The sequence below is a fragment of the Cyrtonyx montezumae genome, unplaced genomic scaffold (genome assembly GCF_038088225.1).
Source record: "Cyrtonyx montezumae isolate F1298 unplaced genomic scaffold, pur_monq_1.0 scaffold_3, whole genome shotgun sequence".
Classification (NCBI taxonomy): Eukaryota; Metazoa; Chordata; class Aves; order Galliformes; family Odontophoridae; genus Cyrtonyx; species Cyrtonyx montezumae.
In genome coordinates this window covers 115995382-116067470 of record NW_027072034.1, presented here as the reverse complement: position 1 = coordinate 116067470, position 72089 = coordinate 115995382, and the positions used below count along the sequence as shown (strand labels likewise).

The 72089-nt window shown below is 34.6% G+C and overlaps 1 protein-coding gene across 1 annotated transcript; it reads right to left on the bottom strand.

The window, feature by feature from the left end:
• Positions 1-21669: 21669 nt before the first annotated feature.
• Positions 21670-69736, bottom strand: IGF1 (insulin like growth factor 1). The gene is made up of 4 exons (XM_065743195.1): positions 69509-69736; positions 65185-65341; positions 33466-33647; positions 21670-22756 (listed from the first exon to the last, which is right to left on the bottom strand). The coding sequence occupies exons 1-4, from the start codon at positions 69569-69571 to the stop codon at positions 22697-22699; spliced, it is 462 nt and encodes a 153-aa protein (XP_065599267.1). The 5' UTR covers positions 69572-69736; the 3' UTR covers positions 21670-22696.
• Between the last annotated feature and the right edge of the window lie 2353 nt (positions 69737-72089).

Genomic DNA, 72089 nt, shown 5'->3' with positions numbered 1-72089 from the left:
CCTAACCTCTTGCCTGTCACGTAATAACCTATACTAAGCACTTTTCCTAAGCATTAAAATCATGAAAATAATCTAAAGCAGTAAACAATTCCAGGCATGGTAAGAGTGACTTTTGAATCAGTATCTTCTCTATATAAGCTTTTACTCTTATGAAATGGTAGCAGTAGATGTAGGGAAATGCTTCAAAGCATTTTAAAGCAGAGGGAAAAGCTATCTTTGACTGATTTGTTTTATATATATAGTATTTTACTTCTGGAGTAATTGTGTAGAACACTGTCAGCATCATGGTATATATACTCAACATTTTTGCTGAGCATTATCTAGCTGCTTCTACATGATCTAGCTCTTGTTTAGAGGCATGTGGACAGCCTTGGGGTGAGAGTAAGGCAGGTTATTCACTCATACTGTATTTAAGGCAGAATCCTGTGGAGAAAGTAGTGAAAAAGCAGGGGAAGGGTTTAAAAATCTGAGTTTAACTGCTGACCAGCTATTTTACTTGAGGAAGTAGCCAACTTCTTGGGTGGTGAGGAAGGGTAGTCAGCAAGAGAGATGTCACACTTTGAAACCCTTCAGCTGGTAGTATCTGTAAATGCCAAGACAGAATTTTTCTGAGCACAGCAACATTTACTTAAGTTCACTGAAGTTTTACTGCATTTCTTACACAATCAGGAAGATAAAAGATTAAGGAAAATTGGAACTTAAGGTCAAGTGTGCTATCAAAGACTTTCTAGTGTAAATTAATGAGCAAGTATTGTCCTTACAGCTAAGAGGTGAGATGAAGTTTTAAGACCTTAAATCTGTCTGCATCTGGCAAGATTTATATGAAGGCTGGCAGTGCCTTTTCCCTTGGAGGTAATGGGAAGGATACCTGCAGACCCAGACAAAATGATCTTATTTTGAGAAACTTGTGTAACGTTATCTGAGAAACCAGATACGTCCAGCTCAGAAGTGATATGTGGCTCAAGTACACAGTACAGTTGTTGCTTCTTGGACTCCAATAAGCCTTTAAAGGCTGCCTGTTTTCAGGTTGCCAGTAACTTCCTAACAGCTATTTTTGATGCTGGAAAACTGTTTTTCTATTTGTGTGCTTGATTTTACTTAAGTATTTTACTCTATGATGATATTCTTTAGTTATGCAGCTTACCCTGTCAGTTTTGAGTAATATTAGCTAGCTTAATTATATGAAAGTGAAAAATTATAGTTTATTCTGTGCTTGGCAAGTCTTATCGAGTTTGAGTTCTAGATTTCCTCAGATGATTATCATGAAGCAGTATGAATAGCATCTGCATGCAACTGTTATACAGAAGCAAATAATTGAGACACCATGACGGAGTTTAATTCATTAAAACTTTTTTTCACAAAAATTGTGTTGCCATCACTGTCAAGATTTCCATACAGGTAAAATTTAACTCTAAGATTCAATCCCCAAATTACTTATTTCTCTTAGGTGGCACAGTATTTTCCATTCCTCCAAGATTAGGAGGGGTTTATGATGTGTGACAGGTTTCTAGTCAAGACCAGCAAACTCTTATGAAAGAATGCTTTCCTTTCTCCAGTAGAAAAGGGAATTCTTGACTAGCTATTGACTGGTTATCTATTTGATGCTGACATAGTCTATGCTATATGGAATATCCAGTTTTCAACCATATATACGGAGGCTGCTCTGAAAGTAATGCCTCCTATTTTATATGATGCTGGCCCATGATATCAGTTGAATATTCATGGCGTAGAAGTAGAGGCTGAACCTTCCTGTCAGTATTTGATTACATTTTTTTTGCTGTGTGGCAGATGGCAGCAGTGGGGCAGTCTGACAAAATGGCATCCTATATCGCAATGTGTATGAAGCAAAGGTGTGGAACTGAGTTCCGCCATGTGGAAAAAAGCCACCCACTGGTATTTGCTGATGCTTGCTGAATGCTTATGAAGGCTAACAGTGGATGTGAACACAGTGAAATGGTATGTCTTAGCAGTTTTGATAACAGTGTGAAAGACAAACCATCTTCCAGATAGCCATGTACAGCTGTCACGCCATGAGGTGAAGGGTGTCTTGATCAGTTCATCTGCACAGATTGGTGTCTTATCTCCATACACAGCTCTCTGGTTGTGATCAGCTTCAAAGAGTTGGAAATGATGACAATGATGTTTGAATATAGCAAGTATGTGTCAGGTGTGCATTACAAATGCTCACACAGAATCGGTAAGAACATAATATACAAGTTTATTAGGATCTCCTGAAGCAACACAAGGCTGATGGTGACAATTTCAAGAGTCAGGCCTGAGAAAAAGACCGTCTCTATTTTGCAACACAATAACGCCAGGCACCATACCAGCTTGAAAGACCATGGAGCATGTTGCTAGTCCTGGCTGGACTGTTCTATCACACCTATTTTATAGTTGAGGTCTGACACCTTCTGACTTCCATCTGTTTCAGTTGGTGAAAGATGGATGTATGGCTAACATCTTTCTAGCAACAATGATGTTACAGTTATGGAACTGTGGCTCACCTTTACTGATGCAGATTTGAGAGCAGCAAGTAGGTTCTTCATTGCTTGTGAAAATGCATAGCTAAAGATGGTGACTGTTGAAAAATAATGTTCAGTAGCTGAGAATTGCCTGTATCAAAAATGTTGTTGTACAACTTCTATCTGTTCTAGTTTTCATGGAAATAAATAGGAGGCATTACTGTTGAAGTGACTTTTATATACACATATTTAAATGAAATTGACAATCCTGTTAGAACTTAAGAATTATCCTTTATTTAAAAGTGAAGTCTTAGCAGTCACTGGAAGTTTATCTGAAGAAGCAGAGGGGAATATTAAGGGAATAAAGTAAACTTACTAAATTAGCTTGGTTTTAAGAAATTGGCACTTACATGTTGCCTCATTGCAATTCCCATTTCTTACTAGTTAACTGAAAACTTTATGTAACTTCCAGTAATATATGAATCTTGGCTCATGTTTTTTGCCCCTTAGCTAGTTTCTTCTAAATTTCTTTTCAATGTCAGGAGCCCTGTAGGCATTTTAAGAGATTTGTGATCTGTACTAGTCATATACAGAACAAGAGGAAGAGTCTGTGCTTGGTCTTCTGTTTAACAGGAAGGCTGTCTTCAACTGAAGTGCTCCACTGCTATTGCTTCTGAAACATGTAATTACAATCAGTATCATTTGTTCCATGCTCTTTCAGCATCTGTGAAGCAGCAGCTGGTTACTGCTTTCTTCACAATCAAAGTGCTTTCAAGGACATTGGGCTAGAAACTTCTAGGAGAATTTTATTAATTTTAAAAACAAAAATAGTGTTTCAATTTTGTTTTCAAATGTAGGTGAATTAAGACATTAAAAATATTGGAGAAGGCTTGCCCACAGTGGAAAAGTGTTGATAAAATACGAAACACATTTGAAGGAATTAAATTATTCTCATAATTTTTGTGGTTCTTCATTAATTTGATAATTTTGGTTGTTTTGTTATTATTTCCTTTCATTTAATGCACTTACCTCCTGGATTTTACAGTTTTAACACAAAAGAAGCCTTCTTGAAATAGATATTTTAGGGGATATTCTAGCACTTCTAATCTGACAACGACATTAAAAGTGGATAAGTTGGACTTAAATGCAGGCTGGTGGGTTAAATGAAACTTGGCAACATAAGTATAAGTGGATGTTTAAGTTTCAATGGTGTCATACTACAGGAATGTCCTTTATTTTTCTCATGTAATAAAAATGATATTCAGTCTTTACAGTGAATAACCAATATATCATGAATAAGTGGCTACTCAACTTCTTAGTTATGATTCAACATAACTTTAGGAAAGGGAATATCCAAAATGATCAGCTATTAAATTCTCCCAATACATAAGAACTGATGGCACAGGCACTAAAGTCTATAAAGTACTTAGATGGTCTAATATTCTTATCTCATTCTTATCTGACTTAGGACATCCAACTACAAATAGTACCAACAGTAGTGACAAGCTGATAAGATCAAACATGCAACTGAACTGCTTTAATAATATTTCAAGATGACACTTGATTGTTGCACCTAGAGATGCAACTTCATTATTCTTTTCTATGTTTTTTTCTAAACAGGTGAGATCAGTGAATTTGGCAAGAGGTGTAGAAGTTTGCTGTCCAGGTTTTTCCAATTAAAACCATAATGCTAAAATTTGTAATTTAGTTGTCTTTCTTTTAGCAAGTATAAATTCAAGGAAGTAGTTTAAATATCTGCCTGTAATTTTCCCCTGAGAAAATTTTATCATAACAGAATTAAGTAAAATATCCTTGAAAGTGTATATGGTTTTGGTCAAGCCAGGCAGAGAGCCTGACCACAGCCAGCCAGTGAATGTGCCTGCCAGCTAGAGTCATTTAAGTAACCACTCTTTGACAGTAAAATGTGCACATAAAAATTTAGGTACTGCAATTACTGGCCACTTGTCACCATGCCCCTGTTGAAATTAGGCACATCACCTTTTACTGGAAGGGTGATGAAATTGTTCCTTATGGAGATACAGCCCTCAGTGGATTCAGTATGGCTCCACTGTCCCAATGGAATATATGGAGCCAGAAGTTGGACTCAGTAGTCCTTGCAGCACTCTTCCAGCTCAGTATGTTCTGTGAGTCTATGATTCTTTGGAACACTGAGGTATAGAGGACCAACCTAAAGAAGCATATGCTCAGCTACAGTACTTTGCTTGAGACTATGTCCAGTTGGGTTTGATTATCTTCAAGGGTGAAGCCTTCACTGCCTCTCTGGTCAGACTGTTCCAGTGTACCCTTACTGTAAGATGATTTTTGTTACCTTGAAATGGAAATTCCTTTTTCTTCACATTGTACCCCTTGTGTTTTTTTTTTTCTTTTCACTAGGTATCTCCAAAGAGACTCTGTCTTCTTCCTACCTTGCGACTGGGATTTGTAACACTTTAAAATCTCTCTTGTACTAGTCTTCTGGAGACTGAGTAGTCCCAACTGTTTCTGTTCATATATCATAAAATGGAGATTTGAGTAATTAAGGAAAAGATTTCTAACAATTTTTGGAATACAATTCTATTTTTTTCCAAGTCCCTTATTGATATATTCGTCATTCATAATTTTTGTTATAGTTATGGAACATCTGATCTTAACAACAGAAGTCTTTCAATTTCTCCATGCGTAAACTTTCTCATGTGTCCTCTGAATATTTCTTTAGTATGTAAAGTGAAAAGAAATATCTATCAAATCTCTCACTGTGGTTAGAAAAACTAAAAAATCTGTAGTATGTGCCTGCATTTTAAGTTCTACTAATTGATATAACACTGTGGAATATTTTCTGCTCTGCTTTTGTTCACTGCCACTAGGAGGTGAAAGTGGTAAACTTTGTCTTAGTGCAATTTTAAAGAACAAAAGAACAAGTGCTATTTTTACTCCTCTACTTTTTTTTTTTTTTTGTAGAGCAGGAATGGGATGTGCTTAGTTTTCCTTTAATATTTTTGTATTCATTCTTTGTGGCTCACCTTGTTCACACAATCATTTCCTCTTTGTTAATCATGTGTTCTTCCCTTCCTTGATGGCCGAAAAGCATTTTCTGCTTTTACCTTTTCCAGCAAATCTGCCTGACTTATAATAGTAATAGTAAAATCATCAAGCTAGCCCTTCCACATTGGCAGCCTGGTCTCTGTAAAACCAGATGGCTTAAGATCAGTTGAATACAGAGGACTGAAAGTGCTTAGTAGATCTCCACAAATAGGGCTATTCAGTATAACCCTAGGAAATTGGACTCTCATTCCTTATTAAAAGACTTGAGTACATCACCTCTAGTTCTTGGCTCTTTTATTTGTCACTGTTGGTTAATGTAGAATATGAAACTATTCTAAGTGCTCTAAAATTCCAGTGCAATCACTAACAATCTATACATTTTTTTCCCCTAACTTCAATTTTCAATATTGCTGTATATTTTTAACTAGGCTTTCTTCTTCGAGATTGCTGGCCCCTGAATTATTTGTAACTTCTCAGGATAAATATTTCCTCATTATATTAGGAATGCAAAATTGCAGCATTTAACTGCTATTCTCTTTCCAATGTCATTCAACAGGTAAAGATCAGTGAGTGACAAGATTTAACTTTAAATGAAAAGGACCTGGCAAAAAGCATTGCATGTGGCTTCTATACTGTAGCTAGTACTAAATATTAGAAATGTCTTGAATTCATGTGTTTCTTTAGATGTCTCATTCTGTTCGAGTACCTTAGCATCATTCTCCAGGAAGAAGACAACTTCAATCTATTTCTTGCAAGTTCATACCCACAAAGAATAATAAAATCTGATTTTATTGCTACTGGAGTATTTCTTAAGAGTCATTCTGCTATGCAAATAGCAAGATATAAAAAAATAAATGTAGGATTACAAAATAAATCAAGGTGTTGCGATTCCCTTAGTACTAAGGGAATAAGTATGCTGCACTATCAATCCTTTTGATTTAAAAATAAAGATGCATGAATTCCATCCTTTTGTTTTTACATTCCCCTGCATTCTGACAGTAATTGAAATGGGTCCAATTGACAATATCCCTACCATACACTATCACAGGACATGGTAAGGACAAAATAATATGAAGACTCTATTTTCTCATCCTTGATTCAGGGGTAAAACATTTGCCAGATTTTTAGGATTTACCTTATTTCTCACTCTAGTTTTTTTGCATCAGTTAGCCTTATCGTTCTTCTAAAGTGCCTGAAGTGACTGTCTCAACTGCCCCAAAGCAACTTCTTTTCTTTTATTATACATCTTAAAATTCATAGTATCTCTCCACAACAGTGAAGGAATTTCTTATCCTTACTATTTAAATTTATAGTTTTATAAGAATATCAGCATTTTTTTAATTAAGCAAATCAATTACAGAGGTAGTGGTGTTGTTTAATCAGAGTTCTTGTTTTCTGCCATTTGATGTTCTTATTAAATTTGAAATACCACTTTAATTTATTAAATGTTTGTGATCTCTGTTAATGAGGAGAATATGATAGTAGTACAAATCAATTTTTTTCTCAGCTAAATACCTCAGATCTGTAGGTCTTTAACCACGTTGAGTCTGTGATTTCTAATTAGTAAAGCTCATAACTGTATTGGAACTTTTGCTCAATTTAAGACCTGCAGCATTTGGCCTTTATTTTTTTTATTTGCCCATAACAAAGAACCTCATCATGTTTTCGTGAAGTATGTTTAGTACTCTTATTTTTTTTCTACTTGTTCTCCTCTCCAAGTTCCTATTTCCTTCAAGACACCAGGCATATTAAATTGGCTGACACAAGCATTGCCTGGTGCAGGAACTTTGAAATGTATCTCTAAAACTCTGTGCCATATTACAAGTGTGTTTTTCATGTCAGGAAGGACAAGTTTCCAGTTTATTCTTGTGCACAGAGTTAGGATTTTTTTTTAACAGTACCTTGATTAGTTCTTGCATGGAGAAGATAAACCTCTAGTTGATAATCAATGTGGAACAATAACTTGTTCAATTAATCAGTTTCTAAGCAAGACACCAAAACTGAAATTTTTCTTTTCACTCAAACTGAATTGTGAGTGCACTCAGAATTATTAAAGAGGACTTTTCCCTCACTTGTGGTGATTTTTACCTGTTAAGACAATGGTGGACTGCAAAATGCTTGCTTGGCATAGTAATCATAATTTCTGTACTCATAAAACTGAACTCTGGTCTACTGAAGACTGTTCTATACTTTCATTGAAGTAGAGCTTCTCATTGATCATAGTAGATTTTGTGTAGCTCTTGTGCAGGTTTATAGAAGTAATGTACTTTTGAAATATTCTGAGCTGATGTAAGCTACTACACACTGTGTATATGAGTGGTGTTTTTCTGTTAGTCAGACTTGCATCACATTTCAGCGGTCATACTTTCAGCTGTACTAAAGTCAGGGATCTGCAGCTCCTCAGAGTTCTGAAGGTTAATGCTTTTACCCATTGACTGAATGGCAGTATCTAAATTGCAGCCCTACTGGTAGAACAAGTGTTGAGAAACATGGGGTAGTTGCCAATTTCTCCCATTTCAATATCACTTGGCTGCTTATGTGACATAGTTTCTTGATCTTGTTTCTTGATCATGTTTCTTGATTTAATTCTATCTAGCCATTGCAAATAATCTCTGAAGAGATTATTAAAGAGAGATCACCAACCATGAGATGGTAGAGGGTTTCTGTAATTGCATGCACTTTTTTCCAGGAGACCAATAAGATTGTATTCTGGCAGAAGAATAACAAGTCAGTGGATTTAGGACTACATACATAGTCTCAATTGCAGTCCAAGAACCTGAATGTAAATGTTTATCACATATATTAGAAAAAAAAAATTGTTTATAAAACTCTTCAGAGATAAAACTCTTCAGACATCTGTGACAGCTGAAGGTTCTATCTGGTGTTTTCAATATGGCTTCTAAGTTAATTTCAGAACACCAGTCTATTGCCTATTGCTTTTTGCATTCTGGATTTGCAGTCTCAGAGATTTTGATGTCTGAGACTTCATGCTTAAATTTTATGATGGCATTTTAGAAGTAGCATATATATTCCTTTGTAGATATAAAATGCTTATATATAAAACCATGATATGTATAAATCAGACTGCTTAAATGTAATGGCTTAGTTTTTCTTTGAAGTTACTCTGAAAATTGTGGGTTAAGTATGTGTTTCAGTACATATGTTAAAATCTTTATTGCAAAACAAAATTTTGAAACTGGCTATGAACTATTAAAAGGCTCATATAAACCTTATGTATATAGCTATATATATTCACGTGTATATAGAAATATACTTAAACAGGTAGCTAAACAGGTAGCCAATCTAAATGTATGAAGTTGCATTGTCTCATGATACAGAAAGACTAATAATCTATTCATAAGTGGAAAAGGGTGTCATAAACATTTCAAAGGCCCTGACAGTAATTGCTGTTAATTTCTGTTGTTTTCTTGTCAGAGCTATCTTACATCTGGGACTTCATTTTTCAAGTCTAGAGTAATAGAATACATGTGGCAAGACACTTGTTTTTAACGGTTGGATTTCGAGTGCTACTCTTGGTTCATTATAGACTGCCTACATATGTTTGAACAGGTTAGCTAGAATTGAATTTGACTTTCCTCTGATGCAAAATGAAGATAATTCTGCTTCATTTTCTTTTGAAAAACACTGCGATGTTCTTAAGTAGAAGGAATTACTCATTCATCATCTCATAATATAATTATCTGTACTAGTTGCTGTCATTTTTTCTGTGTTGTGTTCAAATTCTATGGCATATCACCTTGCTAATATGTTCAGACCTCAGTAATTCGAGGAACCACATGACGCTTCTCTAAACTGAGAGTTCTAGAGGGGCCTTCATAACAATAACTACATGGTGGTACCCTGTAATGTTTCAGCTTTTATAGTATTGAATTTGGTCTTTCAGTTTCCTGAAACTGCTGCGGTTAAAACTTTTCGGATGTATCCTTTTCCCAAGTATCTGTACCTGGACGTACACCCCAAACTGAATGAGTAATTGCCATTTCTGTGTTAGTGTGTGAGCTGGGTAGTTAAGAATCCAATGTATAATTAAAAATTCTTGAATACCACTTCTAGCCAAATAATAGAGTATTTTAGAGCTGAAGAGACATTCCAAATGGTAGTTTTGTTTGATTGTTCTGTTGCTGACTTGATAGTTGTATGAACCTTTCAAAATTTTATCTTGCATGCCACATTTTTACTAGCCTTTTGTGCTGCTTGGATAACTCCTGATCTACATAAAAATGTATACATCCATGTCATTCTAATCATCTAACCTCCACAGTCTCTTGAATTACTTTCTAGAGTTCAGAATCTGTTAATCCATCAGATCACAGGAGTGATTAATGGGGTTATGTCTTCATGTTATGCTTTTTTAACATGGAATCAACACAGGACCGTACATCTTATTTCCATTGCTTTATTTCCATTGCTTTTTATTGCTAGGCTGTAGTTTTCTACAGTGTAGTTTTCTGCAGTCATGCTCCATGAAGGTTTAAAATGTTTCCTTAATACAAAAATATTAACACTTCCAACTGTTAGCTAGGTAATTCTGGGTGCATGAACTTCATAAGCTTGTCCAAAGTAATAAGAAGTTTATGGTGGAAAAAGAGCAGAGCCTTCCATATTTTCATTAGAGTATGTTATCTAAAAATTCTAGTGATTTTCAGGAAAACCATTCTAGATCTTAATATGAACTTGCCTTCAAAGAGAAGGTATGCATTCTTGTTTTTATGACTCATGTGCAGCTCATTGTAAAGATAATGGGAAAAATTCTCTATAATGAAGACTAGTAGGATAGAACCTGCAGGCTACTTGCAATATGCAGGAAGGGAAGGAGCAGTGGGATGTAGGATATTGGGAAATTTATTTTGTTAATCACAAAATAAAATGAGAAAACTGTCATTTCACACTGAAGATGTGAGAATCATGAGGTAATTTTGGTAATATTCTTTGGAAATTTTTAGCTTTAACTGAGTAAATTACTATTTTATGTATTGCTGGGAAGCTTGAAGGAGTGGTGGCACTGCAAAGAGGAGGGTAAAGGTTCATCATCATGGCCTAGACTTACTGTCTCAAACAGAAATCATGAAAAATGCTCTCCTGAGGGGTTCTCTGGATGTGTAATTACTAGAGCATGAGAGATGGGGAAAGAATATTTGGCACTAATATTTTTATACAAAGAAACATGCGCAAACATGAATCATGTTTCAAAAATGAGAAAATCTGGGACTATTTTTTTTTTTTGCATAAGGGAATAGGAAGGAAGTAGTAGTAAAGGAACAGGGAAAAGAAGTAGGACAACATACATAAAAATAGCAACTACCAAAACAAAGTTCAAGGGATTTGAGTCCTTGCAAGGTGAAGCAGTAGAAACTGTGAATTATGGGAACCATTAAGTTTATACTTCCATATTTCTTTGAAAGGCCTATGGTAATTTAATATCGTTAATTAAAATGAGGGTCAAATGTATTAAATATTGTTGAAAACTATTAGTGAATGAAGTAAAGGGTAACTACAGAGAAATCTAGTGTAAAATACATTGCATAGCTTTCTGTTGAAGTAGCAAAGTGCATATCACAGTGTCATAGAGTGGCTTGGTTTGGAAGGGATCCTAAGGATCATCGAGTTCCAACCCCCCTTCCACATGCAGGGCCCAATCTCCAGACCTGGTACTCAAACCCAGGTTGTCCAGGCCTGCCTCCAACCTGATCTCCAACACCTCCAGATCTGGAGTATCCACAGCCTCTCTGGACAGCATCCTTCAGCACATCACCACTCTTTCTGTAAAGAACTTCTCTATGATATCCAATATCAACTTTCCTTCCTTGAGCTTAAAATTATTTCTTCTTGTCTCTGTCTACCCAAGGAGAAAGTTGTTTCCCCTCCTTCTTATAATCCCCTTCTAAATACGGAAGGCTGTGGTGAGATCTTTTTGCAGTCTTCTCTTTTCCAGGCTGAACAAGCCCAGCTTCCTCAGCCTGACTTAGTGAGGGAGGTGCATCAGCCCTCAAAGCATCATGAGTTAACCATGAAATATATATTTATATTATGATACTTATGGATTGTAAGTCCATTAATATATTACACAGACAAATTCTCATGGAGGTATAGTTATAATAATATAGATTTAATTTAAAAACTAATTTAAAGAGTGCTAGTTTAAAACAACATAATCCTTTGACTCACTGGAGTCCTTGAGGAGTGACAGGATTAGTATACTGCAAGTTCAGCTGTTTATTAAATCATCTTGTTTTTGTGATTACAGATAGTATAGACACTCAAATAAAAAGGGCAAAAAGTGATACTAAGAATAAGAGGAAATATTCCTAAGTTAATTTGAGCAGTCAGTGGGCTGGTTGGCATTTCAGTGAACATTCAGTATTTGAGCTATGTTAAAAAGGTGTGTTTAAAAGAAAAACCAATACACAAAAAATCTAGACAACAAGAACATTAGGAAAAGTGTTTAATAGTAAGTTATGTGTGCTTAATAACGCTGCAAAAGACATTACTCAGCATGTTAGGTTACCAAGAAATTTACTGACTAATTTGACTTTAAGAGCTAAGAATGTGATATGTGTACTAAAAAATATTTGAAGCTGAGAAGCACTAGCAATGATAAACAGATGAAGATCTGTGTGAAAGACCATAACATAAAGCATAATAAGAGAAGCAAGGATTTGAAGAATGTGAAATAAATAAAAGTATCTCTGTTGGACAGTGTGGATACAGACTTCTGCAGAATTCTGCAGTCCAAAGTAGCTTCCATAAGATCTTTTGGTGAACACAGGTAATAGCCCAATATGTCTGTAATGTAAACTACAGTACAAATAATGGAGGTGAAGGAAATTAATTATTTGCAAGATTTCAAGAAAATAGGTATCTATAATACCAACACCTAGATCAAAATTGATTAAAAAGTCAAAATTTTCCTTGCGTCCTGCTAAAACTGGAAATAACTAAATTTACTGCTCTAGATGCTCTTAACCTGAAAGATCTGTAAGTGAAGTGAGGTGTTGTATGCCTGGAGCTGTCCTGTCTCCAGAATTAAAATATTCCTTTCACTTGTAAGCTACAAAAGGATCTGGAAACCATCCTATACAATATTTAAGCCTTCAAAGGGTTACTCTTATTAGAAGGCTTAGTGGATACTAAAGGATGTAATATCAGCAATGTGAAAATATTGCTTTTTTCCAAAATTATGTGGTCATTATGATATACATAGAAGATGGAAAATCTGGTTTGATTCTGTTCAGATTGAAGGTGTTGAAACCTTACTTTCTTGAGAGAGAGCCTGAATCAGTAGACTTAACCAGTTTTATCTTGGAAGTTCTGACAATGCACTTGCTATTTTTCCTATTGAAAATTAAGACCAAACACTCCCCAAAAAATTCAAAACCAACCCAGTGGTAAACTGGAATTCCTGCTTTTTCGTCTTTATCTGTTTGACTAACTCATCACTTCCATTTCTGTTCAGTTTCTTCTGTACATTTGGTTGTCAAAATACAGAAATGACGAATGACATCAGAAAGCCAGCAAAAAATCTCTATCACTGATAACAGCTCAGCATGTGCCAGCTGTTATAAATCTTAATAGCTCTGTCACCTTCTCAGTTGGTGAAACATAGTTCTCTGAGATACAAGATTGGCTTAGCATCATCTCTAATCAGCTTTATCTAAAAAGAATTTAACAGAGTACATAAAAATATAAATTCTCCAGCCACAGTGAAGGTAGTGCACTAATGAAGGTATTTTTAAACAAAAAATACTAGTAAGAAAATGCTGTAAGAAAATCAAGGAAAAAGTCACATTTAACTGAATAAAGCTTTCCAGGGGATGGGGGGAGGGAATGCAGTTTAAATTCATACACAACATCAGCTTTGCCCTTACACAATAAGAATTTCTTCTATAATACTTTTAACAGTTGCTGTTGATAGTCCTAATTCTTTCCAAGTTTACTGAAGTCCTTTGGCCATCAAGCAGCAACAGATCTGTATATTTATTTATTTTTCTCTTTAGCTGTGACCCAAAACTAGTTCCAAGTTAGGGCAATAAATAAAATGATTTCCCTGTAAGCCAGTATTGAGGCTTGGTTAATTTGCAATAACTCTTTGATCAGAAGTTCTGTAAATTAAACCACTTTATTCTGTGGAAAAGCACAATTGATGAGAAGAGCTGGCCACTGAAGTTTTAATATTTATGATCTCTTACTCATTTTGTAGGCTTTATCCCTGGTGAGTATTTTTGATTATGCTAGCGTATCTTGCCATACAATTGTATTTGTTTCCAATCATGTATCAACTGTATATTCTTGTAAAGTTACACATACAATCTTTAAGTTATGATTGTCTGCAGACAGATGTATTTTAAAAATGTTTTAAGGTGATGTTGCCAAACCCACCGGTTGCTGTGGTCTCTGATAACTACATCTTGTCATAGATGTAGAATAAAGAACACTTTTTAAACTGTAATCTCTGTGAATTTCTCAAATATTATGATGAGACAGTATGGATTTAAAAATTGTGAATATTTAAATGCAACTTAAATAATTTTGTGTGAATAATATTATTATAGGGGCTGTGCATTTACAGAATGTGCACTTAGATTCAAGAGTGGCTGCTATTCCAGCAGGGTTAAAACAAAAGTATATGAGAAAGGGAAATGAGTCCAGGAAACTGTTTACATTGCAGCAAAAATGAATGTCAGGATGGAAATGCTAGAAGGTGGCAAGAACTTCCTGAATAGAGTCTTTTGCTGTGTCTATTAATGTTCATGGTGGTTAGGCTATCCACAAGCCTTCCAGAACCATGAGTCTACTGTTGGAGGCTTTGTTTGGGATTGCCCAAACAAAGAGGATTGCCCTCAATAGAGAAAGACAGAATCATGGAGTACCTAAGTCAAATAGAGATATCCAAGATCTTGTGACCAGATGAGATATGTACAAAGATGCTATGTGCAATTCTTGTATAGCAAGAAGCTTTGGAGTGAAAAGTTATACAATGAAATTCAGATACTGATGTTCCTGGTCACCTAGTGACTGTTCATTTTGTCTACAGATTTCATAATTCCTTCTACTGACACTTCATTTTTATTGACACTCTTGAGCATGTAGTTAGATTTCTACATCAGTGTTATCTTTGCAACCAAGCCTATTTATGTCATTGCTGTGTGTCCTGGTTTCAGTATATCCTGAGAATTGATATTGATATGCCAGGGAAGAGGAAAAAGAAGAATGCAAATTACTGCAAAATCTGTGTGGATGAGGAATTTTCAACACATTTTTTATTAACCATAATCCTTTATTAGACCTCACAGAGGTGTAAGCTATACATACAAATACATTAGAAAGATACCCTCTTAACAGTAATGCTTCACATTTTGGACCTGATACCAAGAGGGCTGCGAACATTTCAGTACATTCTACGAACCAAAGGGTGCATTAGCCTTTATGTATACAGAGTGACAAAGCCCTTTACTGAAATCAAAGTAGATAAAAGTGAAAAATCAGTCAACTACCTCTTCCAACTTTTACCTACTGTAAAAGCCTTTAAAAGCATGAATACACTAATATTTATGGAACAAAGTTTTGAGTTGTAATCAGCTTGTTGAGAGAGGGGAAGAGAATGGTCAAGATGACATTACATGAACTGCAAACTAGCGAAAATTCTTGATTTTTTTTTTTTAAGTTTATACATATTAGGAGCTCTGTTTTTTGATTTATTGGCCATTACTAGAAAAGCTTTTAAGTGCTAAATGGGGAGAATAGCGCAATAAAGACATTGTTGAGGTATTTGGGGGATTCTGCAACACAATGATGTTACATACACAGTATGAAATATTATTTGTCATCAAGTAGTGACATTGTATTATGAGTAAGCACAAGAAAATTAAAAAGAAAGAATAAATCCAGTTAGAGCTTTAATAGAGAGTTTAAATCGTTTTTAGTTAATGAACACTTAACAATTGTCACTGTTTCGTTTTAATGACTTGAAATGTTAATAGTAGCATTATTCAGTAGTGAAATCAGAAATTCACGTATCCACATTCATGCCTGCATCATTGAAACTGCAGTTTTAGTCAGGATACCAATAGAAGTCCAACAGCAAAGAAAGGGAGGATAGTTAATGTTTCTATTTGGAAGGGTGATTTCCTGAAAGGTAAGTACCATTGATCTTTGTTTAGCACTTCTGGGTGTCTTGTGCAGATAATTTGCTGGTAGAGAAAGCCCATGTATAATATGATGATCAGCAGCAGGTGGTGCTGCTTCTTCTAGTTTGTTACCAAAAATTTGGAGGATTGATAAACATTGATTATTCAACCCATAGACTCCAAGAATTAAGAAACTGTAAAACAGGACTGTCACATTCTGACAAAAGCAACGTGAAGTATCATACTAGAGGTAAAGCTGTTCCGAACACTATCAGTACTGGTATGCTTTCAGTGGAGTACTTTATGACACTAATTTGATGAGAGTTTAATCAGGCAACTATTGTGATGATACAATTTAAACAATCCTTTATTTTTTCATCTTTCACTGGATTTCTGTAGAATTCAGTTGAACTAAATCCTTCGAAATAGTTATAAATCAAAAATTAAGATTTATCTAATATCATGCAGTGCAGCTTGCATGTGCTTTATTCAAACTTGTTTCTAAGTGGAAATAATGAAGAGTATCATACTTATGTAGTATTTCTATCAAGTCAATTTTTAATTCTAATCTAAAATTTTAAAAGGAATTATATTTAAGATAGAATGCGTCTCTGTTGATGAAAAATGGCCATTGTCTCTTTCACTGACAACAATTTATTGTTCTTCTATTGTTTGCCTTTGATCACCGCTGAAGTGGATTTTTCATACCACAGAACAGCTTGATGCCAGTAAACCAGAAATAATGGAATTTTCATTTGATTTTAAAATTTACAAAGTTAAATATTTCACTATAAAATATAAGTTTCACATGATTAGTTGTATCTGGTTAAACATTTTCTTTAACATGAGAGTACATAAGTGTGATCTTATTTACCAAGATAGAGGACAGTCCTGTTTGTTCTGCGTGTATTTTGTTGTTGCTTCCCAAACAATGAGATGATATTAACAAATGTAAAATACAGTAAGGTGGAATGTCTTTGATTTTGTTTAAAAATGGTTCATGACTCTACAATGTGAAGAAAAAATATCTTTCTACCATGTTTATGCTGTTTTTAGAGCTTCTATCAAGTGCGAATATACAAATTGTAAAAATATTTGTAACATTTGTTGGAAAGAATGTTTAGCAGCAGAAGTATAACACTGATTTTATGATTTTTGTGAGCCTAGGTGGCAAAAGGAGTTATTGAAGAATATACAGATATCAATAAAGTTATTAAAAATTTTGGATAAACGAATTTACAATACTAAGTCTTTTCCACTTCTGAGATCACTAAGGGCAATATAGAGAAACATATATTCTACTTATAAAGAGCATCTAATTGATGAAGGATAGAGGTGATATTATTTAAAAGATAGAAATCTTCATTCTTCTCTGTATTACATGTTATTCTTACTTTGAAAGGATTCATACAATTAAAAATCTCACCTAACAGAAGTAATCCAGAGGATAAAATAAAATTCTTAAGCTGATATTTTCAAAATAAGGTACTCAAAGTTTGTATTTTACACCCAACTTTTAACAGATAAATAGGTTTGCTTGATGACAGCAGAAAAGTGTCTAGTGATAGAAAAATGGTTTGTTGAGGTGTGAAAAACAAATGTTGGATCTAGCTTGTGACACCCATATTATATATGTTCTTTTAAAATTAAAATTTTGAAAATAATCCATTAGAAATAATATGTAAAAAACCAAGAAATTAAAATTTTACTTGATAGGGAAAAGAATAAAAGCGTAATATACATGCTCACACACATACACGCATCCTAACAACTTTATATACATACATATATTATATAATATGTATATATATATATACACACACACCCTCTATGAAACTAAGATAAGATTTCCAAATGTAATATAAGATTCAGGGAGGTCCTTCTTGTTTTGGTCTCTGCTAGACTGGTATCTCTTTACTGTACTATATGTAATCAAGTTTCAGATATTCTTATAACACCCTTCATTTAAAAAATTTATATCAGATACTGTGCATTTGGACTGTTTAAGTCCAGTAGAATATTACGATGCTGTGACAAGCAAAATGTATATATAGTGTAGGACTAGAATGAGTCAAAACTTTGTGTTAATGACTGCTTTACTTAATTTTACTTCCATGCTTTAATTGGACAATTAGTAATCTTGTCAAGGCAAATCCTTTATTTTTGTGGATTGTACCCACAAAAGGAGGAAAAATTTCAGTCACTCAAAAGTCTCCTCTCCTCTTCCTTTCCCCTCCTCCCCAAATAAAGACAAAGTGAAGCAAAGCAAAACAATCCCCCAAACTAACAGACAAATAATAAAAAATATGGTGTTTTAACTAGATTTGCTGGGGAAGGAGGAGTGAGGAATGAATGTTGCTTTTAAATGTAAGAATGGCATATGGAAGACTTGTTTTGACTGAACAGTATCCTTGAAAGAGGGACCAGTGTAGGTTGAGTCCCTGAATAAATTATTACTATTCCTTTCCAAACTAAAAATAGAACATATTAAATATATTGATTTTTACCTTCAGCAGAAAGTCAGTATTCTATCTAGCCTAAAGTTTCCAAGAATCTCTACTTGGGCTTAATTTACCATCATTTAAAAAACAAAACAATGAAATGTGTAGTTTTGCACATTAGGATGCTCATCATGACCACATAAACTGTTTTAAGAAATTCACAAACTGTTAGCCATATATTTCAACTTTTTTTCACCGTTTGAAACCAGTGAGAATTAAAATAGCAACAGTTTCCTTTGGGAATATATTGTTTCTCCATTCCTTGATAAGGTCAACTTCAATTTTTTGTCCTGCTTTTAAAAGCAAACGACTCCTGAGGGGGTGTGCCATGAAGAGTAATCGGGTATAAGAGAAAGTAATCAGGTATAAACAGAAATTTGTGTTCATTAAGAGCCTCAATCCTATAATACCACTGACTTTAAGCCAAACTCAACACTGATTTCAGTCTAGAGTGTGTCTTAAAAATCTTTGGTATAGTACAGGCTTTTCAGTAATCTGAACAGATTTTCAGTCATACCCATTGTTCTCTAACTTTAAATACTTTTATTCATATGTGTTTCAGATTAGAAAGGAAATTCAGAACTGGAATCCAAGTCTATGAATTTTAATAGCATTTTAACTTTTTTCCTGCTCCATCCCCATTGATTTAGGATTTCTTTGCCATTTTGTAGTGAAAAAAAGTTGAAAGGTTATGGCTGGTTGTATTTCTATTTCAATAACCATACCTATATAAGTGTCATTTTCATACATTAAAAAAATATTTATGCTTTCTTTTATATTTTAGTCAAGTACTTTCTTAAACAAAACAATAGCACCACTTTGGCATTGTTGGCCAAATCAGTAAAAGGTAAAGCAAATATATACACATTTCTGAGCTTGTCTTATCATATATTTGCTTATTTAAATGGAAAGCCTGGAGGACACAATGCTTGACCTAGTCTTCACCAATCACAGTTTAGCACTGATGCTAACAGCTGGAAATGGCTGCTTGTAATGGATGAAATTCCCTTTTGTAAAGAAAGCTTTGACTTTCTTGTTTCTGTATGTTAAATGGTTCAGATAAGCCTCAGACCAGTATTTCATATGGATGTGTGTGTATGTAAGTACATTTAGAGCCGAATATTTATTCATTTTCTATTCAAACTCTTACAATGGTTCGAATTATTCTACCTTGAAAAAGATATAACTTCGGAGGGTGAAATGTGAAGTCCTTTTTGAATACCTGAAAATAATGAGGCTTAATTCACATTTTTACATCTGCACTTCAGTGACATTCTGTATAGTAATTGGAGTTGTATGTCAGATCTAGAATGTAAAAATCTGTGGCATCTGTCATGCGTTTTACGTTACACGGAAGGATGGGGAGTGGGATTTTCTTTATCACTTATGTGTTTTATAGATCATAACCAGTAGGAGCACTTTTCCTAAATGTCTGGAGTGCTTTTGAAAATCTCTAATTATGAAGTTTTTCAAGTAAGACTACTTTGTATGTTTGGGAGATAGATGCTTTGGCTTATGCTAGCTTCTTTAAGTAGGGGATTTATTGAGATTATTAGGCTAATGCAATCCTTTTTCTTTCATACTGACTGGCATATCATGTGCTCACTGCCTTATGACTGGAGAATTCTTATATAAGTATGCCTCATCTACACATTTCTCATCTCTACAGTGGTAGATCTAGTCTCCATTTTGTGATGCTGTTTTTTCTCTAGTAATGCCAAAATGTTACCTTTGAAGTTAGTAACTGTTCATTTTTAAAGCTATTATTTCAATCAAATCTTGTGATTTGTTTAAACAGTTGTCAAATTCTAATGTTAGATATCACTACCTATGAAAAACATTTTAGATTATAATTTCTCAACAGGGATATATTTTGACATGGATGCGACTGCATGAATCCGAAGATGGACACAAAATTTGGAGTAACTTACAGGAATTAAATGATTAAATGACCTATTTTTTTTTAATGAGAAAATGATTAATACTACATCAGCAAGATCTTACTTATGAACAAACTTGCTGACCACAAATAATTTTTGTGCTCTTTTTCTCCTTCTCTCAGAACAGTAGAGCAGTGGAGATGGAAGGAGTCAAGATACGGCAAATGGAAACATGTTTGTGACTTCAAAATAATGTCTTAGAATGCATTTAAGAATTCTTGGCAACCATAGAATTTAAAAAAAAACTTCCCTCTCCATCCCTCCCACCAAAAAAAAAAAAAAAAAGCCTATTGGAACAGTGATTGATAACAGATTTACTACTTCTTTGGAGTTTGTGGTAAATATTTTAGGATAGTTTCCCCATCTGCTTCTCTGTACCTTCATTTTTTGACATACCTATCACAGTCAATGACAGCTGTGGCAGATTTTTTTTTATTCATTCGCTGTTCTGTTTTTACAATGTGATGGTAACCTACTGTGCACACAAGCATGCTTTTCATGGAAAGGAAAAGATTTAAAGAATTATACAAGAAAATATTGCACTTTTCTTGGAAGAAATATGAAACTCAAATTTCTTAATGAGAAATTCAAAGGGAACAAGAAAGTAATTTGTTACACCTTTAAGACCTACCTTTCCTGTCTGGTTCACAAGAAAGTCTTGATGAACTGCACAATATATAATCTACAGAGATTCTTCTGTGTTTTAAACAATTCAGTCCACCCCCATAGTGGGTAGTAAAAGGTGAGCCAGGTTTGAGCCTTTGAAGAGAAATATTGCCTTACAAATCTGATCTAACATCTTCCTCCTAATCGCTCCCTTCACACAATGTTCATGATGCCCACTTTGGGGGCTGACCAAGGGATGCCTCTTTCCTTGTCTAAGCTTACTGCAGGCAGGATGGTGAGGTGGAAGAAGTCACATGGAACCGTGCTGCAGTTCTGCACAGGATGGAGCAGTGCATTCTCCCCAGCACTCTCCTCTCTTTATTATTCACTCTAGGATGCTTTGACTATCTATTCACCCTTACTGCATGGTTAATCTAACACTGAATTGATTTACAAAAATGGAGCAGGAGAAAGCGTTATTGATGTTAGAATCAGTGTATTACACATCAAGTTTGTGTCAAATATTATTTGGGAATATATTAAATGTCTCCTACAAGAGTGTATGAAAAGCTGTTTTAGGTAGCAGTTTGGAGGACATTGTATTTTTTCTCCTCTTAAAGACTTTCTGCACTGTAAGTTGGTGAATAGATTAGTTTTTCTGATTTACAGAGAGATGCAGTGGGCTGATTAACAGTCAATTCAGTCACATCAGATTTTGGGAAGAATTAAAAGGGCAGAGGACCTGATTATCGCTCAATTATATTTGAATAGAATTATATTTGAATAGAATTCTGGTATTTCAGAAAGATTTAGGCCCTGTTTTGATACTTTTTAAAATTATTTGAGAACTCTTTTATTAACTGTCTTTTCTGGGCCTAGTCATCTGTTTCATGTAACTAGGGGAAAATACCATCATTCAAACAGCTAAAAGAAAAGGAGTCAAATATCTGATTTTTCTTTGTGAAGACAGGAATGTTTTTTTTTTCTTTTTCCCCTATTGGAATCCACAGCCATTTTAGTCATTTAAACTGAATATTCATAATATTATCTTAGGAAATTTAAATTATATCTCCATATTTGCTTTTACCTGTTACTGTTTTGGCCAGACCCTTTCATACAACAAACTATAAAATAGCACCGTTGTACTATAAAACAGAGATTTTTACATACTGTTTGATATATGCATATTATTGATATGCTAAATTTTACATACTGCATTATATGGAGGAAGAAAGAAGTTACCTATACTGTTGCAAAAAATTACCTGGAAGAATCATTAATGGTTTGAGAGTCTATGTATGCTGTAACTGCTTTTAAAAATCTTTTGTTTCACAAGTTGCAATAAACTGCATCTTTGCAAGAGAAGGAAAAATAAAACTGTCTTAAAACAAATGTATCTGTAACCTATATTCTGTCAAATTGTCACATGGAATTAATGGATGTTAAAAACTGTATATGTTACCTTACTGCTGCTGTTACTGGGAATGTCAGACTGTGCAAATATGAAGGGGTAGACAAACAATGTTATCAGACACTGTAGAACAAACAGCCTGTTGCTTGTATAGAAGTGCAAATAAAAAAACACCACTTAGACAAGGCTGATGAATGACTCCAGCAGCCAGTGTTCATAGGTTAATTTAGTGCAATTGGCTCCATCAAAGGCCCGTAAATTTGTAGGCTTTTGAGGGGCACAGGACTTAAAGAGATTTTGTGCAGGACATCTAAAAGAGGTTAACACACAACAATATATCAACCACAGAATTTTTTTTAGCTCTGGGCTGGTTAAAATGTTCTGCTTTATAAGACAGAATTTTGGAATGTTTAGTTGCATTGTTCGCTGGGAGAATGCCCATTGGTTGAGATTGCATCAAGCTTATTAAACCATAGATTGTTTTTTTGTTTGTTTGTTTTAGTCTTCCAATGTTTAACAAATAATTTATTTACAGCAAAGTATCCTGCAGATGGCACATTCATTCTTCATTCTTGTGGATGGCGTGATCTTACATTCTGTAGTTTCTGTTTCCTGTGTTCCCTCTACTTGTATTCTTCAAATGCACTTCCTGAAGATGTTAAAAAAAAAAATTAGATTTTAGTTTTCTATAATATGACCATGAATCTTAGATTAGTAAGAGAAAAGTTATCCTAAATGCTAGAATTATTAGAGCCCTTCTACCATATCACTGAGAACATAACTCTGTAAAATTTGTAATCTAATTTTCCTATTCTTTTAGGTATAATCATCTTGATTGCTGTCACTGTTGATCTGAGTAGTTCCAACATAACTGAATTTTGCATATTAAAGATATTTGGAGAAAGTCAACCAAATGGAAGATATTACATTGGAGCATTTTGGCAGAGGAAACTTAGATATATGGGAACCTATCAAGTGTTCTTGACTTTGGTACCCAGTGAGCAGAGGTTTTCAAAATTACCAAGTGGAATTCTGTTACCTACATGTTGCATAAGCTCCATATTACATGCATAGGTAAGGTTTTGTTGGATCACAGAAGTAGTAGTTGGAAGGACCTCTAGAGATCATCTAGTCCAACGCCTTTGCCAAAACAGGCTCTCTAGACTGGGTTGTACAGGTAGATGTCCAGACGAGTCTGGAACATCTCCAGAGAAGGAGACCCCACCACCTCTCTGTGCAGCTGTGCCAGTGCTCCATCACTGCACTGGGAAGAAGTTCCCACACACGTTTGTGCAGAACTTCTTATGCTTCAGCTTGTGGCCACTTCCCCTTGTCCTATCACCACACACTGCTGAGAAGAGTTTGACCTTGTCCCTTTGCCTCCTGCAACATAGGTATTTATAGATGTGGATCAGATATGTGGGTTCACTGCGGGAGTAGCAGCTAGGTCATTTGTATTCTCATAATCAGAGTGATGTGACAGCCAAATCAAGAGGGCTTTGGAATTAATAATGCTCTCCATTTGCTGTCTTTCCATACACAGGGGAGTTTCTGGAAACACTAGAAGTTGCTATATGCATTTTTTTGTTGTTGTTTAATTTCTTCATTTGCCATGCTGGTAAATATTAGCTGGATTTACAACAACCCATTCTCTACCAGATTAGAGGCAGAAGTGACAAGTGACTCTAATTTTTATAGTCCACATCAGAAGTAAAATTCTTTATTAACCGAAATCATGGCTGCTGTCCAAGGAAAACCCCAAAATAAAAAATCTCATGGAGAAAGGTGAGGCATATGTATGGAAATGTGCCACTACTTTGTCTTCTATTTAGCCCTAGAAAGAGAAATGTAATCTTCTACAAAAGTTAAAAAGTAATGAAAACATCTGCTTTTCTGATGGACAGAAGGACAGAAATTAGTTTGGAGCATTACAGTAGGTTTTTTTTTTTTTTTAATGATTTCCTGTATAAAGTACTATTTTATGTATGACTCTTCGTTTCTGGTATCTATAAAACATAAAATCAGAAACTGATGAAAGATTACAAAACTGTAGCTTATATACAGCTTATTGATTGATGCTGCTTTTGGATTTGGTTCTGTTGGATACAAGTTGAACTCTGTTTTTTAGAATATATAAGAATACCAAATCCAATGAAACCAACAAGTGTCGGATTAATTATACTACCAAGGAATAACATTAAGCTAAACTTAAAATTATCATCACTGACAAATTTGTTAACAGTGAGGTATTCACCACAAAGAAATTTCTTTGTAAGAAATCAGCCTTTATAGATGTTCTTAGCCTAAAGTACAAAACAGAATGAGGAAGAGATTAATCATCTAGTTCTATAAATTCAATAGAATATGAATTTTATTCATATTTCACTAATAGAGTTATAAAATTATTTTCTTAGAACGGATTGAATGCAGAAACAAAAATTTCAATAGAATTCTGCTTTTCCAAAAATTATTACCATTGTCCTATTGCTGTTCAGTTTTTTATTCCTCTCCAGATTTTTTAAAGCTACCTCTTCTTTCTCTAGTTTTCTCTCACTTGTGCTTTAGTTTACATCCTAAAGTGCTCATTCTGGATTTTTCATGATTTTCAGTTAAATTATTATTGCAACACTTCACATGAATTAAGGATCCTACTTCATGCTACCAATGCTTTGTTTAATGCTATTATCAATGATCTGGATCAAGAGATTGAGCGCATCCTCAGGAAGCTTGCGGATGTGATGAAATTGAGTGGGAGTGCTGATCTGCACAAGGGCAGGAGGCTCTGCGGGGGTACCTGGATGGGTTGATTGATGGGCTGTGTCCAGTTGTGTGACATGCAGTGAAGCTGAATGCTGACTGTTGCACTTGGGTTGTAACAACCCCATGAAGTAGTATGGAGCTGGGGAACAGTGGCTGGAAATGCATCCAGCAGAAAAGAACCTGGGAAGCTGGTTAGCAGTCAGATCTAGGGCCAGCTGTAAGTCCCAGTGACCAAGAAAGCCAATGGTATTCTGGCCTGCATCAGAAATAGAGTGGCAAGTAGGATTAGCAAAGTGATAACCACTTTTTAAATGACCATATCTCACATATCTATGTCCACTTTTGGGTCCCTCACTACAAGAAGGATTTTGAGTTGCTTGAATATGTGCAGAGAAGAACAATGAAGCTGGTAAAGGGACTAGAAAACGTGAGTTATGCAGAGTGGCTGAGGTATCTGGAGCTGTTTGGTCCGGAGAAAAGATGGCTGAAGGGAGCATTCATAGCTCTCTACAGCTACCTAAAAGGAGACTGCAATGAGGAAAGTGTTGGTCTTTTTTCAAATGACAAGTGGAAACGGCTGGAAGTTGAGGTGGGGGACGTTTAGGTTAGATATCAAGAAGAATTTCTTCATGGGAAGATTGATTTGGAATTGGAACTGGCTGCCTAGGGAAGTGTTGGAGTCTTGTATATGTATGTCTTGTATATGTTGGAGTCTTGTCATTTATAGACATGGCACTGACGAATGTGCTTTAAAGATGAGTCTTAGTAGGTCAGGCTGATGGTTGCACCTCATGACCTTTAAGGTCTTTTCCAACCTAGATGATTCTATGTTTCTGTGAAGTTCTTACATTGTAACAGTGGACTAAGAAGAAGGGAATTCCTTGACTCATTTCTCTTGCTTTTTCCTCATGGCAACAAAACAAAACAGCCTTGTTACTGCTGCCTCTAGAATCTTTTTTTTTTTTTTTTCCTTTTGAGGAGAGCTTACCAGTATATATGAAAAAAATTATGCACTGCATTCTATTTGCAAAAAAGTTATATACTGGTAAAGGTTGCACACTCATAAGCTATAAGAAAAGGAACAGCCTTGTTAGGAAACAGCAGCCATTTTTCAATGCAGTAATAAATTTTCTCAACTAATATTGTTGTCTGACATCAAAATAGCTTAATCATTGAAATAAGGCAAATACCATGATGCAGTTAGGTTTCAGTTATAGCTTTTAATGCTTGCACCTATATGAAGAGAGAGCTATCATAATACACAGGCTAGCTTTGAAATTGAGGGAAGGTGGCAGGTAATTTTTAAAACAGTTTATTTTCTGGAATCAGCATTTAGTTCCATAAATAGATTAATATGCATTCCAGAAATCCCTCTGATACATATAACACATTCTTTTTTTTTCTAAGTATGCAATGTTCGGACTATTGAAAACAAAATATGAATGCCAGAATCAGGCCCTTAGACCTGCATTTACTCTAGTATATAAAATCTTGCCATATTTCTATGGACTTTGAAATTAAGTAGTTAAAAATGATGGGTTTTTGTGTGTATGTGATGTTTATTTGCCTGACCTTTTAAACTGATATTTAGATATAGACATAAATAATAAGCATTTTAAGATGCCAGTTGTAAAATGTCAACTTTGCATAAGTCACTTTGTGGACAGATAAATTCAGACTTTAAACCTATTACCTTAAGCATGAATATTAGGAGACTTAAGGATAACAACAACCTTAGTGACAGTAAAGGTCATTTAGCTAAGATGAAATGTACTGGGAAGCATGCAACAGCATTCTTATGCTATTAGGATGGACTTCCAAAGCTCATATTGGCATCAAAAGATCTCTTGCTTTATTGGTAATAAATGGAAAGTCTAATGTTTGTAGTAACACACATGATATCTTAGCTACGGACTCTCTAAGGTCTATTTCAAAGTTTTTTTAGCTCTCTGGGCAGTGCGGTTGGTAACAAAATAACAAGACTGGAAAGTAAGCAATGGGAGAAAATTTTCTGTAGTAAAGAGGCCAAGTCCTTCTATCTCTTACGCATAAAAGTTCTCTTGCTGACTTTGATAATGCAGAATGGGTATAACAGAAATTAAGATTAATGCCATTAAGCATATTTTGATCTGTAAATGTATGTGTGAGTTGATAAAGAGACAATTATAAAAGATAAAACCAATCTTAAATTAATGAGAAATAATGCAATATGCTTTCTGTTTTCTCAATGAGATTTCCTTAAAGTGAAAACATCTCTTTTCACTGTTTCTTAGTTCCGCTTAGTATTTATTTAAATTCTGAAGCTTAGATAAAAAAGAATGTTGTCTAGTATGTGATCTTTTGAGAGAACTCACTTCCTACTAATACTTTGCTGTTAATACATTTGTGTATTTTCTACATATAAATCCTAAAGAAGTATAGGGAATAAACATCCAAGGAAGAGTAAAATTATATCAAATTATACATCACTTTGCACTTCTTGCTTAGGATGTGAGGGAATGGCGCTAGATTACTTTTTTGTTGTTGCTTTTTTCCTGTTCTTTGCTAGTGAATTTTATAATCAGCCTTATCAATGCCAAATTCATGTTATAATTCTCAAGGTATCCTGTAGTGCTAAATTGATAACAACTTTGTGTCATTTATTTTATGGCATTGCTTCATTTGAAAAGCTTGTAGTCTTCCCTTGTGTATGTACATAATTGTTGTGGGAACAGTTCAGTTTCCTTTCCTTGAACAGGGAGCAGCTGTTTTTCAAAGATTTCCTCTCTTTTCCTTATTCCCACCTTACTAGTTGATGTATTTGGTAATTAAATGACATTCTAATCTGAAAATAAGGTCAGTAGTTATTCTCATAGTATTTGGGAGAAGAAAAAAATCTTTATCTGTAATGTGCTTTGGTTTCATACCTATTCTCTTCACTAAAAGTTCAGAGATATCTTCCTTTTTCAAAACTTCTTTTTTACATGATAAATAGATATATGATAAATGAAACAGTAATATATACATCAAATAAAATACATTGAAGACAGGAAAGCAGTCTCTATAACATTGGCCTTAGTGTTGTAGAACTATTCTGTTTCTCTTACCTAAACTTTCCAGAACAGTTGGCCCAAACATCTTTTTTTTCCAGTCTAAACATTAAACTGAAACACAAGTTTAATCACCTAGCTTTCCTTAAATAACCTATTGGAAAAAATCAATTGTGTTACCTGTAGTTCTTGTTTATTTTATGACATTTCTATATTTCTGGTGAACAGCTTTTATATTAAGAAATCTGAATGGTCATGGCAACATACTTTAGCAGATATATTAATTGAATAAAGATTATATGGATGTATCCTATTCCATTTTGATTCACCTTTGAAGGTAAATAACCTTTGTCGATTATATTCAGGGAAAGAGAACTAACACATATTAAGTAAACAGCTTACCAAATTTTAAACAGATACATTTGTCTTGTATAAATTCTGCTGATATCATCTACATATGATGGCTACTAAAAAAACTATTTCTACATTTTCTCCTTGACTAGCCATCCAGTTGCCAAAATATTAGAAAGTTACTTTCTTCTGTGTCAACTTGTGAGCATTTAAAAACAAAGCTGTCACTTCTCTGGGCTTTTATATACTCCAGCTTGGATCAGTTGTTCGACACAGAAGAAAATATATTTAATGTCTCAAAATACCTTTTACAAATATTTTTTCATCACACAGTTGCTTACCCAGGTAGATCTGGTGACCTCTGTAGGCTACAGCTCAAAGGATATCAAATATTTCAGGAAGTTTGGGTGATAACTGTTTTGATGTAGGAGATGTACGCTCTAATGAAAATTTGGTATCTTTCAGATAGCTGCCTGAGAAGGGCACTTGATGACTGAGCCTTACAAGAAACAATGTATTTCTATAGTTCACAATTTCATTAAGTGATAGTGTTGAAATCCATACTTTGTGTTAGCCCATCTGGTTATGAGAGACTTTGGAGTGGTTAGCCTGCAGCTATAGCACTTTGCTCTGATGGCACGCTTCAATTCTCTGTGCAAGCAGATATGCATGTCTAGTACTTCCATTGGTTGGTCTAGTTTAATGTATTCTTTTGCAGGCTGACTGCGAAAGAGCAATTAGAGAGGTGTTGAAAGCTGGGTACCTAATTTAGATGGAGTTAAGGTTGAGTATGTGTTCCATTGTATGCAGCAGCTATGGCAATAACAAAGTGCTTCTAACTGCCCTCTTCCTTTCTTCTTTTTAAATCTGTGAAATATGCTGTGTATATAATATCATTTTATATGTTATCAAAGTGTTTATTGCTTTGCTTTCAATAAAATTTTATATTTGATTATGAATAAAGGTCTTAGAATGGAACAAATAACAATCCTGAAGAAAAAATCCTGTTTTCCTAGCTACACACACACAAACACACACACACACACACACAAAACAAAACAAAACAAACAAACAAACAAACAAACAAAAACAGAAAAGTCTACACATACAGTCTCTGTAATTGGATTGAAACTGATTCTTGATGCTATCCTTGTATCAGCAAAGACATTGTGGGATTCCTCATTCAGTTCCCATCCCTATTTATGAGAGAGATCACACAACATGTTTGGGACAACCAGGGAATCAGGTCCAGCCAGCATGGGTTCATGAAAGGCAAGTCCTGCTTGACCAGCATGATCTCTTTCTATGATGGAATGACCTGCCTGGTGGATGAGTGAAAGGCTGTTGACATAATCTATCCAGAGTTAAGCAAAGCCTTTGATACTATCTCTCACAGTATTCTCCTGGGGAAACTGGCAGCCCATGGACAGGTGCACTCTTGGATGGGAAAAGAACTAGCTGTGGAAGTCTGGGCCATGAGAGTGGTGGTGAATGGAAATAAATCCAGCTAGCAACCAGTCATGCTTGGTGTTTGCCAGGGGTTGGTGTTGGGTCCTGTTCTATTTAATATTCTTGTTGGTCTGGACAAGGGAATTGAGTGCACCATCAGTAAGTTTGCAGATGACACCAAGTTGGCAGGAAGTGTTGATCTGCCTGGGGATTGCTGGGCTGAGGCCAATGGGATGAAGTTCAACAGACCAAGTGCTGGGTCCTGCACTTTGGGCACAACTACCTCTGGTAATGCTACAGGCTTGGGGCAGGGTGGCTGGAAGACTGTAATGGAAGAAATGGACTTAGGGGGTTCTGGTCAATTATCAGCTGAATATGAATCAGCAATGTAGCTAGGTAGCCAAGAAGGCCAATGGCATTCTAGCTTGTGTAAGAAATAGTGTAGCCAGCAGGAGTAGGAAGGTGATCTTCCCCTTATTCTTAGATCAGGTGAGGCAATACCTTGAGTACTGTGTTCATTTGTGGCTCCTCATGACAAGAAAGACATTGAGTCCCTGGAGTTTGTCCAGGAAGGAACAAAACAGATGTGAAAGTTTTGGAGCATAAATCTTGTGGGAGCAGCTGAGGAAAGTGGGATTGTTCAGTGTGGAGAAGAGGAGGCTCAGGGGAGACCTTACTGCTCTGTACAATGACCTGAAAGGAGGCTATGGTAAGGTGGATATTTGGCCTGTTCTCCTGGGTAACAGTGTTAGAAAAGGAGGCAATGGCCTTCAATTGCACTAGGGAAGGTTCAGGTTGGATATAAGGGAAAGTTTCTTCTCTGAAAGAGTGTTGATGCCATGGAACATGCTGTCCAGGGAGGTGGTGGAGTCACTATCCTGGAGGCATTCAAGTGATGTTTAGATGTGGTACTAAGATACACAGTTTAGTGGGGAAATATTGGTGGTAGGTGGATGGTTGGACTGGATAATCTCAAAGGTCATTTCCAACCTTGGTAATTCTATGGTTCTGTGGTTCAGATTACTGTGTGTAGTGTAGCAACAGTTGTTTGTAATGTGATAACTAAAGGTCTGCATCAATGTAACCTGTAATCGGAACAGCCTTCTCCAAAGAAGTATGTTTATTGAGATTCTGTTATTCCTGGAAATAAAAGCTGCATGAATGGCACAATAAACTGATTGTGTACAAAATCTAAGAATGAGAACTTCCAGTGCTGCAATTAATCCTTCCTTAGATCCTGTATCTAAATAAGAAATTATAGGAATAGTATACATTATTTTATATATTCTCTCTGTATGTTTAAGATCTATATCTGATATATGGCACAATATTCAGAGAGAAAATATTCTATAGCAGAAAAAAGTATTCAACTTGGAAAAATAGTATTTGTTTTTTGTTAAAATCAGTAACAAACATATCAACACAAAATTAACTAAACATATTCATCTTGGAAGAATACATCCAAAGAATAGTACAAGCATTTCTTTAATGGAAGCAGTTACTGTAACAAAGAGTAAATAATTGTATGAAACTATGTATTAGAGATTTATGATGTATATTTTTTCTTATTGCATCCTATTTCTTTTAACTATATGTTCCTCTTATCTAGCATAAATTATATTATCTATATATATTATAATTATAAATTATATCAAACTGAAAAAATCAGTTTGTTTTTACCATCAGATTTCTATTATTTTATTGCTAATTTCCCATCAAGAAGCATTTATGATTTATTTGTGTTTTGGTTTTTTTTTTGCTTCTGATTCTCACTTTCTTCCTGCTCCTATACATTTTCTTTATTAGTATACTTTTCTTAAATAGGAATATTTTCTCTAATCTTGTTTTCTTCCCCATTTTCTCAAAACTCTGTATTTTATACTTTGTTCAGTTCTTCTGTATTTTTCATCTTTTAAGCCTTTTTGATCTAATTCTCTTCCTTATTTTTCCCCTTGTTCCTCATTTTCTTATTACTGTCCTTTTCACCTCTTGTTTTTTCTCCTTTTAATTTCCTGGATTCTCTCTTCTGCAACTAGGTCATTTAAACTCTACACACACACTCTATTTTTTTTTCTCTTAAAATAGAATATCCTGAATTGGAAGGGACCTATAACGATCATTGAGTCCAACCCCTGATTCCGTGCAGGGCAAACAAGGAGCAATATCTAAAAACTGTCCAAAGTGGCTTCTTGAAGCCTTAAAGTTTGTTATCTCCTCTCTTATCTAAAGGAGGGGAGCTGAGTCCCAGCACACAGTATCTTTTCTCAAACACCTCTTTCTCATCTAATGCAGAAAGCAAAGGCCTTATTCTGATTCTTTCAGTTTGTGAAATGTCTTTGTGCATCGGTTCTTAAAGGAAAAAATATATCTGTTTAAAGAATGACATAATTCCTTGACCCTCTAAGGAAAATGGCATGGAGAGCTATCAAAGAACTAGCAGGTATCTTGTCCCCTTTCACTTGGTGTTACATAACATTTTACCCATCACCATAGTAGCAAGTATGGGAAGAAGTGCAGAGACTACAGGCCAAGCCTGTTTTCTTCTTTCTCTAGACGCCTTAAATACACGTGTGCCTTGATATGAATAATCTACAGGGATTTCTGTCCACAGTTGTGTTCTGCATGTGTTCTACACCCACCATGCAGTTTTTCTAGGATGTTCATGACAAAAGTGATCTTTCTTAGGAAGTATCATACAGCCATTACTTCAAAAGGTTGAAAGCCCTTAAGAAAGAGATGGAATGGATTCTCTTTCTTTGGTTATTTTATGGAAGAGAAGTAATGCTAGAAAAATTACAGTTGTTATTTAATGAAAATAATGCTAAGGAATTTAGTATATAGAAATTGTTTCCTAGGTTCCTTTGAAATCTTAGGATTTCATGCAGTTTAACTTCTTCTATGAGAAAGTTTTCAGAAAACTGCAGGAATGGGACCAACATATGTGTAGGAGAGACAAGGTCAGCAGCAATAAAATATATCACCGTAGGTTTACAGAATATGACAGATAACATGTAAAACAGATGTTCAGAACTCAAACAGGAGAGACAGTTGGAGGAGAGCTTAATGGCAGCCTAGACAAAGGTGTGTCAGCTGAACTACAGGCTCTGTTGAGGATAAAAGAGATTTAACTACATATATGTACAATATCTAGTACAACAGAGGCAAATGTCTGAATATTCTGAATTCTGTAACTATACAAATTATAACAATAAATATTTAAAGTTCTTGGAGAACACACATGAAACATTAAATAGTTAAAATGAAGTATGTAAGGATTAGATAAGCTATCAATTTAATTTAGTTTTGGTAAATAAAAAAATAAAAAGTCAAAACGATGAAAGGAGAAAATGACATGTCCATTTACACAATAAAAAGAAAACAAGAAGAACTCTCTACCCCTTCCTTACAAAGAAGGATGAGTATTTTCTGGATAAATGAGTATTTAAACACCCGGGGTTTGATTTCTCTTTTAAAAGAGGTTTTAGGTACTATTTATGATCAGATGACGTAAGTACTTGTCAGTTAATGCTCAGAAGCAGGATAAAGCCTCACAACTAGTAGCTTAGCAATTGTAGGTTTTTATTCAACATTTTAAGAGATGAGTTAGAACACTACAACTTTCCTTATTTTCTACCATGGACACCGTTTTCCCCAAATGTTTTCTCAGTGTCTCTAGTAGGGAGAACACATCAGTAGTTTGTTAAGTTACCAGCCTTGTCGTAAATCTCTTTCTCTGAAATAGAGCTCTTTGTCTTTTGGCCTGGCCTACCTTTTGTGCTTTTGGCATATCAGTGTGGCGCTGAGCACGTACAGAACGTGCAGATTTAGGTGGCTTTATTGGAGCACAGTACATCTCCAGCCTCCTCAGGTCACAACTCTGGAAGCAGCATTCATCCACTATTCCCTTGTGGTGTAAGCGTCTACTGCTGGATCCATACCCTGTAGGCTTACCTATTCAAAACATAAATGGAAAGTTTTCATGTTAGAAAGAAAATGCAAAGATCTCAGCAGAAATCATATTAAGTTGTATTATTTTTATCTGAATTAACTATGTCAGTGGTAGATGTGGTATCTACAACTATGTCCTTAGATACAGCCTTCAAAGATACTCCTGGAAATGGCCAGCTTTGATCTTTGCCTATGAGTGGTTGGAGTTTAAACATTTGAGCAAACATAAATATTCTTGGAAAATTATTATGACAAGATTTTATTGAAGTATCTTGACATTGAAAACGGTGAGTAAGGAAGCCACAAGCTGGCATTTAGAAGACTTGCAAAAGAAATTTATCATCTAGCTTCTAAGCATAATCTGATTGGGGTAGCTGATGATTAAAGATCATACCAACGTAGAAGGCAATTATTTTCAAATGAGAAAGACCACATTAAGCTACAGTGTGAAGTTAGAGTATATTCAAAAGGAAAATTAGTACTGTGTACAACTACACAGGCTGTAAGATCTGCAAGTTCAAAAACTAGTGAGAAGAAGGAAATAAGTTAATACAGTAACTAACGAAAGGCAGCAAAAAATAGGATTGTGGCTGATGGAGCAGGTGAAGACAGAGTATTGTATATCTTTGGATAAGACAGAAAATAGGACTAACATAATGTGGCCTTTACTGTGTTTTGTGTTTATACTGGGCATCTGTAGAAAATACATTTTACTGTATTTTTCACTCAGCTCCAGTAAGAAGTTACATTTTCATTCACGGAACTCTCACACTCTCAAGGATTTTTGATTTCTTTAGTAACTAGAGTTTTCATTGACATACTACGGAAAGATTGCACACCCATTATTTCCAGGCCTTCTATGTATAAAGCACAATTGGACGTGTAGTTGCCCTTTCATGACGCTAAAAATAACTGAACAGTAAATTCACAAAAGAAATAAAATAATTGCTGTCATAATACATCTATTTTTAAATTCTGGTAGAATTTGGTTTCAGACAGTAAAATTCTGAAAAGATTTTGTTTTGTTTTGTTTTGTTTTGAAATTTTCGGCATTAAATGTTTCCATGTAGAGACAATTCACACTGGATAAAAACCCAAAATATGGAAAAAAATAGGAAAGAAAATTACATGGAGAGCCAAAAAATGAAGTAACTCAATTCAGTCAGCTCAACATTTTTTTTTATTTTAACATTTTTTTTTTAATTTTATTTTTTCCTCTTCAGTTTTATCACTGAGAATAGAACAGTTATTCACAGAGTTTGGCAAGGAATTCAGTTTTTAGAAATTACTCAAGCTAAACAAAGGGAAAGGGCATATCAACAAAGATGAAAATTCAATTTCTCTTTGAGAAATTCTTGCCTCCTATACAGAAATTCTAGGATAATGTCCACATTCCTGGTCTGCAGTTCTTAATTGGAAGACAACACTACATTTTTCAGTTCCTTGTACTTAAAACATATACACTGTTGAAGAACCCTTGAGCCCTCAGTACATCCGTGAATGGAAAGACCTCTAGTGGTAAAGTATGTCTAACATTTTAGCCAGCAGTACAATCAGCTAAGAACTAACTATCCTCATGAGCTTTGTAAACCCAGACAATAGGTTTTTAAATGTCTTTTTTTTTTTTCCTGGGGACTATAAATTAAACAAAAAGAAAAACATGCTTACATGGTATACTGCAATTCACTGAGGGCCTCTATACTGTACATTATCTGCTAAAATATTTATTTCATAAGACTAAACAGAATAGCATGCCAGGAGTATGTTACGGTAATATTTTGATTTGTGAGTGTACATTGTTTTCTGTGTATCACTGAAAAGTATTATGAATAGGAAGATAAAGATTTGTTGTTGGACTTCTTTTTTCGCAGACTATTTTCACTCACCAAGTTATAAGTTATAAGCTTTTCCCTGGATTTTTTTTTCTCTGATGCCTATTAATCAGATTCTCTCAGCCTAATGCTTTTAAAATTTAGCTATCATGATAGCAGCTGGGGTGTCATTACTGTGTTAAATACCCAAAGCTTTCCCAATTTAAATTTGGAATTTAATAATTCCAATTTAATTGTCTTACTCCAATTTAAAACATAGAAGGGCAAATTCTGTTTGTTCTCGTAACAGATTCAGCTGAATTGCAGGTAGAAACTGTTGATTATTTAAACTTTCTTTTCTTAGTCTAGTAATTGCTCATAAGCAAGCATACTCTAAAAACTTTCATTCAAGTATTTTCATTTGAATGATATTTCATAGGAGCTGACAGGCACACAGGTTTGCTACTGCACCCTTGGCATGCTACTGATAATAGTAGAAATAAGGAGGGATCATTTATTCGTTAGTTTCAGCTGGCTTATCATGTGCTTGTTATTCCAAATAATAATGACAGAACAGAGGGCAATGGCCTTAAGTTACACCAGGGAAGGTTCAGACTGGATATTAGGAAAAGTTTCTTCTCTGCAAGAGTGTTGATGCACAGGCTGTTCTGAAGTCACTATCCCCAGAGGTGATCGAGAACTATGTGGATGTGGCACTGAGGGACAGTGGTTAGTGGGCATGGTGATGGCAACTAGATAAACTTAGAGGTCTTTTCCAATCTTTATGATTCTATAATTCTGTGATTCTTATGAAAAGACTGCAGGATTAGATGAGCATTATCAAAAGATGCACTTAACTCTAAGCCAATGTTCATGCTCCTGCACAGTAAATTGTACTAAATCACTTATTAACAATGAGCACATGCCCAAGTACTCTTCTGCATAATGACTGATTTACCTGAGAACTTTATTTAAGCTGTAAACTAAAATCCATGTGAGTAAATGGTTGAGAGTTCTGCACATTTTATATCAGTATTCTGTTCCTTAATTTTTGATGATATTGTCTCAAGATACTGACTGATCCTGCAGCGTCTGTGTACTGGGCACCCATATCATTTTTTCTCATATTTCTGACACAATTTCAGTGCTCCCCTCCAGCTGTTATCAAATTAGTTCCTTATATTTACTCAACCTTCAAAGTGCTGCCTGTGGACATACAACAATCCTGGGCATTCCTTTTTGCTGATGTACACTGATTTCCTTGGAGGTTTCTTTCCTTTTTTTTTGTCAGTTTAAGGCTCAAAAGAAGTTTCATATCGTGTAGGTCAAAGTTTACTTAATAGAATTTTTGGCTCTCATTTAATCTACTGTACCAAATATGTGAATGTTTCTTTCCATGTGCTACAAGCAGAAACAAAGTTTAGTCACACTATTCTGAAGCCCACTGAAAGCAGGCCAAGTTACAGAATTCCAATAGTTAAAACAGCTGGCTTCTGTACTAACAGCACATCCCATTAAACAACGCAAAGCCACTGTAGTAATTCAGTAGGTCTTGTTTATGTTTGATTTGTTTGTTTGTTTCTCAACCCCCAAATATTTCATTGATGCTTCTGCTCTACTGACAGTTTCAATGTCAGAATCACTGGTGTAGGTGGATTGTAGAAGTTTCAGTTGTCAAACTGACTAGATATTCTTTAGAGAATCAAAATCCACTGTTGTAACATTAAGAGGAGGAAATTACATGAGAAAGAGCCCAGAATAGATACAACAAAATCAGTGGAGTTTGAGGACTTTAGAAAGAACTGGAGTAATGTGTCGTTGAGGTTTTTTGTGACTTTTTATTTTCTGTACTTTTTCAGTGTCTTTTCAGGCCCTGCAGTAGAATTCAGGGATGCTTTTTTGATTGTAAGTCAGAAAAAATGCAACTCTGAAAACTATGTTCCTAACCTATATTAGTCAACGTTCAGCTATAACTGGAGCATTTAAAGTAACATGAAAGGCTATCAACATATTAGTGGACTTTGATCTCGTGATTTTGATCATGTGTTGTATTTTTGACCTGAGAAATGTTTCTTATAAAATATCAGGGTAACATGTTTTGTACAATTTTGAAACATTGATGGCACTTCTGGGTTGTATATTTATCTATCTATCTATCTATCTATCTATCTATCTATCTATCTATCTATCCATCTATCTATCCATCTATTTATTTATTTATTTATTTATTTGTTATTCTTTAAATTGGTAGGATAGAAAATTCTTTTTCTCATTTACCTGTTTATCTGGATGTGTGTAAGCATACTGTGGAGCAGTAGTTCAGCCAGTGAGAATTTTTGGGAGCCTGAATGAGTCTACACTGCTATATTGCAATGTAATAACAGAACAAGAATCTGTTTTGTGCCGGATCCAGGCTGGGAACTCATAGTTGAAGTATTCTCGAGTTCTGTTTGCTGTCTGCATTTTGGTGGCAAATGTAAATCTGAGATTCATCTTCATTAGCTTCCTTATTGGAAAATTAGATGTCATGTTTAAGACAGTCAACAGGTCGGTGTGTCTGAAGAAGGACTTAGTTTGTTTTGGGTGCATTATTCAAAATAAACTGTAAGAGCTTGTGTTCTTTCTTTGACTATAGAAAAAGCTATCTGACCTACTCTCAGGGTACACATACAACATATAGATAATTAAATAAAGCAAGATGATTTGCACTGAGAGTGATTTGTCTTAAATCAAAAGATACACTGCTGCTGTACAACAAAGCCATTCTCATTTATTCCCGTTTTTAATGATCAAATATGATGAACCATATTTGTTCTAAAAAGCATACCACCCATTCTGCTTAAGATCTTAGATAAATGGCTCAGTATTATATCAGTAATACTTCCCGGGAGTACTCTGGAATTTCTAATCAGTATTTGGAAAATTATGAGTCAATGTTCAATCAGTAGGAGATGCTTGTATTTTGATACTTCTGTGAACTAATGATAATATACAACCAAATAAAGAAGCAAAAAAAAACAAATGTTACGACCTTTCTTAAAGTTCCTTAGCAGGAGTACCTTATGATTTAAATTTTGCAAAGTAGGCATTCTGATTTTCATGTAAATAATGGTTGCATGCTACAGTGTTTAATATTTAGCTTCCACTTTCCTTCAATGTTTTGTTAGTGCCAAAAAATAATTATGCTTAGGCTGATTTTTGTTTGTGTTCATCAAAATGAGCATATATTAGCATTTATAAATGCTCAATGAAAGGATGATCTAGCTCTGAAGTCTAATTTAATATGCATGAGAATGGAGGATAAGCTTTATCAGTATGCAGTAGTGGAACTTTATGAAAGCATATACATTTGTTAATATTGAGATATTGCATGAGGGTTACTGCTATGTAGAATATTGGATTGTATTAATTACTCAGTCTAAGGCAAGAAGGTTTCGCTTGTTGTTAACAACCTTACCACTTAAAATACTAGGTGATTAGGACAGCAAAAGCATATGCACTCAATTAACACTGTTCTATAGAGAAATCGATTAGACTTTGACTTGGAGAATTTTCTCTTAGTAATTAACATTTAGAAGCTCATGTTAGGAAAAAAATGAGAACTTTTAACATTTCAAGTGGAGAATAAAAGAACACTTACACTTCAGTGAAGTTGGTTAGCCTACAAATGTAAATTTATCCAAAAAGTTGTTTTAATTTAATTTATCTATATTTATTGGGTAGTCTGCCACACAGTTTAAGAATGTTTTCTTTTTTTTTTCCTCTTGGAAATATACTTTCAGGAGAAAATTTGTTCTTCGATGTATATTAAATTATATATATATATATATATATATCCACTAAGCTTATTTCCCAAGTACAGCAGTTGTAGCAATTTACACACATATACTCAGAAACTATACTCTGTCCTCATTATGGAACTACTTCTTCAAAGCCCATTAAGTCTACTAAGCACGTGATAGAGCCATAGAGCCTTTAGGCTTCACACAGTAGTTGCTAAGCCAGTTGCAATGTGTAAAGGGAAAGACCCACAGTTTTGCGAAAATTGTGCTGGAATATGAAGCAGAAATTTTAGAATTTTGAATTCTTTTGAGGAACAAAATGAGGAGAGAGAGTGGGAAACAATATAGTGTATTATTTTACACCAATTCAGTGCTCTAGAGGGTGAAAATTGTTGCCAACCAAGCACAATTTACAAGCTTACATCAGATTCCAGGGCTGGAAAGTGTAAGATGCTGCCAAAAATATATGTACTCTGGCAAGGGAAATGCTTTGCCGGACAGAAATTCACTGTTGCAAGATTGGGCAGGTTTATCATGTTTTAGGACAAGATAATTAGAAACCAGGAGGTCATTGTTACATTTGGATATTTCCCACTGTAGTGCAACCAGGAATACAACAGTAATACAGTCATCCATCTGTAATGAGAACATATTCTCTTCTGTTCTTGTATATACTCTCACATTAATTAACAACTGCTTTCCCTTGTGCCTAGTGGGAGGATGATCATTTTATGACCTTCCCTACCCTTCTTACCAATATAAAATCAGCCAATATAAAACTCTGATTTATTTGGAATTTCCAAATGAATAAAAATGCAAAAGCATAATTGGATGAAATTCTAGCATCTCTGATGTTACTAGGAAATCTTTTACCATCTCCAGGACTACAAATCAGATGCCAGAATCTACTTACATAGAGCCTAATCTAAAATCTATCAAAATCAATTAAAAGACTTCAGTTGCCCTCAGTGGGCTCAGCATCAGGCTGAGAATGAACACCCATTTGATTTGTCTTCCAATATTGCAGTTTAGTGGGTAAATACCATCTCAGTGGCATCTGGAAATATTTGCAAGCAGTGGATGTAACGTGATTCCTTGAAGAAAGTAAGAACAAAAGAATCACGATGTACAATATGAAGCAGATTGACTGCTTCTCAGAGTTAATGCCTCTGATTACACAACAAGAAATACAATGTCTTGCAGTGTGTAATCAGGATTTTATCAAGGTACTCAGATGTATTCTGAGAAGGGAAAGGAAACAACAAATGACTATCAAGGTACTATTATTGCTACATTACCTATTTAGAAGCAGAAAGTTTGAGTGGCTGTTGCATAACAATGAGGCTAAGCATGTCCTCTTTCATATCTTTTGCATGATCCATGTGTGCAACAATTGTCGTATGCTACCTATTGGCAGCATTCCTTATAGGGTGTAAGCAATTAGGAGCAGGCTGCTGTCATCCAATCTATTACAGAGAAAGATGTCAGCAAGTTTCCTTCCCTCATTAGAAACAAATGCGACAGTAGAAAGGAGGGAGAAAGAAGATATCAGCAAGGGCATGACTCACTTCTCACTCACACTGGGTTTGCATTTGACTAATACAATTGACTCCAGTGCCTTTTGTCTATTATCCAGTGTGTTACAGCGCTATAGGCTCTGATTAGTAAGATATCACTAAAGGCTTTGTCAGCAACCATCCAACCTTGTATACTGTTCTGTGCAGTAATGGAGAATAAGAAATGAACAAGACTCAGCATTGCACCTGTGCAGTAATTTTGTTTAGAGTCTCAGTTATTTAACCTTCCTCTAGAAGTCAGAAACATGTTATTTTAAAAGATTAAGTAATTGTAAAAATATGTTAATGCTTTCAGTTAAAGTCCAGCATATATCGTTCTTACAAACAATATTTTAAATGTTAAATATATTCCAGAAAAGATATTTTTGATTTTCTGCTACTTTTGGTCTATTGGTGTAGTTTTATTTTTTAAGATTGACTTACAAAATCTCTGATGACCAGGACAAATTTACCACTGCATTCTGGAGGGGAATTAAGACAGAAAAATTTGAAGTCAGTTTATTTTATCTTCACAGATGTTAAACAGAACTTTATCCTAAATTAAGTGAGCTCTTTGCAGAGAAAGATGCTACTTAGTTTCAGTAATATTTATGTGATTCAGCTATCAATTATTTGCAGAGCAGAAGGATGTGACAATGATAGTAATTGAACTAACATCAACAAAAGTATGTTTGGCCAATATCTTAGCTATATCCCTGTGTTCTGTTAACTTTACATTTAAGTCAGTAGGGCACATAAAAATCTAATCTTGAAAACAAACATTCCTTCGAGGTCATGATGCTCCTGCTAAGTTTGTCTAACAAGATAAAGGAAAAAGCAAAACACATAACAATTAGGGATTGAGAATGAAGTCACTGGAGTGAAAGGAACAGCAAATTGTGTCTGGAAACCAAGTCTAGTTAAATCTAGCAAAAATATAGTGATGTTCTTGATTCATCTTTCACTTGCACTGGCTTTCTTCCAGTAGCATCTCTATTCCATAAATACTCCATAGAATTCCAACAGGAGGTTGGAAGATAAGTTTCAGTGCAAAGTAACACTAATATAGTGCAGGAAGAAATACACCAAGACCACGTTTACTGTGGGATCATTGAAGATGGCAGTGTTCGTAGGCAATAAAGATATATATGAAGCAAGTTTGCAGTAATTCTACTTACACAAGGCTGACAATGCCCTTTCCAGTCAAAATTTCTAAAAGAAATTGTAGATTTCTAAGAAAATGTTTTGAAGTTCTCACTTGCTAAGACTCTATGGCCTTTTCAGGGAAGTTCAAAGTTCTTAAAAGTTTGTTTTCATTTAGTGAGAAGTTTTTTTCTAAGTAACAAGAGTTCTTTTACCATTTCCTTTCCAACTAGTTTAAACTTGATTAATGATTAAAACCTCAGCATCAGTCAAAGATGTTTCTTCGTGGCTTCTCTTATTTGGCTGTCATGCTGTGCTTTTGTTTCCCTGCTTGTTCTCGGGGTTAAGTAGGAATATTATCAGTATAAAAAGGCTGTGGTAATACCGAAGTTTTTATTCAAAAAGATTCAATTTTTGACCCTAATTCCTTCTGGAATGGATCTAGCTTCTAAATTCCACATGCTGTTTTTAAAAGCTCACTGACTTGTTTTGAGCCATAACTTTGTGCATCCACAAGCATTTTAGCAGAGGAATCAACTTCAGTATAAAAGAAGTCAGGTGAGTAAGTATGCTTACAGTGTTGCAGACTTCTTAATTTATCTTTTTGGTAGACTAATGCGTGAGCTTAGTAAGCTGTAAATGTTAACTCTTTTAGGTATGCTTAAGTCTACAAGATCATTCTTCCCATCGTGGCCAGTGACTTTGTACATCATGAGATACACTTCATCAGGCTGAATATGTTTCTGCTTAGGAGCTATGGTGTTTATGGAAAATAAAAATTAAAAAAAGAAAGATATTCTGGAAAAGTGAAAAAACAAAACAAAACAAAAAAATCACCACCTTGCCTTAAACGTATTTGGCCATTGGAGGACTCGCACAGGGGTATCACAGAAAATAAAAAAATAAGTAATTCTTTTGAAGTATATTTCTAAAGAATTCCTATAGTCTCTGTATTTGTCATTATAAATCATGACCATTTTTAAATCTCTTGCCTTCAATACCTACAGTTCCTTGAAACAACATTAAATCTCAAAATCTGAAAGATTTTTTTAAAAGTTTTTGATTCTCCAAGAGTGTAGAATCCAAGTTGTGTCTGAACATGTTTCTTTGACATAAGCCTAAGTATTAAGGTCTTTTCAAATATTTTTGTTGTGAGTATTTACCTATTCTATAGCAACAAGCTATTAGTTGTATTTGAAATTAATACTGCAGTAGTCAAACTTGACATTAAGAGTCAAGCTGTAGATAGGAAAGTGGTCTTTGGTCTAACCCTGGTAAGGTAATTGTCTTAATAAGATCACTGATCTTTTCATTCAACTGCTCTTATGTAGTGAACTGTAGATAATCCTACACTTATATCTGATACTGACATATATAAACCAAATTGAATAGCTAAAAAACAATAGTTCCACAACAGAAATTGTACTCCTTGCAATATATTTATTTGCTTCTTCTGTATAATTTCATACAACTAAAGGAATGGGCTTACATCCAGGAGATATTAAGTAATTTTCAACTATCACAGATATAGAGTTAGAAATTATTTTTTTATAACATATTCAAAGTAACTTTATCCTTAGGCACCCAAATTTCATAACAATGTTCATTCAAATTCAATTTTGTGATTATACATGCAATCTTCTGCACGATTAGCATTTATACACTTAAGAGTGTAGATGCAGATTCTGACAGCATGGTGTTTCTCTCCCAGACATGTATCAAAACTGCTCAGAGTTCCTTCCATTCAAAGTAATTTCTGGATAAAATGTGTTCATCGCTCTCACTGAAACTTCGGTCAAATGTACACCAAATGAAAGTTTTCTGTGGTTTGGGAAAGTTGGATTAATTTTTTCCCCTTGTTTTTCATTTTGCATTCCTCTGAACTCCTTTTTGCTAGCCAAAAAAGGAGGTGCCGAAATAAACCGAGGAGGCTGTACAGCCTGGCTACAGAAGTTCAGCAAGTTTAGTGAGAGTGGCTGATTATGTGAGGTTTCCAGCTGAAGGGTCTTAGCCAAGATGACACTAATTCTGCAGATCTCAGTCTCCTCCTTTTTGAAATTCAGAAAAGTTTCAGGTTAGCATCCAGGATGAAATCATAATAGAAAGTGAAATGAAGTCAATTTGCCTAAAATGAGTCTGTTTTCTCTTCTTATCTTCTAAATGATTGTCTCAACTACATACCTCATGATTTTGTTTAATTATTTGCAATCTTTCCTCATCTGTCATTTGCATATGCTTCTCATACAATGCTTCTTGTCTTCTTTGTAATGTCACTTAATAACTTTTCTAATGAATTTCCTAAATTCATTCCAGCATTCTAGGTATCCTTTGTTTATGCCTCCAGCAGTTAGACAGCATGTCGTTAAAAAAGTTGTTATCAATTAAAACTTTATAATTGTTTTTGCTTTCTATCTAGTATCATAAAACTGTTATACAGTCAACTGTGATCACTCTAAAGATTAAAAACATAAAAATAAACGATTGCGTACAGTTTTCTCTATATAACTTAAGAGCAATATTTTTTGTAGATCAGATACATTTAACATATCTCTCATTTGGAATTAGTGGCAATGAAAAACAATCAACATAAACATCATCTTTGTTGTTTTTTTTTTCCTAATCTTAGTATGGAAAGCATAAACCAAAGTTTGACATGGGAAATAGCTGCATAGTATTGGCCTGTATGAGTCTCTTTGCTTGTCTGTATTTCTCTGTGTGCAGAACTAGCAGCTATGCAGCATCTGCTGAGAATACCCCAGGTGACAGGTGCTGCCTTTAATAGCTTTAACTACGTTGGTAGAGAATATGTGCAAATCAGGAAGTAACACTTCTCAAATATCACTTCTGTACTTTGGCCTCCTTTCTATATTATTAATAGCTTCTTAATTGTCTATGCAGAAATTTCTTAGTATTAATCAGGCTAGACTTTCTTAATTTCTGGTTTAAATTAAGCATGATAGAGAATCATCAAATGTCTGTGTACTATAGTTCAGTAACCTTTTAAGAGTTTCTAAAACAACCGAAACATATTCTGTGCAACTGCTTGTATGGTAAATAAACACTGCTGCCTATTGAAGTTATGATATCAGAAATTGCTCCCAATACACAGAGTTCTGTTGATATTTTAAAATACCACTACTGATCTCCACAGCTTAAGCAGTTAAGCTCTACCCTGCTCTTTGTTAGCTTCATGCTTTGGAAATGTCACTGTAGTGACAGCTGGTGGAGTGAAGGCAAAGAGCAGAGTGGAAGCATTGAAAAATGCTTGGAACATGTTGCAGTACTATAGGGAGAAAAGATACCAGAAATACTGAAAACAATATATGACTTTTAAAATCTACAGTTTGTTCCATCCAGTGTAAAAGCAAGGAGTGGCTGTAATTAAATATATATGCACAATGAGCAGGATATTCATCAGAACTCCTTGCCATTCTTCAGTAACACAGCAACAAGGAAGATTATCCTATTCTCTACTCCAGGATGACGTCATTGTACTGATAAGTAGGACTTAGGAAAGGTTTATGTTCTTAGCACTAGAATTAAAAAAATATAATGCTCTTTTTAATGTAATTATTTCTAGATCTAATAAATTTCAATGTTTATCTTGCAAGATCATTAGGAAATTCAGAAATCATTTCTTCTTGGTTTGAGAGAACAGGAGAGGGGTGATCTAAGGATAAATAATGCTCCTGTTAATAATGTTACTGTACCACTGGCAACTACACTGTTTCAAACCAATACCCTTTAAATGGCTAAGAAGCAAAGCCTTTAAAAAATCATATGTACTGTTAACATTTCAGTGTTGAAACTGGTAATAATTATTGAGTAATACATTTGTTTCCTAATAGAACAGATGTTCTTAATTTATTATTTCATATTGTACATCTTCACATTAGACACCATACTGGCTGAATGAATGAAAAAATGAATGATAAAATATCTCTGATAGAATACTTGCTCTTTCCAAAGAAACTAAACATTGTTGCACCATGTCCCATATCTTGCTCATTTTGATTCACTGCCTCACAAACATTGCTGAAATATTTCCAGAATTTTACATGGGCCATTCGTTCATTATTGTCTCAGTGCTCTGGTACAATTATATAAAAACTATACTTAGTGAATGTAGCAGAAGAAAAAAACAAGTATTAGCTCTTCTGGATATGGCATCTGGTAAAGCTCAAGCTTGAATCAGTGAGGGGCAGCCCAATCCCTAAAGAACAATTCATACTGCCTTATTGCATGCAGTGTATGTAAGTGTTTGAAAATTAAATAGTTTTGCAAAAACAAACTAAATATCCCACAACACTATTAACAACTGAGCAGCAAAACAAAAAGTCTGTTAATCATGCACATAAATTACGGCTGTTTGGCACCACAATATTGACAGTGATGCTAATAGCTGAATCAGGAAGCAACACCTAAACTTTAGATTGCCTGACACTTTCTAATATTAATCTCTGCCCTAAATTTGTTATAATTTAACCACACCTAAATGTAACTCTTTTTGATAGTTTTTTGTTTTGTTTTGTTTTTCTTCTGTTAAAGGATGGGAGAAAGATGCAGATAAAACACCTGGATAATTTCTGACAATAAGAGTAGAAGAATGTCCAGAAGAAAAATTAACTCTTTCTCTTAACTTTATGGCTGTCTTGTTGTGAAACCTTTCTGCTTCCTCGAAATGAAAATTTCAGGCTTCCAGGTTCTGAATCTTTTCAGTAGAGGTAGATCTAAGTATCAGTCCAGGGTTAAGTATCTATCAGTTCAAATTTCCAAAGAGCTAGGCTGCCACAATTTTTACTTTTATACCTTCCATGTGATAATCTTTAGAAGTTGTCATCGGGCAACTCTTCTGTTTCTTAGAATGGCTGCTGTCATTTTTTCTGCTGCTGTAACTGAAGCAACCTTCCCATACTGGCTTTTCCCCATCTGGCTGCTAAGGGGAGGATTTCTCTTAAACATTCTTTCTTTGTCTTTGCTGAAATTGAAGTTAAGCAAGATGTGGCTACTTTGTGGTTAGGTGGACTGCAGTGAGTACTTCTGAAGAGCTCCATAGCAGTGTGCTTCACAGTCTGAGCTACCCAGGACTTCAGGACTGATACTTATATAGCTATCCACCCACATGCAATTGCTAGCACACAGTGTAATCACTGCCCAACCCTGATCTCGTAAGAAAAATTGGATGCAATTGCAAGTGCTGTGCGTTTGTGAGAGGAGAACTGTCCTTGAAACCTGGTTCAAACATGATTCACCCTCAAAGGAATCAAAGTCCTAGTTCAGGTAAGGTAGCTGCCAAATACAGAACTTTAATAGTAACTTTTAAAGTCCCCTCTACCTTAAATTATGTTTTCTTTTGATCCATCATTTTTACCACTTTTGAGATGAAACATTTTCTGCCTTGGTTTTAATGCTTTTCTGTAACTACTCATTCTCACCTCTGTTTCTCTTGCATGCAATTCTGATGTATAATGACTGTTTTGAAAATAAATAAACCACAATAGTGAGTCTTATAAATGAAGAACGGAGATTTCAAAGCTCAGAGATTATTTTTTTCCATCAGCCTTTTCTTCACAAATGTTGGAAGCTTTTGAGCAGTTTCTATTAAATTGGAAAAAGTATAAAGTCTCTCAATTGATTTTCCCAAATCAAAATTACTTTGCAATTCTAAAAAACAAAAAATATCTCCAAAGTTAATTAACACAGCGTTGACCCAGAACTAGCAGATAGCCTACCTACAGGGAAGTCACTGACTTCAGGGAGGTTAACCTGTTGGGAATATTGATAAAAACTGGGCTAGAAAGAGAACATGCAAGGCAAGTAGCCTCTTCTCTGAGGCAACTCTTGATTTATTGCTTCATCTCTGTGTTAGTGTTGGCAGAATGTTGTGCAGAATGAAAAGAAATTGCTTACTAGGCTGTACCACTTTACTGAGAGGATGCGAGAAAAGTTGTGTGAAGAGTGGAATGTGTGGGGAATCAGAGTGAGAGCACAGTATTTTGTCACTGGCAGATGTCTGCTGGGCTTTACCGTTTTACTGGGGTGGTACAATTCAGTTGTTATGACACATCCAGGAAGAAAAACAGAAAACACAAACTGAAGGCTTGGAGAAAAATAAATGATGATGACTCAGAACTTAAACCCCAAAGTAAAATGAAGATCAAAATATTGCACCAGTTTGCTTAGCAGAGCGATCTGAAGCACACATGAAAATGAACTGATTATTTGAAGATTTGTACTGATCTTCAGATGAAGGTGGTAATACTAGAAAGCCAGTGTTGAGGTGAAAGAATGACTCCAGATAAAACGCAAACTGAGCTTATGTTTTTTACCGCTATTTTCTTTTCTATATTCTCTTTTTATTCAGTGTGTAGTCAGCCTCACATCTGCTTCTCCTGAAGTCTAAAGAAAAGTGTTTCAGTGCCTGGAAGTGTTGTGATTTTACTTGTTTGGCTAGGAAAGTTGGTCTCATGTAGCCTCTGAACCCTGTGCCATATACTTTCAGTAGGCTGTGGGGCCTGCTTGGATGATCTACTTGCCAGTATGTTTTATATAACTGTTAAAGTATTGCTTAAAAAAGATTTCAGGGGTTCTCTGCAGTGATGGCATGTATTAACTTCTAGCTTGAAAATAGTAGCCTATTTTCACCCCTATGAAAACAAGCGCATTTTTACTGTATTTACTGAACTGTTAGTTCTATGTCTGAGAAACTGCTACTTGTGATTTATTATGTTTACCACAATGTGTTATTTTGCTTAAATTTGTAACTTTCCCAGTGGTTGAGTTACGTATGGGTGAGCTTCTAAAAAGCAGTGTTTGGATGGATCTGAATGGTGACCTTAATCGGTGGATTTTAAAAACGTTTAAAAGGTGAATAAACATCATTGCCTCATTTTCACACATGGTGAAAGTAAGACAAATACAGATAAAATGGTTTGGTCAAGGTTATTTAAGTTAGCTAGTGTTAGAGCTAGAAATAGCCATAGCCCTCCCAGCTGCTTTATTCTGTCTATCTGAAGCGTGTTTGATCAGTGCTTTGAAATATAAAAGGTGAGCGTTTGCACCTACACTAGGATTCTAGTGTTCAGAATTCCATTCATGGAGTACACAGAAAGAGACTGTGTAAACCATAGTTTTGTACTACTGGACTCATGCATTTCAGCATCTCACTGCTTCTTTTCATGGCTACAAAACCAAATAGTAAATTCTCTGTGAATGTGAATATGAGAAATTGGATTGTAACAGGATCATTTTGTGTAGCATACAAAGAAATCAAGTGAATGTGAATTTGATACTGAAAATAATCCATTTCCAGAAATCTTATGCCTTTGAATAGTAATTGCTAAGTGCTGAAAGATCAGATGGCATTTTTTTGTTACTATAGACATCCAGGTGTTTTTGTTCATACAGAAGGATCTATAATTCAGTCTGTCCCAGATGATGGTTTCATAAGGGACACACGATTCCTTACCTTGTGAAAGCCTCCAATTATATTAAGTACGGAGCATAAGTGGTTTAGTAAATCTTTATTTTATATCATTTGTATTTGTATGTGTTACAGAGAAAGACATTGTTAATGGCCTCAACAGTGAATCATCAGTGTCTACATATCACCTTTGTAGATGACTGTGATCTCACAGGTTCAGTCAAACCAACACAGTGTCTCTGAAGTGCTACACTGATATTATAGAAGGATGGGTTTCTGGATAACACCAGAAAGTCCTTGTCATATGACATTTGAAGCAAAGAATACACTTTATTTCCTTTAAAATACCTGGCAGCGCTGAATTCTGTTTATCACCAGCCACTTGGCAATGAAAGCTATTCCTGGTTAGTGCTTTGCTGATGCACAGCAGCAGCTCTGGAATTTGTGCAGCTCTCAGGAATGAGGTAATTTCTGCAATGGCAGCAAACGAGCCTAATGATGCTTTGGAAAGGTGCTTTGTTTTGAAGAAAAGGAGATGAAGATTACATTCTGAGCATTCATTCTCCATTGCTTGTTGTTGTTGAGCCTAACTTCTACAATGTTAACCTGGCTGTTTACTCACACAATTTACTCAGCTCTGTAGGATCTTGATGGTATTTGTTACTATGTGCATTTAGGTGCGCTTTGCCCCAGTTTCATTGTAAAAGTTCAAGTTTATTGCTGTCCATCAAATGATTGGGATTAGCTCACTTCCAGTTGGTGATTCCTGTCTGTTGTCTGAGTCTAGGCTTCCAGTGTTAACACTGTCTAACCAAGCTTTACATTTTTTCTCCCTTCTAAAAAATATAAAGAACTGATATTTCAAAATAAAACTCCCGGACTGTCCATTATTTAATACCTGACAGTTGAGATTTTAAGCTGCTGAATGCACATATAAAGCATTTTAAAAAGTGACACTGAGTTATGAGGTTATGAATTACACAACAACATTATGTCAGCCTTTTGATTGGAGTCACGGTATTTAGCAATATTGCTTGAACAGGAAAGTTCACACACAGAAGCCTGTCCAACAGTTCTAAGAATTTTATATCTTTTGAAGTATTTAATGTATTTCTTTATGCGTGAAAACACTGGACTTCCAAACCCTTGTTTTGGTTTTCCAGTAATCTCAGTGAACTTGGGGTCATTGAATTGCATGCTTTCTCACTGGCTGCACTGAAATCAAGTGGCCAGCAGCTTAATGACAATAGTTTAAATACATCTAAAATGAATTCAAAGCAGTAGTTTAAAAGAGCATTATTACTCTGCTTTCAGCATGGCATGTGTGTATAATGGAAACTGTAGAGGTAGAAATAGTTCAAAGAAACGGTTTTCTGTACTAACTCAAAATAAGAACAATGGGACATTCAGATTTCAACTGCCTATTTCAGCCAGAATTTTTCTGTGATTGTAGTTGTTTCAGTAAGAAAACAGTCTGCTGTTGGTATAGAATTACACCTAAGTTTTCCTACCAATCTATTTATATTTTGAGAGTATAGGAATCCGGTAAAATTGTCAGTACAGAGATGACGCACTCTCAGTAACTTTGTCTGACAAAGTCCAGCCAAAGACAATTTCAATGGACTTAACTAACAAAATCATATTCACCTGTTTAAGCTGTTCAGAACAGTTTTCCTAGTGCTGTTTACAGTACTGGTGATAAATTGTGGGGGAAGCAGGAAGAAAAAATAAATTGTCACATATTGTGGAATTTTAAAGCCAGATTACTGTCCATTGGCAACTAAGTTTGATATGTGAAAAACATCTTATTCAAATAGTAGCTGGTGAGATGTGAATGCAGCTGCTCTGGTGGTCTCTGCTGACATTCACACTGTAAAATTACTTGAATGAATTCCCATCCTTTTGGTAGTTTCAGAATACTAGCCATGAATGGATAAGCCTAATTTATGTTGTCATTACTGGAGACAGGAAGTTACTTATTCCAGCTAAAGGCTTAGCTTGTAACTCTGAGAGGTGTTTCCACACTGAGTTTTTGCAAACAACCATAGCCCTTTTCTGTACCAACTTGCTTCAGCTCCTACATCAGCCACAAGGGTTTTATATTCTGTCTTATTTTAAATGTATTCATCTAAAATGACATTTCTGGACCAAGAGATTTCAATCAATTACAATTTTAGATGATTCTGCACTGAATTCTGTTTACCACCAGCCACTTGGCAATGAAAACTATTCCTGGTCAGTGCTTTGCTGATGCACAGCAGCTGCTCTGGAATTTGTGCAGCTCACAGGAATGAGGTAATTTCTGTTGCCGCAATGGCAACAGAAGAGCCTAATGATGCTTTGGAAAGATGCTTAGTTTTGAAGAAAAGGAGAGGGAGCTTAGGTTGCTTTTGGTTCTAAGTTTCTTGTCAAAAGTGCTTTGTTAGTTCAAGTAGAATAGGGCACACTTCCCCTCTAAAAAGGAACAATACTACTTGACTGTATCTCTAGGTTAATTTCAATGACATTTACGTTCTCCTTTGAATATACAAAGCATGAGCAGAAATTTAAAAAATACAGAATGAGTCTTTGCCATCTCCATTTGGGAATGCAAATAATAGGTCAAACAGCTTTACAAATGCTCAAGAAACAAGTAGTTTTCTGAAAAGTTGTAGGGTGCAAAGCATTTATGTGAGTATAACAAACAAATACTTCTTTGATAAGTACTCCATAAGAGTTTGTGAGAAAAATATTAATTATTTTTGTCTGTAGCATTTGGATCTTGGAAATCAATAGGACATGAGAACACCCATTAAATAATAAAGGAAAAAGTAAATATTTGACTGGTTTATTCCTTCTCAAAAGAAGCACACATTCCTGTGTAACTACAAACATAATTTTGATTAAAAAATTAACATTAAAACTAATTGGCCTCTGACCATGTGAAGTGCGAAAATTAAGGCTAACATTTCCAGATTTTAAGGGACTTAAAGGTTTTGGTCACTAGCTTTTTCATTAAGCTTTTCTGTTTTGGCTACTGCACATACTTAAAAATACTTTGAATTCATATACTCTTAAATTATTTGTGGCTACACAAACCAATACTTAAAATAAACCCAGTGGATTATCTTACTCCATATACTACAGTATATTTAAAATTACTGTAGTAAATTTAGATGCTGTCATATACTCTCATTTCATTGGAAAATAACAAATACACGGAATTTCAAAACAAGACCTCATGTGAACGTAACTCCTAAAGAATTTTGAGAGATTTTTAGTTACAGTTTTCAGTTTATAAGATAATCCAAACAATAAAATATGAATTGTCTTAGACTTCCTGCAATGATTATACTTTTCTCATGTTCAGTCTTCATCCTATAATAATGTTTGTGATCCACATTCAGGCCTTGGCATCTTGCAAATAAAGTTAATAGAAAGGTAGCATTTGTAGTCCTTATTAACCACTGTCTGTTCCAGACTGCCTCTTTTGAATACTTATTCAAATTCAGCCTTCATTATTTTTAGCTCACTTGGGAAATTATTAGCTTTCATCCGATGCCTTACGTACTTATGCTAGAAATAAGAAGATTTCATATAAGCGTATTAGTATGTTTCACGTCAGAGAGGAAGCTAAGTCATTATGCCAACTCTTATTTTAAAGGGCTTTTGATAGTGGTAGCTTTTTCACCAGCATTCAGTAAGTTCCATAGCTGAACGAAGACAAGTAGTGAAGGAACCTGATTCCTGTTTCCAGCATCACTAAAGTGCCTAAAACCACAAGTATTTGCCAAGAAGGGTTCTAAAAAATTGTCTAGGAACATCTATCATTTATCTCAGTGGAAATTAAGATGCGTGCTAGCTTCTGAAAATCTCTTGAGTATCCATCTCCCTCTTTAGTGCCAATTAAACTTTGTATATTTGCTACATATAACTTTAGGAGCCTTCCAAAATCTCACTAACTTTTAAAGAGACTTACACTCTATTTTGAAAATAGATTAATCCTTGTAAAAAGTTAGATCTCAGTCTTTTAGATGCCACAGAACCTAAAATAGTTTAGGCATTTCAATAAACACCTGAAAAAAATTGGTATTCTTAATAGTTTACATCATGCACAAGTGGTAGATGAACTTTAAAATTACACTACAAATCTCTCAGGTTGATTTGTAGAGTAATTGCTGAATGTTAAAATGAGTGGTTTCCTAACGTGTATTTTCCCTTTTCTAATCAGACACAAGAAGTATCTATTGTTTGCAAAATAGAAGTCTTATTTTCTATATTTGTGATAAAGAGGGAAGAATATCAAGATTTCAGCTGGTAGTTCTTAGAAAAAACAGATGATTGGTTAGAAACCTGTGGGAATTTTTTCTGGTCCAATGATGCTTATGTGCAAAAGTCCTAAGAAAATCAATGATCAGTATTTTCTTATGGATAACATGGATAATTTCACAATTAACTCACACTACCCTCACTGCATTGAGCCAAAGCCAACTGAAGTTAGCAGATAATCTTGAGTCCATTGATTCCTAATAGTGGATTGTAAAGTGAAGAAAATCCTGAACAAGGCCAGCCTGGATTATTTAGCATCATATACTAAAAACAAAACAAAATGAAAGAAAAATGTTATTTGCTTGTGTCTTAAGGTTCTTGTTTCTTTTCTTTTCTTTTCTTTTTCTTTTTTCTACTTTGAGGATCAACTTCTCCAAATCAGAGAGCATATAGAATCAAACACAGCTTTCATCTCTACCCACTTTCCCTTAAGCCAGCAAAAGTACAATGCATAACCACTCTGGTTTTTATTTGTTTGTTTGTTTGGTTGTTTTTTATGCAGTTCTCTGACTGCTTTAAAATAATTCATCTTAGCAGTCTGTCAAAATCCAACCAACCTGAGGTCTAAATCTTACTCTCCTAGCTGGTATGGAAATTTTATCTGTTTCCAGCAAAGTCATCATTTTAAAGGTCATGGGATGCATTTTGGAGTGGTCCTATATAATTTCTGTATCATCTTGAATGAAGGGAGAAACTCAAGTGAGGAAGATAGAGGGGCATTGGGCTGTAGATTCAACTCTGTGAATGGCTAACTACTTCATGAAATGTTCTTATTTATTTCAGTTACGTATTTGCTTTTGTAGCTGATTGTAGAACATAATGAATAGTTATAAAATAAATCTTCAAACGGACTGATTTATCACTGAGTATCTCAAAACTGTACTTGATCATCATTCTGGTATCATCTACTTCGTATATTTCAGTGGAGAAATTGCTTCTTTAACGAGGCATGATTTTTTTGTGTTTAGATAACACTCCAGGTTTGCAATATTGTTATTGTCTCTGTCTTAGAAAATTGCTAGACCATGCACATTCATAGGACTAGGAATGTATAATTGTGAATAGCAGTATAAAAAATTTCTTCACTATTTGTTGCATGGATAAGTGCACCTTGTCTCACTATGCAAGGAAGAAAATACGAAGAAGTATTACTTATTTTTCACAGAATCATTTATGTGAGAAAGACCTTTAAGATTATCTGTTCTCACAACATATACAAAATGTGCATCTTTCCACTAGAGATTTCAAGCTTTACTCATATGTTACTACATTAGCTACAGCTGCACTCATTTTCCAGAAAATCGCTCACAATAAGAAAAATCCAGTTCCTATGTGAGTGATCATCAGCAGTTAACTTTGCAACAATATTTGCTATGAATAAATAACAGAGACATTAGAAGCCATTCTTTTTTGAGTCTCAGAGTAAATAGTAGATTGAATTGAATACAAATTCCTACTTGAATGTTTTTCAACAGACTGTTACGCGCACAGCTAAGCTAAAGGCTACAGAATAAAAGTTAATGGTTAGAACATAAAGGATAAAAGTCCTGGCACTAACCCAATAATGAAGGGAAAATGCTTTTTTATTAGACCTTGGTAACTGCAGCAATAAAATTATTGCTAATAGATTGCAGATAAAATGCTGCTCACAGGGTTTTATTTTTTAATAGGAAATATATTAACAGCGTATTTTTCATTATCAATGCCACTCTTATTTTCCTCTTACAGAGTACATACAGTGCTTCCTAAGTAGAAGCCTGACACCTGTCCTGTGCAGAATGTATTAAACATATCTATTATGGGAAAAATTGAGGCAGAGAAAGGACAAAGGGCTGCTCAAGCCTGACACAACATCCCTTATGTACGGTCCTTATGAGTGCACCTTTATCTCCATCTTGGAGTTCACATATACATATGTTTTTAAATAGACTAACTCCATCCAAATTTAGGTCTTAGTAGAGAGTCCTTATTCAACTAACTTAACTTAAGCATGCAGTTGCCATAGCTTCCTTAGTTAGCTTTGAGGAGAAGGAAAGGTTTTTTCTATGGCATATCCATAACTTACAGAGAGCTCTGAAAGCTTCTGAATCCTTTCACTGATTATAAAATGAACTTGGTATGCTCCTAACTACAATATCTCATTTAAGAAACTGAGTGTAGATGGAGAGAATGTGTAAAAGAATCTTCTCACATGTTGGATCAAGACTTTTTAACTCTTAATCCTTCAGAAGGGTTCAATCTGTATGTGAATAAATGAAAATGATATATTTGACACAGATTGTATGTCTAGAAAGAACTTAATTTAAGAGACTTCTGTCTGAAAAGAGGCAAAAGCAGCAGTAGAGTCATCAACATAAAATAAATATGAGAGCCTAATATTTCTATTCTTCTCCATATGAATCACAGAGGAACAATATCACCAATTCTTCCTACACCTTTGTTCTCCCTTAAAATAATCAGTAAGAAAAAGCTTATATTTCTGAATTTGAAAATATAAATAGGATCATAATGCAAATGATTTTAGTAATATATCTGTTTTCATTCAGCACCCACTGATACAGATTATCATGCCAGAAACAATTAGGAAAAAACATAAGTGTTCTAAAAGCAAATACGGATGGTGTTTTTGGGTTTAATATTAGCTATATATTTCATCAATAAACATGGCTTTTATTCAGGACATGTATTTGCCAATAATACATTTGATTAAACTAGGAAAATTAGACATACTATCAGTAGCTTGCTCCCAAATTACACAAGAAGAAATTAGATACATTTTCAGTAGCTTGCTCTCAAATCTCTTTAGTCTATGAGTCACCAGATTCTTCCTGCCAAACTAAATATGTCTGTGAAAGGCTGGAAACTTTAATGGAAAGAAACATAAAACTTGAAATAGGAAAGTTTTTTCATGGAAGACCTGTTGACTAGTAATTCAGGAATTCAGGGGTTGTAGAAACAATTTATTACATCTTACTTGACTACAGCAATTTCAAGGTATGGAGTATATTCACTTTAAATTTGCTATGTTAACCTAAAAGAGATGTCCTTATTAGCTTTCATCTAACCTGAAGTAATCAATGAAGAGTCATCAAAAAAAAGCTATTAAAAATTCATTATAATAGTAGAAGCTTTTATCCAGTCATTCTGATGGGTCTGCATCAAAAGAAAACTTCAGTATATTTAATGTAAATCTGAAGAAAAATCTCTCTAGTGTAATTCAGGTGCATTTTATATAGCACCATATAATTATCAGCGATAATTAGGAATGTTCTTTTCAGGTTACAACTTATTTTCTTTACCATTTTCTCCACAACACTTAAAATTTTTTCTACCATTTAAAAATATTCCTTAAAATACTAAGGTGTGAATTAAAGAGTTTGTGTGTGGAATTTAATATTTTGTCCATTGCCTTAGTAATAGATTATGTAGATTACCGTTAATGAACAATCTGTTGAAATCCAAACAATTTTCAGTAGTATCTACTTTCCTTAGAAGATTTTGTTTATAGTAGCTGGGGTTATTAATTTGGAGATAGAAATAAGGTTACTAAGTATTGTTAGAATTGTTCATTTTCTGAAAGAAAACCATTTTGTCCACAGAGCTGGACTGAATCAGAATGGTCTGAGCCAACCTATTCTTTTTTCTGCTTACTCATAGCCTTGTGTAAATTTCTGCTCATCATGAAACTGCTCCAATACTATAAACAATTTTATATATAAAAACAAAAATTATATACTCCCAGGTTTGGGAGTAGGCCATAGTTTTCTAGAGGAGGTGCTTAACATAATACTCTCCCTACTCCTACACTTACATGGGCACATAAGAAAGTGAAAGGGTCTTCTTTGGCAGTCATTCTCTCACTCTGTAGCAGTTACATTTCATAGATAAGAAAGCGAGATCACAACTGAATTTCAAAAACAAGATGGAAAATAGATAAATTTCCTGTAAAGTCAGAAAAGAGAAAGATGAGCCTTATCAGGTATAACTTGATATTGTTTCTTTGATATAGAACTGTTCTAGTTCTTACTAATAAAGGATTTGGTATGAGGTAAGTGAACACATTGTACTCTATCTTTTAAGAGCACTGAAAACACATTACATTTGACTGTATTGGATACAGTTCGAAAACACTAGTGTCTAAAACTTGTGTCTGCGTCAGATTCAGTGTTACTTAAGGAATTCAAAACAGTTTTCTAAGGAATTCCAAAACAATTTTCCAAGAATTGGCACAGGAGAGGCAATCAGCAATTTAAACTACAAATAGTACAGATAAATTTGGCAGGTTCACCTGTCTAATACTTAAAGATTCTGAAAAGAAGACAATATTTCACATTTCCCATTTTAGTAAAGTAAGAAAATTTATACATCCTATTATTCTGAAAGTTGTGGGTTGGAGTATCTAATGTACAGTATTTTGGTTGAAATAGGAAACTTTTACTTACAGTGACAATCTAAAATTTTCTATCAGATGGAATTACATACTAGTCAGCATGTGTTACACCCCTTTAAAGGCTATAGCTCTGTTAAAGTTCTTGTTTTCAAAACTTCATTTACTAATGCAAACATGAAATGTGCTTGTCACTTAGCAATTAGACCCAATACTTGTGTTGAATCTTGAATAGTAACTTTGGTTTAAATGTACCACAAAAACCAAAGCAAAACAAAACAAAAAATTATGAATTGAAGGCTTTTTCATCTTTTTGACATGGAAGATCCTGCAGTTATTACAAGGCTAAACTGAACGTAAAATATTCATTAGTGTGCATTCCTTTTTTTGGGGGTATTATTTTTTAGAATTATTAACTATTGGTTAATTCATTCATTTGTTGTCACATTTTTGATCAGTTTACCTTGTATCATAGCCAAATATTGAAATTGGGATATAATCTTATAAATAATTTCAGAGGCATTCTTTTTCAGAAAAGCTCTGAAAATGAAAATAGCTTTAAGTCTCTACTTGAATTTCAGTGATGTGAGAGACTTAGGAACAGATGTGTAAGAGCTGAAGTGCTGAATAAGCTCTAGAGAAAAATGTCTGTATGAACTTCCTTCTTTGAATGAGTACATGGTGTAGATTACCCTAGATGCTCGAGTAGTTAATGGAAGATATTTTAATTAAAAGATTGTATTTCTAGTAAAGTGAATAATTTGCTTTGTGACAATTCCTGTTGTTGATCAAATAATGAAAATCCATTGTTAATACCAGTACAAAGGAAGATGTCCACATGCAAAGTTTTGGCGTAAAATATATGCCAGAACTGAAGTCAGCGAAGGGTTTTTCTTGGTATTTAAGACTCAGTGGAAAAGTAAGAGGGGCAGCTATGCCAAGAATAAATGCTGGTCTTGCCAAGTGCTTCTTTGAGAGATTTTATCCAACATGAGACTAAACATTGTATTAAATATACATAGAGCTAACTGCAGTTAAGGAATCAAATATCAAATAACAGCTTTCTGTTATTCGAGACCAAATCTGAAACCTTGTCTAGTGCATAGATAAAGGCAAACATAAAATATACTAGCATCTCCCATGTCTAACACCTAATAAGGACATATATAAATTGAACTTCTGGAGAAACTATTCTTATTTGGCTTTCATAACAAGGACTTATTTCAGGGATGTTTCGACATGAAATTTTGATCAATGTCTTGCTTTCACTCCACTCAAAAATTATAATTACTACTGCAGTCCCTCGTTGTGAAAAGGCTTGAAGGTAATGGAATCCTTGGTGATGGGAGAAGAACTAGTTGTAGAGGAGACTTGTAAATAGAGTCTAACTTTAGTCTCTGTTGAAGGCTAAATCCTCCTAGACTCCCTTTCTGATCTATGGATAGAGAAATATGAATCTTTATTTCTGTTATTAAAGAGGTAGCTTAAGAATGTTAACCTCACAAAACTAAGGCTCACCTTTCTGAACAACTTCTTGTCTTTCTTAACATGGTAAAAAAGAACAAAATTATTTTAAGTCTGGCTTATTTTCAGAGAATGTACTCAATGATAACTACAACAGGCAACATAGCATACATCAAACATCAATCAATTATTTGACTGTACAGTGATACCACTCGGGAAGCCCCATCTGTCTTTCGTTTTACAGAGGTGTGTCAGTTACTGTACCTATAGTTCTGGTTCACTGAGCACCGACACTCTAGGCTTGACTGAATTATACCTTAGCTTCTTTCCAGGCTACAGCTTCCTTGTAAGATGTAAGGAACCTGAGGATAAAGAGTGAGGAATAGACTGAAATATTCCATGGATGCAGGATGTGGACGCGAATGGGGCATGCAGCCAAACCAAGGAACTTAAATTAAAAACACTCTCAGATCTTGCTGTGTGGACACAGCCAAAACAACTAACATTTCTTTGTGCTAGTCTAAGACTGTCACTGACACTGTGTGCTCTATGTCCACCACAGCTTTTCAGCACTCCGTTCCTGTTCTGGTAACATTACAGTTCTTTTCAATCAGGGAAACATAGAGGAGCTAATGACTCATAGTTGCAACAGATATGGAGTAGTTAAAGAACTGAGTGCCATGCCATTTCTTATATGTTGATAGGTTTGACAGGCCTACGTACTTTAACATCTTAAAAGCAGACTTCCCAAGGTAAACAAAGCTGCTAGCTAAAGAGAAATGGAAGATGCAAGAAGATTGCCTGTTGTTATGTCCCTTATTTCCACTTCTGTAAGGAAACGGTTCCTCAACATATGCAAAGCAATGAGATTCCTAAACAACTCTAATTACCCAAAGTTATGTTAATTGTTTTTTCCTGACTTCTGATGATTATAACCTAATATTTTTATGCTGTTCAGAGATGGGCATATTCCCAAGGAGATCAGAATTTTGATTGCCTTAGTAGAAAGAATAAGTAGTAAAAATCTGTCCTGGGTCTTGATAAAGCAGCTGTCACAAGGAGCCTTGCTCTGGAAACCAGAAAATCCTGTGTGTCTTTTATGGGTTTCACACTTGTAATATAGAGGCGTGTGCTGGGTCATTCTCAATTCTCTGAAGAATATGAGGCGAACTATATGCTGTCAGGTTTCTAAATTCAGATCCCCCCTTTTTGCTGCAAATGATACTTTAGAAGATTCAGAAGATTCATTTTTATTCCTTAAGTTGATACTCTGTGCTATAGCTGCAAGTTGCTATTGTCATTTAACCTGGGTTTCAGAGGTTGCAATGATCAAAAGCATCCAAGAAATAAGCAAGCTATTTCTTTATTGGTATTTGCATATACTGTTAACCAAACTAGTATCCATCTAATGGGAAGGGAAAAAGCATATTTTCAAAAGAGAAGAAACTGGATGAATTTTTTCTTCTTAGAGCAAAGCGCGCTTGCTGGTTGTGTTTTTTTTTTTTGTTTGTTTGTTTGTTTTTTTAACCTTAGGAGCTAGAATGAATGTTCATCCATCAAATTCATTCAAATTCAACTTACACGAAAACAAAGAATATTTCAGGCTTTATTTATTTATTTTACCAGTGGAAGAAGTAAATTCCTGTGATAAGACTAAACTATTTCAAACAGAATTTTCCCTCTCCTGAGTTATCTTTTCTGTATATCTCCTCTAATTTGTACTTTCAGTTTTTCCTACATATTTAACTTCAGCATTGTTTTGTAATGGCACAGTAGACCTTTCTAGGCATTAATGTTCAAATAAACACAACAGGCACCCCATTTGGCTTCATGACTGTTAAACACTGAGTTTCTGAGAATTGAGAATCATTAACTGAACGAGTTATATCTAAGTTGTATCTAGCCACTTGTTTTCTTTGGGAGGTTCAGCTCCAAGGAATAGCAAGCTTTGGCCAGGCTCCCTGCTTATTGACTTGTCCTAGTACAAGCTAGTGCATGGGAACTTCAGTGGCAGAAGTTCAAGTAGAGAAATACTGCTAGACGCAAGATGGCAACAGACTTCACTGGTGAATCATAGTAGGGAAGCATCTGTTCAAGAAACAGCGCTGGCTGGGGGTTAAAGGTGACCAAGGGAAGAAACAGATACTCTGTTTCAGGATTTGTGCAGTGTTCTCCTCTAAATAATGTAAAAAAAAAATACCCCTTCCTAATCCACCTACTGAAGAACAGGTGTTAGCAACACATTATGACTTCCTCTTGAAGTCAATACTTGTCTTTGTGTGTGGTAAGCAGCTGGGGCATCCCTTCAGAAGCTTTGGTGAGTTTTCTTCTGTAGCTAGGTTAGTTTTCATGAGCAGAGTACATAATGAAATAAAACTTTATTCCAGCCCTAGAAGTAGATGTATTCATACGGTTGTGGAGTACTATCTTTCAACGTGAAGTGTCACAATTAATACTACTTTTGTTTCCACCCACAACTTCCAAGGAATAGTCAGAAGCTTTGACTTTTAATCTGAACCAGGAGTTCCACCTCAGCTAAAAGGCATATTTCAAGTCACTAGTAAAGAAAACCTTTCCTCAGAGCTATTTTGTAATCAATTTAAAGCGAAATATAATCATTGATTATTCATTATGTAAAGCAACAAGAGGATGAGAATGGGAGACCTCTAAATACAGTTTGACATTATCTTCACTATAAAAAAAAAAAGTCACTGCAGTTTTACTTCTGCAAATGTTGTAGTTCTTCTAAAAAGTGCTGTTAGATTGAGCAACATTTAAACTTCCAGTATGTTACATTCTATAGTACAGATGATATTGAGGTTCTAAAGCTGTTTTACCAAGTAACTTACTTTTTCATAGTTCTATATTTTATATTATACTTTAATAAATAAGAGGAAGAACAGTAAAACAGATTAAATGACTTCCTCATGAATCAACAGTACAGTCAGGCATGGGAGAAGCATTACTTAGCATTAAAGGGACAAGTATTGACTTCATAAAATTCTTGCTGCAGTCTGTTAATTACAACAGTGCAAGACTTTGCTAAAACACAGTGGTAAGCCATATGTAAAATCTTACATAGTCTTTCACACAAGATAAAGTAGAACTTCATGGTGTCAACAGTTTTACTAATTTCAAGTGAAAACTTAGAACATAAGCTCACAAGAAATAAAACTAGAGAGGAAGCTTCTACTGATGCCACAAAAAAAACTGGAGAATGCAGGGGTTATGAACTCCTTTAAAACTTCAGAAACCCAACCTGTTACTTTAAAGAAAAGGTCATCTAGCTCAGGGACTGTATAGATTGGAAACAAGTTGTGTAAGTTTAAAACAACTGAGACTGAAAGCAAAGACAATTTCTTTAAGGTTTTTTTTTTTTTTTGGCTGATAATTAGCATTTGGCATATACTTTTACCTTGAGCAACACAGTAAGTGCACAGAAATGTTGTCTGATTGTTTAGCAGTAGCAGCCACTTTTGCAGTAAGCAAGTGTGATAGCTCTCTGAACAAGCTGCAAACATTTTTCCAGGAGTCAAACGACTGGAAAAAAGCCCAAGATCTGCACACAGTTGAAAAGAAAAGAAAAGAAAAGAAAAGAAAAGAAAAGAAAAGAAAAGAAAAGAAAAGAAAAGAAAAGAAAAGAAAAGAAAAGAAAAGAAAAGAAAAGAAAAGAAAAGAAAAGAAAAGAAAAGAAAAGAAAAGAAAAGAAAAGAAAAGAAAAGAAAGGAAAAGGAAAAGGAAAAGGAAAAGGAAAAGGAAAAGGAAAAGGAAAGAAGAGAAGAGAAGAGAAGAGAAGAGAAGAGAAGAGAAGAGAAGAGAAGAGAAGAGAAGAGAAGAGAAGAGAAGAGAAGAGAAGAGAAGAGAAGAGAAGAGAAGAGAAGAGAAGAGAAGAGAAGAGAAGAGAAGAGAAGAGAAGAGAAGAGAAAAAGAAAAGAAAAAGAAAAGAAAAAAAAGAAAAAAAAAAAGAAAAGAAAAAAAAGAAAAAGAAAAAGAAAAGAAAGCTATGCTGTTTTAACAATAAAGTAAATTGTCTCACTGTTTTTTTATGTAGAAAAAGGAGGAGAATCAGAAAGTCATCCTTTGAATTCCTTCAAATCACAAAGAGAAAGCATATGTATGTTACTCAAATAGTCCATTAAGAGTAACTCATCTGCTGATTGTAATAGATTGTGATGTTTAAATGAACAAATGAAAAACTGGTAGAAAAATGGAAATTTCTTTATGAGTGCTTTAATGTATTACTGTGTATATATGAAACTAAGGCTTTCAGATTCAAAGGGTAAACTTTAATAAATGTCTGAAGAAGAAAATGAAAATGTCAGCAATTTGTATGTAGAGGAAATCCAGATTTTCTGTAAATTCAAGGACCAAGAGTCTGGATTTCCCCAATTCCATTCTCATTCCAAGCTAGGGGATTAATTTTGAAAACAATAAATCCATGAGTAGAAACAAATAGGAATGGTGTAGTGGGAAACTAATCAGAAAAACAGAAGTGAAATCTTGGAAGGCAAGAATTATTAGGATAAAACAAGGATTGAAAAACTTCCTAAAGAAATTGTAGACTTTGCAAAGAATAAAAAAATATGCAGGAAAATAAAAACAACCTTCTGTTAGATTCTTGTCTTTATAGCCTAACCACTGCATATTTCCTTTTCTTAGTTTCATCCTTGTTTAGAAAGGGAACTGAGGCCCTGAAAGACAGGTAACTTCAGACAAGAATAGTCAGGGAAATGATATTGTTGGAAGTAAGCACTAACTTCAGAGGCTCTACAAGCACAGTTTCATGTCTGTTTTTAATACATATATATTTATGAATGAGTTCAGAATGAACATACCCCTAGCTAAAAGTTTAATTAACCTTACAGCATTTGAGTAGCAAGAGCTGAAAATTGGAAGTAGATTTCTGTTATTTATATGTTGTGTGTTCTTGATCTTGATGGGACTTGTAAGAAGGTAATAAGAGCTTTGCACAAAATAAAACATAGCAAAAGAAAGGTATTGTGATGTTGACTTTCCAAGTATAGATCTTGCTCCAAAAATTTACTTGAGTACTAATATATCCATTCTGTTACACTCTCAATTTTATCTATTATCTGTACTGGAATTATTCTTTATTATCTCACCATGAATACATTTTCCTTCACCTGTACTTAACTGATGTAGCATGTGGATACTTGGATGCAGTGTCTTTCTGCTTGCTGCCTTTTAGCTTTTTTTTCAAACCAGATGTTGAAGATTTGTGTGTTTTTATTACAATACAATGTGTACTTAAAATGTCTATGAATAGTCTGACATAATAGGTACCTGTAGCTCTGTCCTGTGAGTATCTTGGGTCTAGTGTGTTCTTTCATTCCCTTATTTTTAGTGGAAGGTCAGGAGAACCAATAACATAGCAGGCTTGATAACATCAGCTCGTAAGTAATTAAAAACAGTAATATGCCTGAAAATTAAAATCCATCAAAATCTCAGAGAGGCTGAATATAGGAACATCTCTATTCTTAACTGAGATTTAGTGGTCATTGAAAGCTTGGGAATGTCTGAGATATAGGAGGATACTAGTGGTACCTGGCAGCCTGGTTGGATAATTCCTCTGCTTGCTTAAAGCCGCTACAAACTTCAATGCATGACATGGAAAAGCTTAGCAGTTGAATGAAGTTTTGACTTACTGAAGTAAAAGCCTCTGTCTCCACATACGAACTGAAGAGCATCAACCAGCTCAGCACCACACAGTGTTTCTGGGCCAGCAGCAGCAGAACTGGTTAAGGTAAGCAAACACAGGCCAAGGTAGAAGAAATGAATGTAGGACACAGTGTGCATCTTCACCTGCCAAACAAGAAAAAGTACTGTGTCAGTTTCCCAGCAGTCTTTAAGAAAATGATTCCTGCACCTGTATAAACTGATAGTGTATATGTACTGTAATCTGTTAGACAATATATGCAATGTCAGGATAGGCTGCAGTCTACATGCTCTAGAATTCACAGTTGGTAAACTGATAACTTTCATCTAGCAAGTATTTTTGGTTCACATTCAAGTGTAGTTAGAAAATCTTGCAGGAATTACGATTTATAGTTGCTTTTGTTAGAGGAGGATGTGGAATGATACAATAGGAAGATGAAGAAACCTGGGAAGCCCAGAATAATTAGGGTAAGGAAGACTGGACAACCTCATGTTGTTTTGTGTCCTGATAGGCTAATAGTAAAAATGACAGCTGTCTGTTAATGCACTGGGTTTTGTGGAAATGGTATTTAAGAGCTATTTAAACTTTAAAAAAAGTAAAATATAAAAAAAGAACAAATAAGTGCTAGAACTAGCTGGAGCCATTGAAGAATTTGTATGGGACCTTCTATAATAGGGGACTACATTCAATGATTCTTCCAGTTTTCTATTACAAGCAGGTTAACATTTGGAAACGTTCAAGATATTAAGAGAAGAAATAGTGGAAGAATTTTTTTGTATATATAGAAGCAGGTATACTTTCTCTGTCTAATTAGTTCAGGTTTGGCTATGAGATATGAGTACAGGTGATTAATTTTTCCTTGCTTACAGTTGCATATGAAGCATTTTTTTCCCAGACTTGAGGCTGAGGTAAAGTTGATCTCATTGGGTGTAAATTATCTCATTGGGTGGACAGTTTCATTTGTCTACTTCCTTTAATATCAATTAATATCAATACAAGATCTTACTGGACAGCATTTTTTTTTGAGTCCTAGGAAATTGTATATCTATTTAGTATCAGAACACTAAAGAATAATGCATTTTCTGACCTGATTTAATCATCTGACAAATTGCTATCTCCAAAGGATGTAAATCTGCATTTAATTTCATTCTATTGAAAGGTTAATTTTAGTATTGCAGTCAGGTAAGAAGTTACGGATCTTTCTTTTATGTGCAGTTAACCTTGGCTTAAAACTTTCTTATATTAGTAACTGGAGTAAAAAAAGATTAATATTTCCTGAAGTTTCTTTTAGAGACTTGTTCCTCTTATGTTTCCACTTAAGTTCTGAAAAACTGATGAAACTGTCTATTGCCTGGTCATATGAGATCTGATCCAGTGGGGTACTGAGCCTTCTCTCATTTAAGTCAATAATTTTTAAGTATTTTTTTCTTGGCAAGAGATCTTAGCATCTTGCTGGATGAGTCCCCTATTTCAGCTTAAGTCAAAGCTGAGTAAGAAAAAAATCTATAAATAAGTCAGCATGTACCCCTCTATTTTTCCTGATAATATTTCCACTGTGAAAATAACAAGCAAATCTAAATCCCAGGTTATATCATAAAAAGAAAGAATAATTATTTTCCCATTCACAACAGTCTTCAGCCAACTTTGCCATGGAAAAACCAACAAGCTTTAATGCATGGACATGACTTCAGTGGCAGATGGAGGAAGGTCACACTATAAATGAATGATAACACATCACATTCTTTCCTGTAATTATTCCATATCTTAAAAACATGAACTTTCTTTTTCCTTGCCATACTTTTTTAATTTTAAAGATTAATGTTATGCACCTGTGGTTTAACATGGTTCCTAGTTCTGAGGAGGTAAAGCAGAAAGCTGTTTAGCACAAAGGCTCAGAAGGCTGAAATAAATTATAAATACAAGAACACCATGTATTTAACAGTTTATTCCTGTATAATATTTGGGCCAGAAATAAGCGTAAATTTTAGACATTTAACAATTTTGTATTTTTCAAGACTTTTCAGCTGGGTTACATTTTAAGATAAATGTCAGCAATGAACTACAACAGAACAGATTATCTACTGTTTTTCCTTTAGTGGTAGCCAAAAAGGCTGCACAGTATAAACCACAGAGAATTTCTACACTTTATCCCCAAATTTAAAAGCAGTCAAGTGCTTGCAAACAAGAAAAATCTTTGGGAGAGAGAAAAGACCAACATGTTTCTAAGACTCTATTACTTTTTAAATTAAATGCTGTTGTATCAAAACTAATTCCAAAACATAGTTTAAGACTTTTGCTTTACTTCATCAATTTAATTAAATACAACACTAGTTGATTCAATATGTTCATAGTTAAATCACAGCCCCATTATGTCTGAGGAGAATAGTCTTAAGAAAAGACAAAGTTATAATCCAATATTGCTTCCGGTCCTTTTCAAACAGGCAGTGTTCTTGCAATGTCCCCAGTTTCACTAGAAAGTTGAGACTTTAAAAGAAAATGCATTGGCATGTGGGTGGGGTTTATTGAAGCATCTAATTACATTTGGAAATTGAATACAGGTTCAGGATGAGCCTGGTTAAGCACTTCTTTTGGTTGCTTAGAATGACTGACCATATTTTCACAGCTGGAATTTCCTCTTTTTTCAGTAAAATAACCAGCTTTTGCTGCATTCCTTTTTTAATAGTCCAGAAGAGTGGCACCACAGAAGAATGCCATATATGAACACTCTACATCTCTTTTACATCTTAAATCTTCTATATAAATCCTCTTCTAATAAGCTATCAGTTGGCACAAGTTGTGCATAAAAATTCTTCACATGCTTGACCATTTTAATAACATATAATGACATTTGCAATAATTATAAATACTTTGATGTTAGCAAAATTCTTATGGATAGTATATGCTATAGGAAAAAAATCAAAAGTTATATTCATTTGGCTACACAGTTTTTGGATCTAATTACCAGGTCATAGTAAATGTTTATAGTTACCATTTAACAACAGTATTCCTTAGCATTTATTTCTATAAAAAGAGCATGTACTTCAGAATGGATCAAGGTTTAAAAACTGCTAATTTTGTTTTAAAAAAAAATCAGGGCTACAACTTAACCTAAATCAATATGTTCCATTGATTCCAAGGAAGCTTGGCAGGATGCATCAGCTGAAGAACTAGCACATTACTTTTATGTCTCTTAATGCTTTGCTCAACACTTAAAAAAAAAACAACAAAACATCTTCACCTTTCAAGTAGGCTGGAAAGGATGCCCATTTGTACATTAAGAGAATGGTTTCATCCATTGCATTTACAGACTTGCTCTTTTGAATCACATTGAGGAAAGGAGTAAGTGTCCTTAAGTGTAAGCCTCCCTAAAAAAATAATTAAGCCATAAACAATTAAAACAAGAGAATTCTGTCAACTGCATAAGTGTACTTCAAGCCACTAAGGAGAAGAAGTTCTTGAAGGATATAAATTTGTTGATAATGGAAAGTTGAACAAGAGCCAATTGACAGAAACAGAGGTCAGTGCACATACTGAAGCCAAATTTACCTAACAACAGCTTATATTAATGACTAGAAATGCTGGGGTCATAACATGAAACTTCATATGCAAACTTTCATGAATCAGCCCTCCCTACAAGAAAAAACTTAGAGAAGAACGTGTAGGAGAATTTCCCTTTTTTTATATATATAATTGCTTGAGCTATACAAATATGCAAGGTCAGCAAGAGTTGCAGCTGAGTTCTAATGTAGCAAACAAACAGAACTTCCCATTTACTTTTAACATATGAAAGCAAAAAAAAAACAAGTAAATGCAACAATGCTGCCAGAAAATTGCTGCAGTGACAACATCCCTTAAAAGTTTCAGCGTGAAAGCATGAAGATTTTATCTCCAACTGTGTATTACAAAACTACAGAAACTTAACATGTGTACAATGCTCATTTTCCTATAAAAATCTGCACCTGCAGAAAACAGCTAAAAGTTCTTGTACTGAAGAATTAATTAACAATATAGACAGTGATGTAGTTGGACTCATTAATAATGACATAACTGAAATATTGTGAAGTTCTCTGAACAGAAGTGACATTTAAGACATGTATCTGCAATAGTTTACCCTTATACTTATCTATGTAATTGCAACTATTACATACAGCCATTTTCCAGATCACATAAAATTGCATGTTCAGCAATTTAGAAATAATTCTCAGTACTAAAATAATGATACTGAAAAGTGCACAATACTCTTCAAAGCAGAAGCAGACAATATACAGTAAAATAAAACTAAAAAATTATTTGAAATAGTAATAAAGATTTACCTTCAAGAAATCACAAAAGCAGCACTTAACTAATTGTGTTGAAAGACTGTTGATTTTTTCCATTGCTTCTTAAAAGTGCAAAGTCTGGAAATGAATTTGTTAGCAGTAATGATGAGAAAAAAGAAATCCAGAGAGATGTGAGATGTTGAGAGCAATGTCACATTTCAATATTGAGGACTTTATTCCATTGCGCAGGCTCTATCTGCTCTGATTTTAGCAGTGACAGTGAGATTTAGCAAACAGAAGAGGGATTTAGAGAAAATCCTCACATTTATCTACATTACACAGACACTGTAGACAGGAAACAGCTGGGGGAGCATTTGCCTTCTCTCTCTCTCCCTCTTCTGGCAAAGTTACCGAGTAAGGACTTTTTTGGGCATGGTGACAAATAACATCATACCTTTGCATTTTAAAACTAGAGCACAGAAGCATATTTTTTCCCCTTTAAAAGAATGTGAATTAGTGACTGAGGGGTTAGCAGACAAAAAAAGCTTATGCTGCCATGGAAAATAGGAGAATGTATTCTGGTTAACTTTCAGGTGGCTATGTGTATATTTGCATTTTTGCGTGTATGTGTCTGCATTTCAAATAGACAAAAACTTCCATAGGTAAAAGCATTGTCTGTATACCTTCGTATTCCTGTGTACATCTGTGAACATTTCATTCATGCACAGAGACACAGGTATTTTGTTTATTTCATTTATTTTAATCTAGAGAGACAGGCAGGCAGTTACCTACTTTTTATTTTTTTAATGCATCTTTATGTTATTAAACTTGGCACGCCTACATGCTGACTAACAATTAAAACCTCTGACTCTCTGTGCTATTAACCCTAAAATAGCAGTTAGTAATTTGCTGAAAGTAAAAGAATTACTGAGCACTGCTTGTAAATAGGGCAAAACAGCTCTGCGATCCTTTAGTAACCACACAGAAGTCATACAATTTCCTAGAATTTACAGTACTATGAATGTAGTAACACAAGTAGCCCAGTTTGAAGGGCTTCTCTGACTTTCATCTTAAATATTCTCTTGTAGTTATAAGGCAATTTTCCCCTTTTTAATAGCAATCTTCATAGTAACTCTTGATAATTTAAATGACACTGGGAAAGAGAGAATTTAACTTCGTTAGTTCTGTAATACCTAACTTTTGCCTTTTTATTTTTCCTCAATTATGAGTATATTATAAATAACACCAGCTGGCCAGCAGCATGCTCTCACGGGTTATGATGTCATTCAAATCCCTCAACTGTGTTAGTGGCTTGCAATGTGCTCCAAGCCAGCTGTTTTTCTATTTATAATGTATGCTTGCATTTCAGTACTTAGCTATTGAGAATAAAATTGTGATGCTGTTTTATGGATACATTTTGTACTTGTTAGCCTTTGATTTTGGAAGATGGCATTTAAAAGTAGAGGATTAATCAAGACTGCAAATAAATACATGTCACAAGCCATTACAGTTGAGGTGCTGGCTGTATTCTACTATTGAAAATGACAATTAAGGTCATATGGTCGCAGATCCTTTCTCAGTTTTCAGATCCACCTTGAACTATATCACACTAGCCAGGCAGAAAGGACATAATTGGTTATTAGTATCCCCTATAAATGGCTAATACTCTGCTCTGTGTAATTTTAAGCTGTTTATGCTTAGCTAACCTACGTCCTTAGGAAGAGTTTCCTCTAATATTGCGTATTGGACTAATATTAATATTAAACTAATGTTAATATAAATATTAACATTAAATATTAGTTTAATATAAGTATTAAACTAATGTTAATATTGGACACCACAAGGGATCCTTGCAGTGCATATATCACTTTTTTCACCTGCCTAATAGGAGAATGTGGGAAGAGCAGTACTATAGATAGGTGAACGCAGTTCTTCCTTTATCTTCCTAAATAACAAAGGAATTGGTACACTTATCACATCCCCACTGCCAAGATTCAAACCCTCATTTTACTCCTCATGGTGGCTCTCTTGGCTTTTTACCAGGCCTCTCTTGATCATGAGAGCAACACACAGAAGATAGAACTTTTGTCTTTCCTGATAGCCAAAGAATTGCAGCATCTCCATAGCAATGATCCTACTTCTTTCCATGGAGCCATTCTGAACTCTGTACCTTCATTCCAGCCACACAGTTTAACTTTCTGAAGCACTTAATTTCTCTCTGTTAGTCGTTTTCAAATGATTTTGTGAAAAGGCAATAAAACAAAAATGGATTTTTGGTAATAATTTTTTAGATTTGCTGTTAAATAGTGTGTTGCTCTTATAACCCATTCTTTCTTTTTTTTCTCTTGGAAATAAAACATTCCTCAGGACATATTTGCCTGGGGTTCACTACTCTCCTAAAATATAGCTCCTTTTTTTATCTTTTATTCTAGTCAGTATAGAAATCTGCTAATTGCTTGAGATTTTTTCATCTCTTCCTGTTAAAAAGCTTTTAGTTTATAAACCGTTTAGAATAAGTTACTGTATGATTTACTACTTAATGGTTAATCGCATTTATGTATACACCTTTGGGTAAAATGCACCTGTAAACTGCATAATGTGTGGTAGTCATAAAAATACAAAAAAATATAAGCTC

Excerpts from the sequence above, each read along its gene's own strand:
- IGF1 (XM_065743195.1), bottom strand. The coding sequence starts at position 69,571 with ATGGAAAAAATCAACAGTCTTTCAACACAATTAGTTAAGTGCTGCTTT. Across the intron at positions 65,342-69,508 it reads GCTTTTGTGATTTCTTGAAG|GTGAAGATGCACACTGTGTC; the intron begins GTAAATCTTTAT and ends CTTGTTTGGCAG. Across the intron at positions 33,648-65,184 it reads AGACAGAGGCTTTTACTTCA|GTAAGCCTACAGGGTATGGA; the intron begins GTAAGTCAAAAC and ends TGTTTTGAATAG.